Source organism: Dromaius novaehollandiae, chromosome 1, assembly GCF_036370855.1.
Source record: "Dromaius novaehollandiae isolate bDroNov1 chromosome 1, bDroNov1.hap1, whole genome shotgun sequence".
Classification (NCBI taxonomy): domain Eukaryota; kingdom Metazoa; phylum Chordata; class Aves; order Casuariiformes; family Dromaiidae; genus Dromaius; species Dromaius novaehollandiae.
In genome coordinates this window covers 30722250-30794338 of record NC_088098.1, presented here as the reverse complement: position 1 = coordinate 30794338, position 72089 = coordinate 30722250, and the positions used below count along the sequence as shown (strand labels likewise).

The 72089-nt window shown below is 38.0% G+C and overlaps 1 protein-coding gene and 1 long non-coding RNA gene across 7 annotated transcripts in view; one reads left to right on the top strand and one right to left on the bottom strand.

Moving 5' to 3' along the window:
* ARID2 (AT-rich interaction domain 2) overlaps positions 1-29589 on the bottom strand; it is a 111199-nt gene extending 81610 nt beyond the window's left edge. The window contains exons 1-3 of the mRNA XM_064508195.1: positions 28573-29589; positions 28319-28412; positions 27101-27198 (exon numbers count right to left, since the gene is read on the bottom strand). Coding sequence (XP_064364265.1) covers positions 27101-27198; positions 28319-28412; positions 28573-28664 — 284 coding nt within the window. The 5' untranslated portion in view covers positions 28665-29589. The remainder of the gene's footprint in view (positions 1-27100; positions 27199-28318; positions 28413-28572) is intronic.
* A 1672-nt stretch (positions 29590-31261) lies between these two features.
* On the top strand, positions 31262-62220 carry LOC112983071 (uncharacterized). 6 transcript variants are annotated; one of them, XR_003259152.2, is made up of 7 exons: positions 31670-32078; positions 33812-33858; positions 38179-38275; positions 39307-39511; positions 44351-44492; positions 53148-53215; positions 60120-62220. It is a non-coding gene; the product is annotated as an uncharacterized LOC112983071 (long non-coding RNA). The 6 variants fall into 6 exon arrangements; XR_003259151.2 differs by lacking the exons at positions 38179-38275; positions 39307-39511 and adding an exon at positions 31262-31572 and having other exon boundaries at positions 32015-32078; XR_003259155.2 differs by lacking the exon at positions 38179-38275.
* Positions 62221-72089: the final 9869 nt, after the last annotated feature.

Below are 72089 nucleotides of genomic sequence, written 5' to 3'. Positions count from 1 at the left end.
TAAATCCACAACAGTAGTTTCAGACAGCCAAAAAGTTCTTAGAAAACCTATTATTTTTCAAGCTATTTTATTCATTTCAGTACCAGAGATGATTCCCAGTTCTCCAATGGGACAAATTCAGGTATGTCTGAGAAACACATGAATGGACACATTTATATTTTTCATCTGTGTGTACTATTTGTATTAGCTCGTTTACAAAGTAATTTAAAGATTCCTTCCTTAACATATAACAGAAGTGTGTGTGAAATACATGAATACTATTTCAATGGATTTGGCTTCAGGACGGTCAGTAAAAACTGCCCCTCTGGTGTTCTTGTCTCTTGTTCTAAAACAGATTTGATGAGAATGAATTTAGGAAAGAAATCCAAATTCAAAATGTAAAGCTCAAATGTTATAAAGCTGCAACAAAATGCTGGTTCTCTAAGACTTCTTCTCTAACCAATATCACAATTTAGTATGCAAAAGTTAAAACAGAAAAAACAAAGAAATACCTTTGCAATTTAACTCATCATCAACCCCATCACCTGTTTTACTAAAGAGGAGCAAACTCTGTGATTCTTCTATTCTAGCATCTAAAAGTTACCACGTAAAAAAGCTGCATCTTCATAAACAAATGAAAACTATGGCAAAATTATTTCATTTTCAGGAATCGGAATTATGGTTGTAGGGAATCCACAAGAAATGTCACCACACAAACATCACTAGTCATAAAGGTACTGTCTGCTGAAGCCATTACTTACTCCTTACATGTCATTCAAGCTATTTTATTCAAAAGTTTTAAAGTAATACTCAGGTGCCAAACTATGCCTTCTCACAGTGGTTATTTCCATGTTGAAGATACAGCTGTATTATCAGTTTTAACTGATTGAAGAGAACGCTGACCCTAAACAAGCCATCCTACCTTCTTCCACCTCAAAGTAAGCTAACGAGACTGAAAACCACTTCTTTTTAATCTCAAAATCTAACTTTCAGTTCAATCAGCAACCCAATCTGACTAACCAAGGACCAGTGATAATGCAAGGGAAGTTATGAGGATATATTACCAGAGGAAGGCAACTATCCTTTTCAAGTCAGAAAGGAACTGTATCTTGAGTGAGCAGCCAAACTTTTGTTATCTACATGGTAGTAGCTGGCACATTCTGAGAATGAAACATTTATCAGCGATTACCTCCATCATCTCCTCCTGATCAATTTGCACTATTGTCAAAAGAAGAAATGGACACATAATAGCAAGAAGCGATGAGACCTGTTGTTGGCACATACAAGACTGCTGACTGATCAGAGAGACAACATAAACCTTGTAAATATTTTAACATAAAATTACATATAATCTTAGAATCACAGAATAATTTGGTTTTTGGAGGTGACCTAGTTCATTGCCTGCTCAAGCAGAGTTAACTCCAAAGTCAGGCAGGGTTGTTCAGGTCTCTGTACAGTCAAGTTTTGACAGTCTCCAAAGACAGAGATTCCACAGCCTTTCTCGGCAACCTGTTACAGTGCTCACTGCCTCTTGTACTTTCGGTGTGCACCTTCGAGAAGAATCTTGCTCCATCTTAACTTACTCCATTCACTCCAAGCGCTAACACTGCAATAAAATAAGTAATTGAATGCACTTCTACCCTTACTTTAAAAAAAAAAATCCCCTAGAAAAACAATTAAGTCACCTTTCAGGCAGTTAAATGACTTCTCAAACACACTAAACAATAACTTTAACAGACTTTTTCAAAAACATATATAAAACAAACAAGGCCAATGAAGAACGTCCCTCGCTTTTAATTATCAACTTATTTATAATAAACTTCATACAACCTACAAATCAGCACATTAGTTTCAAGCAGGACATGAAAAATGGTGAATAGATATATAAGACTAAAGGGAAAAAAACTCAGCCTCTACATAAGCCGTTCATATTTTCTGAAGAAACGCAAACTCCATTTTTCATCAAGAATATGTTAAACACTATTGCATTATTGTTTTCTCAGTCAACTTGCAATAAATAAAAATACAAGATCTTTGACAGAAGCTATCATTTTTCTTAGTTCAAAATACTCTCTCGCTCTTTCACTTTCTTTCTATTCTAGACTAGTCCCCAACAAAGCATAATTCCTTCTTCCTGCACAGGGATATAATTATGTCTTCATTAGTTCTGAAATGTAGTACAGTAGGAATCTGTTGATTTTTTGGCAGCATAGGCATACTAAATACGAATAACCAGATGCTGCTTACACCACTTTCAGAAATAGACAAATTAAAATCAAAACAAAAACCAATGCACAGGTGTTCATGAAAGCAGTAAGTTCCGAGTTCCCCCACTATCTGGCTCTCTGTTATAAGGCTATTCTACTCGGCGTCCCAAAAGGAACATAGTGTATTCACAGCTCACAGCTATTTCATGAACTCAAATCTACATACCAAATACAAATTATGCAGATAAAATTCTGTAACTATCTGGTCATCTAAAATATTTCATATAAATTGTAAGTGACCTATTTATTGATACATACTATGTTTCCCAGTCTGAATTTTCTTTTCCCTTTTTCTTGTATTTTGATTGAAAGTTAAGGATGGCAGTTTGCATAACTCTACTATATGCTGCTCTTTTGTTTGCACACCAACAGGTGCATGAACAGCCATTAAGTAGGCTGGTGCTAAGAAGTGCACAATAGCATAACTGCTCAGTTATGATCTAGAAATCAGTGAAATTACCAAGGAGGAAATAAAACAAACTGAATTTCATAAGAAAAATCAGATGAGTTGCCACTTACAGAAGTGCCTAGTTAAAACCAAAAATTGTACTTTCATTCTCAGTCATTCTTCTGGTTTATGACTTACTAAAACAATCACTTCCTGCTTTGGGATTGAAATTGTTCCTGGTCCTCCTCATTCCAGCTGGCAGGTTTGTTTGGGGTTCTTTCGGCGGGAAAGAAGAGCAGGATCAAGGAAATCCATTACTATAATATTTTTAAATGGTATTCACAATCTTTCTTGCTCTCAGGGCTCTTCAAGTACAAATGTTTAGTTCTCAATTATTGTCTTTCTGAAGCAAAAGACTGCTTTCCTGAGTATATTTCTAGGGAAAATCCTGGCTGAGAAAGTATGAACTTAAGACTTCAGTAAAAGTACTTCATGACATACAATTTGCACACTATTTTCCTGACAGAAGTACAGAGTGCAACTAATGAGATAAGTAAATGAAAGTATGTAAGAAATGTAGATTAAAATCTAGATCAGAATATTTTTAATGTTTTAATATTAAGAATTATTGACACTTTAAGAATTATTGAGAACATTACTGTGCAGTCATTTGTCTCATGGTTATGTTTACCACTAATTTAGATATCTTGAAAAGCAGACACTTTAATACATTAAATCAATAGCGTACACTAGAAAGCTCATCTCAAATATCCAAACATTTGGAATGGAGACCTGAAAAACAAGGGTTATAGAGAAAGCCCTGAAATGAGCTACAGGATGAATCCATGTATAACACTCGGTTTGGTTCAAGTCTCACCTTTTATCTGCCTTTGCTTATTTTAATTAAAAGTGTTTTGGAACAAGCTTATCGCGTGTCTTTACAATACTCTGCACAATAGGAACCAGAGCTCATTTGGAGCAACTCTACAAATAAGTGATAAAGATGATTATTACTGGAGGGTGCATCTCAACCATTACATACCACCTGTCTTCAGAAGAAAAGTACTGTATTTTCAGAGCTGTAACCCGCAGATTCCACACAGAAAGACTGTTATTTAGCAGCAATGCATGTATATATGTACAAATAACATGAAGGGAAGTCTCAGACACCTCTGCAGCTACATCAGGATGAAAAGAAAACCCTGATTTCCATTACCTGCCTGCCTCCTAGAGCTGACAGAAGCCATCCAAGCCTTCTCCAATCACTTGCAGCTGCTGCCTGCTTAAGTAAGAGTAAGGAGCAGGAAGTCTGCAAGGGTGAAGGATGTGATGTGCAAATACAGAGAAGGAGGTCTTGTACCATCACCTTTAAAACCAACATGAAGTTTGCTTATATTATAAACTTCTATTTCAAAAACATAGCATGTACCATCAAATAAACCACAGGATACCCAAGTATCTGCTCAGAAAGACAAATCATTTTGCAGGAGTCTTAGTTATATGAGTAAAAATATAAAAATACCCTAATTAAATTACACACACAGAGCCAAAGGCAGAATTTTGCCAGCATATCAGATTTAAAAAAAAAATTCATAAAGCCTGACCCAACTCCTATGAAATTCAGTAAAATTTATTTTAACTTTCCTTGAAACCAGTGCACAAAAAGAAAAAAAAACCCAAGAAGACCAAGACCTTCAACTTTATGTCCAATAAGCAAAAAAGATACTAACAGCAAATTGTCATATAATGTTCTTCAATACTTGCTCAAAATGATTGAGCACTATGATGTTTGAGCACATTTTCCAGGCAAAAGCAAGCACATAAAAATTATAAATAACTGCTTTAATGAAAATACCAAAAGGCACCAAAAATATAAGAAAATGTTACTTACTCTTTAGTTTATTTTCTACAATGAATGAGTTAGAAAAACACACAAACACATATGCAATTTCTACCTATTACTTGGAGTAAAATCTGTTTTTCTCTTCTCATTCTCTTGAAATAAATGTCTCCTCAAACAATGGAAGCTCTGATCCTGATTTGCTCCCAGATACTTTCTTCAGTGTTGCCAATTATTGACAGGTAGCTGACACTGCCTCCTTAGTTTACATTTTCTAGAAATAAATATAGCCTAACCCTTCCCCTCTATATTATCGTACACTTCTAGTGAAGACAGTCACTTCGTAACTGTCTTCCCCTAAAAACAAACTAACAAACATTGAAAGTCATGACAAAAAACAGGTAGCAGAGCCCTAGAGCACTCTGCTACCACAGATCTGGTAACACCTTGTCTCTTGAGCCCAAAGAACATGGGAGTTGCAGTGGGGATTAGTGAGAGAAATAAACAATGGTTATTTTAAATGTTTGAAGATTAAGGTAGTGAGAACTCTTTCATCATGTGTAGTCTATCGCTGAACCACCATAATTAATAATCAATTAATTTGTAATGCTTTTCAATCATGCTTTTAAATGTTTCAAGAAAAGAAAGGTAAATCAAAGCAATTGTGACTTACTCCCAAACCAATGCCTTGTCAGTAGGCAGGCTGTTCCCTGTTCAGTCCAACACTGAGGTATTTGAGATTATACATTTGGATATACAGTGCATACACCACAAACTGTCATGTAAAAAGTATACCTGATTAAAAACAGAAAAATTACTAAGGTAGTCAAGCACCGCAAAAGCTTGAATGGTTATAAAGACTAGACACTGCCATAGTGCAAGATGCTATCATCCATTTCTTCACACAATTTATCAAACAATTTTTTATTCTATGGAATTTGGTATGTTGGATGGTATCCTTCCAAAAATGTTTACCCAACATAGGTATGCAAGCCAAAATATCCAAAAAAGATCTGTAAAGACTAATTCACAAATACATGACACAAATGCAAAAGTTTTTGTTACTGGATGCTACTCCAATGCCAGGACACCTAGTTTTCCCAGCTCAAAAATTACATAAACTTCAGTAACCTTCATGCAAAGGACTGAACTGTTGGAGGATACCAAAACATATATGGGAAAAGGCACTATTTATACCAGTACTGTGGAAGTGCTAAAGAGGAAACTTGTAGCACTGCTGGAATTTGCCAACATCTGCCATTATAAATATACATGTGTGCATATATATATACAGGTATACACACACATACATACACACTTGTCAGTATATATGTCATGTTATACGTGTCAAGGCAGATGAGAATAACAACTGCAACTTGTTGAAAACTATACTAGTCTGAGTTACATATGCACACAGTAATAAACCTTAGATAGCAATTGTTATTTTGACTGATACTGAAAGTACAAATGAATAAGATACTTATGAAACTATTATTTTAGCTGCAGAAGATGTGAAATTAAATGAGGTAAACTAACCTTAAATGAGGATACAAACTGAACACTACTGCTTGAAACATAAATGAAAACTTCAGGAAATAATAATGCCACTTAGCTAACAAACATTTCTTACAGAGTGTAAATGGTACAACAGTTTACCCATCCAAAACCTAACTGTCAGTTAGATTCAGCAAGAGCTAAGGCATCTAAAGGACAAACCCCAAAGCATCATTTTTCAGAGTGTAAATGCTTTACTGGCCATATGTTCAAGAGTTTCTTTCTGCACTTGACTTCCACTTTGGAGAAGGAAAAGGTATCCATTAATGTTTATACAGCATCATGGAGATAAGATGTATTTTTGGTTTTAACTTTCAAGAAAAATTAGTTAATTTTTCAGATGTACTGTATTTTTTTTTGAATGTTTAGAGTCAACATTGGTAGAATGTTATGGCAGTGATTAAACATTCACTTATTTTCTTATTAATACAACACTTTTTGCAATTGGCACTTCAATAATTTTTTTGCTGTTTATGTTAAATATTTTAAATTAAGATAGGCATTTAATGAATCAGAATAAACAAGTAGTTAGAAAATAAGTTTCTCTTTTTAATACAAGTTATGGCTAGTTATAGCTGTAACTAAGACTTACATAGAGCATAATAAAAAGTTCACTGAAAGAGACCGAGTTACAGATGCTGTGACAATGTTGTAACTTGCTAGATTAAAATTCAGTCTTACACAGCCTAGCTTTTCCAATTTAATAATGTCTGTATTTAAATAAGATCTGCAATATTCAGCTTTAACTTCATCTTTCAACCATATCTCATACACAGAACATGACTATAAAGCATCTTTTAAAAAATAAAAAAAAAACAACTGCAGAACTTCCTTATTTTCCCCTCACCTGCAGTATTCAAAACCACATCACAGACTAATGAAAAATGGAAGTCATTGAAAAAAACACACTTCTTTCAGTGTTGGAAACTGAATATAATTGAACAACTAGTTTTACAGGTGTTTCAAGTTTGAAGGACGCTCTGTCTTACAGGTGTGGCCTCACTACCTGAGAAGCATAAAAATTACATATGAGCAGCATTTGTCATCCTATCTATAATCTGATACTAATACCAATGCAATCAGACAGATGTTTTATTCTGCTCCATTATAACCAAATATTAATGATGTGATGAAACCAAGTCATCCCAAAATACACAGGAAGAGATTTGTGGATCTTCAACCAAAACTAGTGAACTGCACTTGTGTCCACTTTCATGTTCCCAGTATTGCCTCGGCTTTTTCCATTACCATGGAAAAAATTATTAGTTTAAGTCAAGATCAACCTACCTAATTTGCTTCATTCAGAAAGATAACTATTTACATACAAGTTCTATCATGAAGCCTTAAATCAAGTAATGCACATTATCTTAGCTAAGTACAGAAAGAAAAAAAATATTTACTAACATATTATTATAATTCCTCAGACTAACTTATTCAATCAGCATAGCTGGTTCCAACTTGCCATTGCTTTCAAACCACAAGTTATCAACACACAATACTAATGTTTTGTGAAAAATATATGACATACTCCATTTCCCCGTTCTCATATGAAATCATAATCCCAAATCACCATATCATAATACTCTGCCCAGGAACCATTTGTGATATCATCATCAGGGATTGCAGCATTAGATAAGAAAAAAGCAACAGACTAATCCTAACAAGGATTTTATTTTCCTGCAAATATTCCTTATTATAAAATATACTTCAGAAATGCAGAAAATATATGATGGTCCTCCTCCCTTTTTTTTTTCTGCAAACTTGTCCAGAAGGCATCAGATATTCTTCCATTTCTCAGTATTTATAATGATGCTCCTGTGAGGAGCCCAAGTGTCAGCATATAACCATACTGGTTTTTTTCCCTTTTTTAAGAGATGACAGTAAAGAAAAAAGAATACTCATCTTTTGTACCGTGTTTATATAAAATCACAAAATTTGCTCTTATATCTCTGCACATAAATACATTTCTCAGAATATGTATCACTGAACACTATATAAATAAACAGGTAGATAAATATCTTCCATTTTTTATCTTCTTCACGATCTTCTTATCTTCTATCTTTCTCATTTAGAATTTTTACATTTTTATATCATATTAAAAAATCCTAATAAAAATGCTAATGTTAAAACTACTTAAATTGTATTGCAAAACAAACTGCTCTTGATAGTTTGCAAAAGTTTGTAAGAAATTAGATAAACAGTCTGCTATTTCTACCCCTTTTTATATCCACCATCAACACAGAGCACATCTAGGTACTGTGTGGGGAAAGCATTACCCTGTCATTTTTAGAAAGCATCTAAATATTGAATTGGGTAAATAATTTTGACATTTCCTGAATTCTGTAGGGTTCCCTCCCCCTCTTTTTTAATAAGATTTACTAGGAGTAAATTCACATTTCCTATATGGCAAACAGAAAATATAAAGCAGTGCATCAGTGATTTCTCCAACAGTCCAACAGTACTAGAGCTTAGGAGGTAGAAAGTAATCATCTCAGACAAGGATGATGACCTATTAGTACCACAAGATGAATCAAGGAAGATGGGGGCCCAGCTCAGCTTTCCCCTCCCCCTTGTCAAAAGATGGGAAACTTCTGCTGCATGTGCTCAGCTTCCTATATTTGAAGGGGAAAAAGAGAAACTGGCACCACTGCAAAAGTTTCAGACTAGGAAGGCCTTCAGGAAAACCAGGCTCAGTTCTTTCCCCACCACAAGCTACTCCTGAGGCCCCATCAGAACTTAGGCACCATCCTGGCTGCAGTGTATGTTACTCCTGCTCTTTTGATAGTTGCATAGGTGCCATTCATATTTAGTTGTCATTCTGACATGCTGTCAAATTAACCTGAAGAATGTAAATAAAGAAGGCAGAGGGAAAGTCAATTTTAACCATCTAAAATGCAGACAAAGCAGAATGTAACACAACAGGAGAAACAGAAGGCACTTCTCTAACTACAAGGCTTTGACCCTGCCAAATTGCAGTAATCTGCTACAACCAAAAGTAGTTCTGGAGTTAAAGAAAAAAAAAGTATCTGAAATTATCATAATGGAAAAAGTAAGGAAGGAACTGCTAGCAGTTTTTATACAAGGTTAAACGTGAGACAACATACCCCTATACACAAACATAAATAATTAAAGCAAAAAAAATAGAATAAAATCCCTCATCCTTTTAATTTTGCATAATAATACAAATTCTCCTTAAAATAAGCATTTATAAGACTTTCGAATAAAGGGAAATTATTTGTGATAAAACAGAACATCTTAAATGTATAAATAAATTTTTCCAAGTTATTTCAGACTTTAAAGGTTTTTTTTTTTTTAAGAGTCAATGAGAAAATGAGAATACTTTGCCTCCCACCTACTTACAAAAAAACTTTACAGCAAGAACCACATTTACCAAAACTGTAATATGGCAAAATTCTATTATGCTAAGTTTAGCCATAATCTGCAAACAATAATACATTTAATACACAACTCACTTCAGGGAGGGGCATATTTATTATTCCAACACAATGCCTGGCTTCAAAATATTTTTACTCCTATAAATATTATCTGATACAAAAAGTTGGAAAATCTTATTACTTATCTAACATTTCGTAGTAAATGCATATTCAGAACTATTTTTCTTCTATACACTGCATGTTTTCTACTATATCATAGATACATAGAAGCTTAATTACTATCGATTTTTCATTTAAAAAAATAAGGAAAAGTAGGGCGGAATTTTAATGAGTGATATGCAGCTGTAATTACTGTCATCAGCTGTATACTGGCTGTAAATTCAAGACTTCTACTGTCCTTATTATGGTGTCTGATAAAACACTGAAAATACTAAGTACTGTATTGGGTAGTTTCTTCATCATTTTGGCAGGAAGGCCACTGATCCCTTGTGTTCATGAGCAACTTGTAGTATTACAATCAGGCCAAACAGTAAGCTACTCTTTGATTACAGGTGAAGTTTTTTATTTATTTTTAACACAATTACATAAGGTAAAGCCTAGAACCGGTTTTCTTTATGTAGTAGTAAATCACTCCTTTGTAGAATGTTAAAAGAAAAATAATTTGCTTATCTTTTTTTAATTTTTCAGTATGAGAACTCTGCCTACTCCAATGCTGAAATAAATGACTAAGTACATGAAGACTGATACCAATGAAGAAAGTTTACAAAATAAGTAAAAAGCAACGTAATCAGGCCTTGAATATACATAAAAAGCAGGAGACTGAGAAAGACAAACTTTAGAAAGGTTAGAGGAAAACTGCCTGCTAAAATTTGGTGGTAACGGTATCCCAGATTAATAAGGACACTCACTGGCACTTAGGTTTTAGTTTATCCACACAAAAATACAACTACTACCATGTACAAAAGAGGTTCCTAATTATAATACAAACTTCCAAAATACTTCAATGTGTAAGACAGGAAATACTAAAACTTGCTAGTTCCAAGCTGAAAAAAAATGTTCCTATGTGAGAAAAGTTGGTTGGATCCATCCTTTCAAGATATAGGCTCACAGACAAAAACACCTGGAATGCTGAGATAGCTAGCCCACAATGAAATTCTTATATGGCTTAAGTAGCCTTTCATTGCCCTCATCTGCTGTGCTGCAAAGAACACTTTGCAAAAAGTATTTCTTGTAATTAAACTAAATATTTTTACATATAAAACATTACTGTACAACTGCAAAATATAACCCTCCAACGTGCCACTTCTGAATACTTCAACAAATATGTGTAAGAAATAACATTTTGTTAAACTGAACACAGGACTGAGATCTTCAGGGTAAGAACTGTAGTACAGAAAAATAACCACCATTTCAAACAGATCTTTTGTATGGTGTTCTTACAACAAAATCCAACCAACCAAAGGGGAAGGTTGATTTCACATACTGCATTGCATTACTAAATAAGAGTTAGAGATATTTTCTCAGATTAAGATTTTACCATAAAAGTGAGAAACGCTTCTCGTAGCAGTTCTCAAACTCTTTGTCAGATAACTGCATCAGTTTAGACGCAGAACCTCCAATTTGTTGCAGACAACCACCTTGTTTTCCTCAGGTCCTCTGAGGGTCAAATTATATGCAACTGAAAATGGAATACAGCGAGACTGCACGGACACTGCATTTCCACCCCCATTATTAAGACAAGGAGGGTGCTGCAGAGGCTATCCCAAGAGGCAGCTGAGAGCCAGTTTTAAAATTCTGAAGCACTAATATAATACATAAAGAAGTGGAGGAAGACCAACCACCTGCTCAAAAACATGTATGACACATGCTTTTTACTAGTAACACTCATTATCCGTTTTTGGTGATAAAGGTTAGGAGGGAAAAATGAGTCTTATAGATGATTTCATTCTACATTTACTCTTCTGTTTGTTTATTTTTATAAAGATATGTATATTTCTATATTGGAGCGTATATAGTCTTTGGATCCTCACAATTATCATCCACTGCAATACACAGGGCTGATAGCAATGAACATGATTCTGGATAATAACAGCAGAGAGGAAGGCCATATGAAGACTGAGATACAAACAGAAAAACGATAAAGCAACAATGTCAAGCACATCCAGCAGGTAAGCACTGTTGCTCATTGATGTGATCTTGCAAAAGCGTACTTCCATGGGATTTCCTTTCTCTAAGGGCAAGTGTGCCTTGTGTATCAGGGCCTGGATTATTGCCAGGCACCACAGTTGTGATCTCTGAACTGATTAGCACTAAAAATTTAAGTGAGGTCCGTAACAGCAATATGTTATACTTAGCTAACAACAATGAATGGAAACTACATAGTGGGGCATTCTTTGTCAGACATTTAAAGTCGTTCAAACTGTACAAAAACAACTTTGGTTATAAGAAAGTAAATATAAAACATTACACAAATAATGCCTCAAATGGCCTACTAGATGATTCCTGGAATTCATCCTCTTCTTCTCAAGCATTTTGGTTCCCACTGTAGGAGATACCAAATTATCAAGGATTTGAGAGTTGGCGGAATCTAATTTAATAGTATTTGTTTTCAAATACCTCTCTATTCACTCTCTGACAAAAGGTCCAAATCTGTATTAAGGATTCTCTTGTTCCTCTATTGACAGTATGCCACAAACAATTCCTAAAAAAATGCAGCATTTTATACTCACTCTCTTACACTCTATATTTCATTTTCAATGTTAATTGTCAATTTTACATTGCTTGTAATCAACCATGTCTCTTGCATCGTTATTAACTCCATGCTATTTGTACTCTTTTTCACCAAATATCCTCATGGTACTGTCATAATTTTGCTTGATTAAGCGTCTTGATTACACAACAATTTCTCATGGTCAAGGGAAATGTTTTCGAGCATTGTTCAGTCTTTTCTGCACTCACTCTGCTCCACAAATCTACCTGTCTCAACACTTGTAAACTTTGGTATCATCCTTTGATGAACTGGTTTTCACTTCCCATATTGCATTTATCTATCATTGCCTCCCACATAATCAATACATTGTTATTCTCTCAAGAACACTTTTTGCATATAAAATTTATGTACATGCAAACACTCTACATGTCTTCCTATACAGGCAACCTGTTACTATGAAAGTTCTCCTTTTCTCTGACCACTCCTGGCAAAATATCCCTACTCAGCTTTCTTGAAAGAACCACAAAAATAATAAACTCTTTCATCATCATGTACCTTCATTTTAAGACTTCCTAAAATCCTCTGATCTTTCTCTCTCTTCCTCATTCAGTATCCACATACACACTACTGCAAGAACTTCTGAAGTTTTTACCAATTTGATCATTTTTATTAAATTGCTGCTCCATTTTAAGCACTTGCCAAGAAAACTATTTATCTCCATTTGTAAATAACTTCCAGGAACACAAGACAACTCTTTGGCCCCGAAAATCATCTAAGTGACAAGATTTGATCTACCGTAGTAAAACCTAGTTAGAAGGAGGGCAGGGAGGAATGAAAAAAGAAAAAAAAAATCCCAAGAATGATTACTCACCGAAATGCGCGGAGCCTTTTTCTACAGATTGCCTATGTTGTTCTTCTTGCTTAGACTATCACATGACTTCCCCGAGTATCCGTGACATCCTCCACAAATTTAGAAGAGAAAAACACCCAAAAACTCTTTTTGGAAAAATCAACTGTAAGCCTGTATGAATAACTTACCCAAGATGATTTTAAAAACAAAAACAAACAGGACTAGGCAATTCAGGACTAGAATCTGCTAGCATGTCTCTCTGCACCTAATGTAGTCGGTGGAACCCTGATGCAGGTCTCCATGAAAGCAGATCTTTACAATTAAAAACAAGCAAACAAAAAACCTACCAAAACCCTAAAAGCAGAGTTTATATCACTATCGGGGGGCAATGCCAGCAGACACTCAAGGGAGAGCAGTACTGTCTGCTTGAAAAGGACACAGCAAGCTGCTACATAAGATAACAGCAATAATTTCTGATGTACGTAGGCAAGAAAGAGAATGATGACCTATGCTCTTTTCCACCCTCCTCTATGCCCTGAGGTAGGGCAAGAGGTAGAGAAAGGAGAGATGTACCCCTTTTAAATAACACACTGCTTTTCTTCTCTGGAGACATCAGTGTGGCTGACAGCTCAGAAAAGTGACAATAAGCACAACTGCCAAACTAACACAAATTTACATGATCTTTGGCCAAAAAAGCCCATCGGTTTAACAGCAGAAATAATTCTAATTATGGCAGAAAAAAAATATGTAGCTGCATGATATCTGTAAAATATTGTATAAATTGCAGATTTGCATGAAAAATACAGTTTGTCGACATCTTCGACTACCTCACCTACCCTCTGCCCACTAACCATCTTGATCAGAACAACTTACATCCCATACTTCAGAGCACTTTTAAACAGCAACCGTTTCTTGCACTCTGCTTATAGCAGGCTGAGTTTTAAAGTTTTCTTCTCAAATTATACAAGCTTTAGGCCCAGGACAAGCAATAGTTTCATATCATATATGATCATAAACTGTGAAAAAGAAAGAGTACTTTGTACTTACTTCTACATGTAAGATACAGACTTGGTCTCTAAATCTCCATGTTTATAGATACAAAAACGTCTCTCTGAAGTTTTGAAAGTTCGCTCAGTTAAATTTTTTGCTCTCTTGTCGTATAATTGACTCTTAATAAACACATGGTATTAGAGGTGGGATAAAAATAGTCCAAATGCAACCTACCCCAAACTTTAGCTGACAAAACTTATGTCACATCATCCAGTCTTTCATGTGCTAAATATATAATAAAATCCATTTATTTTGTATATATAGTAGACAAAATATTTATAAATATTACTTTTCTACTAGTTTTCTCAAAGCGACAACAGCATTTAAGACAACCCTTACTGTTCCACAAACATAGCCCTTCTTAGCTTTCTTAAGTACAGCAACACCCTAAAGAGAAATTTTTTCAAGATGAGACTTTTCTCCCCATAAGCTCTTTAAGGAAGAGATAAAATCTTATACTTGATCATATGCAATTTTATGCCTCTATGATATGTTAATATGATAAAAATAATAGTAATTATAACAGTGACACATTTTGAAAATCAGAATAAAAATGGTAATTCAATGTTAATGAAAAATACAAACTAACAGAACTGAAATTAGTAATCTGCTCATGCAGCAAAGATTCAGAAGAACCACTAGAAGTTTTACACCAATAAGTCAGAACCTCGCTGTAGAAAAACTAAGCTCTAGAAGGCAGATAGTCCAAGAGTCAAGTCCAGAGACCTCTCAGCACTTTCCAGATCACGACGACCTTCATTTGGTAGTAACCCATCACCTGGGCCACAAGTCAAATAACATCCTGTGGCCAATTCAAATGATGGAGTTGGCCATTAAAGATGGTAACTTATCAGCATTTGATTACAGAATTCCTCTTTTACGTTCTGCAATACATACCCCATCCACCCTTCCTAACAAAGTGTTTCCTCCATCAATATTGCCACATTCCTTCCTCCTCACCCAGTGCAATAATACACCCAGACCTCTCTACATTCACATCCACTCCCTTTGAAATTCAACTCACCTATGCTCCGATAGTCTCCTCTCCCTTCTCATTAAAATATCTCCAAATACCTTGTCTTCCCTCTTCCTTAGCCCATGGGTGGCGGAGAAGCAGGCTGTGTTTGGCCCAACGGGAAGGATGGTTAGCATGCAACTCCAGCTGGGAGCTGCCTAATCACAGCGTGAGTGTCTTCCGACTGGCCAGCAACTCACCAGTACACATGCACCTTGGTGCCTCCAAGCTGTACATTCGGATTGACTAGCTGCCTAGCAAAGGAAAGGAGGGCTGCATTCTCACAACAGGCAGTTGCCAAATTAAGAGATAGATGAAGTCTCTGAGCCCCTAAACCATACCAAACACATGTTATAACTAAACTCAGAGCCAAAAAAGCCCCAAGAACTGCTTCTACCTCACAGCCTTCTAGAGCAGAGCTCTGCATAACTTACTCTTCAAAAGTTTCATGCAATAAGGCAACCAGATTAACAACCCTGCATGTTTCTATTGCTGCTGTATGTTATACGGTATGTGAACAATCATATTTACGCTGTGCCTACCTCACTAAAACGTTCCATCATTATTTCCAGAATATAAAAAAGCTTTTAATCATATTTATTTTGACAGTGCAAGTGCTGTAAGACAGCAATACTACAGATCACACTATACCGATGATATTATTAAAAAAACAAGTAAGTTCTTTGATACATTTTGGAAAATGATCCTAAGAAATAATGGTAAAGAACACCTTTGCACCAATAATTATATGAAATATATGGACTTTTTAAGCTAAGTTTGGATTGTCAACTGCCTTGTATCAATCAATGTAAAATATATATATTTCCATACTGAATATGTAACATAGGGTTTAAGTGGATTTTGGAAGCTAAAAGTACATTTTTTATTTCTTCCAATCAACTGGTTCTTTACCAAATTCCAACAGTTTTTTGTTTTCCTGACTTAGCTAGATCACCAAGCAGGCTAAAAAAAAAAGGCTTGAATTCATGTAATCATCTATAATCAAATCCTGTTGTTTCATAAAGCATTTAAAAAAAAAACCCACCTTGTGTCTGCAACTTTTACTTACAGGCAAAGACCAGCCGAGGACAACTAAAGAAATTAACACTCAGTTTACACCAATTTTGGTATCTTAAGTTTTGAATATATCTTTATTGATCTCACTTTTTAATTTTTTTTTCCTGCTAAAGCAGACATGTTCTGTATTAATCTACATGGTCCAGATCCTATACATCTAACTTTACAAACAGACTACAGGACAGACACAGAATGCCACCAATTTCAGTCCAACTCTGAACAGGGATAAGACTCTGCCTAGGCAGAACCAAAGAGAATTCCACATGGGCAAACTCAGGACCTAAACAAGCATCAAGTCTCTGCAGAACTAACTGTACATTTTTGCTTTCTATTGAACACGTACGTTTGTGGACAATTAACATCTCAAACCGCATCGCACACAAATAGCCATACATAGATCTATCAGTACATTTAGGGAGGCCAGGAGTTTGTTTATGGTTGTATGCAGAATGGTAAGACTAATTTTTAAGTCAGCTTTGTCTTTGACCTTACTTAAGGCATACTTTCTTCAACAGCTGGACTTTCTTTAAAATACAATTAAATTGTTTATTATGAGAACGAAAGCTGCTATAGAAGAGTAAGATTTGCACACTGATGTTAAAATAATAGATCTAAACAGAAAAAAGATTCTTGTATTCATCTAAGAAACCACATTTCTAGAAATGTAGCTATATTTCCGTAGTAACACATTGACTAGAAGACATTAATGAAACATCGCTGAATGCGAAGAAACTGTTGTCACTTAGTATTGTATTTTGATTTTCTGATCTTGCACACTTTTATTATGATTCTATATGCACTGATTAATGCAATGTCTTTCTAATATATTACTTCATGGTATACAGAGAAGCATATGGCTTTAAACAGGCTAACAAGCTTAACTAAGTTTGAAAAAAATAAAGTATTTTGAAGCACTTGAAGAAATATGCTTAGTAAAAATATTCCAAGCTGTATGACAGTTAAGGCCCTGTATATTCTTCAAACCCAATTAACACAATAATTTGCTACAGGATTCAGCCTTTGCATAGAATTGTGCTCAGAAACAAAATTCACTAGAAAAAAAACCCTATAGTTTTATATGTATGTGTATATATATAGTTATAAACATTAGAGCTGCAAAAATGACCTTGGAAGAACAAACAAAATGCACACCAGTGCTGCAATGCCTGATTGGGTCCGTGGAGTACCCAAAAGCACATTTTTCAGATGTGTGAAATACCCATCAGATATTGGTCCTGTGAATTCTACAGTTCCACAGCTGCAGAATTTTTTTCAGATACCATGGAATCCATTACCATTTTGCTGTAAAATTCAGTGTTTTACTATTGCTAGGCACCTGACATTTAATACTGTGTCCTCTTGCCCTTTTACCTGCATATACTTTTTCTTTTCTTCAATTTTTTTTTTTAATTAGAAATTCATTTGATTACAGTGAATATTTCATGTGCCGTCTATGCATACAGACATGAAGGGGTCAAGGAACAGTAGGTGAATTCCAGCTTGTAGTCAAATACTGAGAAGGTGGTGATTAGCAAAGAACAAGACACAAAAAGACACGTGAGCTAGGCAACCTGGGTAAACAGTATATCAACAAGGATTCCCCCTTAGCCCACACGCAAAGGAAAGGATTTTCTGATTGGTAACAGCATAGGAGCCAAGGTAGTGGGGAAAGGATGCCCAGAAAGCACATCCAAAAATTCCTCAGAAATAACCAATATTAAGAGTAATCAACTACTACTAAAACTATTAGCTAGAACCACGTGTATTTATATGAGAATGAAGAGCATCTCACAGTGATACAACAGATTAATATTGCCATGAAACTTATTCCCATTTACCACAGAGAGTACAAGGCTCTATTATAAAGTATATACTCTAGAGACAAAGATAAGGTTGCACATTCAGACTTAAATTAGGTCATTCCTGACTTTTTCAGGTATTTACTGTGCAACTGTAGCATCATATGAACACAGACTGTTTATTTTAAATGTAAATTTTCCTAGGTTTTCATAGATGGTACTGGGGAGAGAAAAATATTAAAGAAACAGCTCTGCAGTCTCCAGTGTTCCAAAACTCTACTGTCTTCCTCAAAATTGCAAAGAACAGATGTGAATTTTGTAACACAGAACTGTTTACCTGGCCACTGCCTGGATTCTACAACACTCAATCGAGGTCACTGGAACCCAGATACTCTTGAGCAAAATGAACTGTGTAAGGGAAGTATTGTTCTTATCTCCCAGGGCTTTGTTTGTTTGTTTTAACATTAATATAGTTTTTAAAAAAAAAAAGCACAGTGCACAAACACATATATCCTATATCATAATCATTGCTAACATACTCAGAACACTAAATTTACCCTGCCCCTCCCCCAAATTAAATTATTAGCATTTAGCTTAAGTCCCTGAGAGGTATCCCAGAAGAACAGTTACCCCAACACATCATGTCCCAATAGCACACATTATTATAACACTATTACAAAACACTTCTCAAAAGAACTTTAAGAGAGCTACTCACTTAGAGTTAGTCATATGACCTAGTGACTTAGAGTTGAGAATCTCTATACATGGATTATCATGGAAGAACAGCAACCTTTGGACTGGAAGGCAGAGGCCAACTAGCAGACGTCACAGTATGTAACAATGGAGAAATACATACAGCCGTAAGTACGACCTATCTAAACTTCAAGCAAACGAACATACAAAAACTCTAGCAAACACTGTGATTGAAAAGGTCTCTGTGAATCAGAATGACCGTGTTACTAAATAGAATTTGTATGTATTTAAGGAAGCTATGGATTGACAACTAAGGCTGTAAATTACTCTAAAAAACTAACTGAATATTTGCTCCTCCCACAGCAATAAAAAGGGGGAATACGAACACAGTTCACTGTTGCAGAGAAACATGCTCCAGTGCATCATTCAACAGAACTCCATTCTGTTATAATGGTACACAATCCCTCTTGCAGCATAGTTGGCTTGTTCCAATTTATCTTGAGCTAAAATAAATTCATGCACATTCAGTTCAAAGATACGAAAACAAAAAGTAGAAAACTCAAGTTTCACTACTGTGTTGCTGAAAATCTCATTCGTGTCTGCTGAGACTTGAACTCATTGCTCCAAGGAGACTGTATTTTAGATCTGATACCTAGCTCACTAATCTAGTACCTCAGGCAAAGCCTAAGCTCACTATTCTGGGTACCATCTTGCTGTTTTATTATCCTTCCTTAAGATAAGCTTCTCTCTTCCAACTGTTCCAATATTTCTCTGCTTAGGTATCCCAAGTTTATCTATTCCCTAAGGAATAAACATTGTTCTTCCTCTCATCTATGTTATATTCTCTGCTTCTCAACACTGCAGAGGGCAAACAGATTATGAATAGTTTTATTTTCCTCTCATATTCCTAATTTATATTCATTTTCAAATATTTAAGATATGACATAGAAGCATGAAGAGACGCAACCCTTGCATTAAAAAGCTTACAGTCTCACACTTCTCTGTGAGATAGGTAAACAAACATCAGTATACCCACTTTATAAATATGAATAAAAATATGGCAAATGATTTAACTAAGGCCACAAAATAAATATGTATCAGACTGATAACCAGAAACAAGATTTTCATGGGACCTCTGGCCTACACCCAATTCCCTCTGTGAACTATATATCTTCTAACAATGTGGACTGGTACTACAGTTAGTCCAAGTAGTCTCATTTAAGCTGAAAGACATCACTTTGACACTCTAAACAAGCATTTCAAAAACAAAACAAAGCAAAACAAGACATAAACAATCCATTCTCATAATCTGTCACATACTTTGTTTTCACAGTTTTACAATTCACAGATCACAACACTATCCCGTATTTTTTTTCCTCTTTCTCTCCAAACAGTGTTTCCTCAGCTATTGATTAAAGAGGAATTTAAAAAAAATGGCAAACAGCAATACCCCCTTCTATGGACGGTTTAACTAAGACTCAGGAAGAGGAAGAAATCTGCCCAACAGAATTGGATTCTAGGATTATAAAAAAAGGCTTTACTGTATCTGGATTTCACTCTCATTTGACATAAACTCTCACAGTAATGGGCTGAACCTCTACGCATCTCTAGGACCTCACCTGTTAAAAAGAACAAATTATACTTCTCTATTTCACTATTGGAGAAACTGGGGAAGGGGATAGGAAGGGAAAGAGTATGAAAGTCTTATCTGTTGAGGTTAACTACAAATAAAAGTGGTAATTAAAACCTATTAGCTGTAAAAGAAAGAAGGCTGAAGAAGGCTGAAACTCCTTTTCTTAGCCCAGGCTTATTCCACTTTACTAGCGAAGAAGCAATACCCTTGCACTCCATGCATATTCTTGATCTTACTGGAATGTGTTGACCATTTTTTCAGACTTAAGAGGTTACCACAGCTATTAATATTTAACAAGTATAAATTAATTTTGATATTGTTTCAGTTTGAGATTAGAAAATGGTCTTCATATAAACTTTCCACCAATTATTAAAAGATTCAGTAGGTCTTAAAGTCATCAACAGTTACTATAGTGCTTCCAGAAACCTATTCTTTTAAGGTTATTAGTTCTGACATCTGTCTAGATGCCACTTACAACGTAAGTTTTCAAGTTAAACAATTACAATTCTGTACAACATTCCCTGCGTTCTTCTCCTCCTCTCCTGCCACCCAAATAAACCCATATATTTCAGCTTAGCAGCAGTGATCTAGGTTATGACTTCTAACAAAAGGCTTGCAGGAAAGTAACCGGGAAGAGAAAGTGTTAACATACACCTCACTCATTTTTCATTGTATTTTTCATCATTAAGAGAGGCGTTTACCCTCAGAAGGAAAAGCTTAGAAACTTGATAGAGGCCAAACTCATCTGCATGGTATCGACACATAACTCTAAGAAACAGCAATTTTATGGTAGCTTTGTTCCCTTTCACCTGCTGCTCTCTTTAGAAAAGGCCTAATGCAAATTTCATAGTATAAAAGTTGCATTAACTTTTAGTAGATTCCCAGCCACTCTGGCAAGAAGACAACATCCATCCAAATAAATAACTCATATGGAGGGACATTCTGAGAATTTTAACAACGAACATATTTAATCCCCCAAAATAAATATTTATGGCATGAACATTAACTAGCCTTGATTGCAAATATGTCAACTATATTATTACTGTATAACTAAAACGAAATTCCCCCTACAACTACGTAAATATCACTTAAGCCTTAAAAATGAGGTCTCAGATGTCTGACTGAAACGCGCGTTATAACTCTCATCTTGAGGGGGAAAAAATAATTTAAAAAAGATCTAATAAGAATGTCATCCATATATTTGTTTTCTGTCCTGCCAATGACTGCAGAATTTGTGACAAAATTAAGTGCAACGGTTTTCTAAGGTGAAGTCTGTAGTAGCACAATAGACATCTGCAGCAATGCAAGAGGAAAGCCTTCATTACAGTGTCATTCCAGGATGAACAGATCCTGTAAGGTCATGTGGTCCATTTCTCTGCCAGTCCTGGCTCGTTACCTGTCGCACATGTATTGGTGTCCTGATCAGGCTTGGTGTGGGTTTCCCCCACTCTGCTTGGCATACTGTTCAGTAGTTGAATAAGTACATCTCAACCTCAGGTTTTTTTGTGCTGCTGTCTGCTCTGAATTTTCTCCGTAAGTTTCATCTCAAGCTTACCCCTTAACTCAGTCCCTTACTTTATTTAAATTCACCTCCCTTTTAAGTACTCACACCCTTCAAAATGGTTATCATGTCTGTTTTTTTCACTCAAAATATTCATTTAGCCAAGCAAAAAGTACTTAATTTCTCTCCCTCCATTTTTTGTTAACAAATCAATCCCTTCAGCCTTTTAAAGATTTTGTTGCTATTCTCTAAACTTACCTCAAGCTGCCCCACTTATTGCAAAGGTGCTGAAAGTAAAACAGTACTCTAAATACAGCCACACAATCTTATACAAAAATTAATCTCCACTTTTTTCAACACCTCTGTAGATGCAACCTAAACTCATTCTGGCTTTTACAAAGTCTATACAGCATACTGCAAACTGGGGCCTGTTCTTCCTCTCAGAAGCATGCACAAATACTTTTCATATGAAAGAGAGTTTGGTGCACACAACTGACAGGATTATCAGGCCCATGGCATCACTCCTATCCCTTTTCAGCAATACTGCTTTCCAGGTTATTCCCTCACAATGAATACCTGTTTTGGATTACTGTCCCTCAAATGTTTTAGCTTGCATTTTCCATACTAAATCTCATTTGTATTCTCCAACAATGTGTCTAATTTCTTTAGACAACTGTTCTTTATTTTTCTGCCCTCACGTCTCTTTGTAACGCTTCCCAGTTCATTATCATCCACTAATGTCATTAGGGTGCTTTTCACTTTCTCATAAAGTTCATCAATACAGACATTAGGTATGCCTAAAATGGGTAAACTTGTATCACTACATGCATATGTAACCACTGATGTTATTCTTTTAGACCCTCGAACCCTAATACTAAATGTATTCTACATACTTTCCTCTATTTTTGATTATGGTTCTTCATCCCATTTTTCATTCAGATGATTACCCATACACATAAATAATATGAAAATGAACAATTTAGAGATGTATTTGAATTTTAGTAAAATATGTAAAATACTAATACAGCTACAGCTTTCCCTTCATCCACTAGGGCCTTGACCCTGCAATCAGATCTGGCAGGCAAGTCAGTCCTGTACTCATCCATACTCGCTGATCTACGTGCAGATGCTGTTGCAGTATCAGATCCTAATTTTAAACACTAAACAAGAACAAAGACAATATTATTAAAAGTAGTTTTGTTTGGAAAATTCCAATCTGCTTATTCTTATTTCTTCAATATATGGTCCATTTTAATAGAAACAGTAGCTAGAACCCCCCAAAATTTATCTAATTCTTCAGCTCATGCTTCTTTTTTGGAAATCAGTACTATTATTCTATTTCTTAGTGACATCTTAAAGATCAAGTGACTTACAAATATCTTCACATTTTTCCAAGTACCCTCTCCATTTCTTGTCAGTAAGTATTTCATATGGTCTTGATTTTTAACTGCTCACACTTTTTCATCCTATTATATATGTAATTTCAGGAAGTTCAGCATAATGGCCTTCTTTATAATTTTATTCCCCTTCTCATTTATAAACTGACCTGTTTTCTCTCTACTTCTACTTTCCATTGGCTCCCCAATATTTACAAAAGCAAATTCTTTCTCACTTCTAACTAGTATTAACCCATTTCTGCTACCCTACCAGCCTACAACACACACCTGCTTCCTATCTTTCAGAAATTCTTTGCCGAATTCAGAATTAAACTTATGCTACCTGACACTTAGTCTATTATATCTTTCACATAATGTATCTTAATGCATATAAATATCATCCAAAAGCAAACTGATTTTTTATTCTCTTAGGCATACTTCACTTGCACATTTAGTTTATTATAAAGTCCCTCATTCCCAAAGAATAGATGAAGACCCGTAAAAGAAATAAATGCATCACTTACGCTTACATGAGAACCAACAGAACCTTATACTAACATATGAGGTCACATAAAACCAATTTTTTGTAGGACTGTAACCCAATCAGCCATTAACATGAAAAATAGAATATATTTCATGTTAACTTCCCTTTCACCTACTGTATGTTTACCAACTAACAGAAATGTAAAAGCATGCCTACATTACTAATATCCACATTTATTACCCCATATTAAAATATTTTCATTAACATTATAAAATAATCTTTAGAGAAACATTTGGAAAATGCTTGGCTAATTCACCTCAGTTGAGATGAAACATCTAATTTGCGCTACATTCAAGGGAATTACCTACGGAACTACATTAACAAGTACAGTCTATCAATGGTTATCGGCACTGTGGCTTTTGACTGCTCACTAAGAACCACAGTGCATAAATTACATCACCTGTCAGACAGCTCAAAGCAATGCAAGCACAAAGTTTGAATGGTTGAGACTTTCCCTATTACAGATAACTTTTTCCAGTGAGAGAAAAGAGGGCAGTGCAACAGAGAAGAGGTACATGAGATTTGCCTATCATACACTCTATTATCATCTATGTATAAACTATCAGAATTATATCGGAAACTTTTAAAATTCACATCTTTAATGAAGACTAATATACCAAAGAGATCCAGCAAAACTCCGCAACAATTAAAATGAAAAAGTTATTTAAACAAAAAAGACAACACACCTCACAACTGCCTAGAAAAAAGACAACTGTTTTGCAGAACGTTCAGTCTGATTTAGCCAACAAGACTACTAACGTCGTACAAATAATTCAACTTTCTGAACTATTTAACCAGGAATTTTAAGTCAAAATGACTGTGTTATTAGAGATAACACAGCAAAACAAGAAAGTAGTCCATGTAGTTAGAGATCTTATCTCAGCCAACATGGTATGCCGGATGTTTCATGGAAAGAAGCAACTTTCTATCATCACAAACCATCACAGATCCAAATCTGCAAATGTATTCATGTAGGTGCGCACAACTGAATCAGTCTGAATTCAACATGATTTCATCTGCCATGCAGGACAAGGATACAAGGTATGATTGGATAAAAATTTATATTAAGAGTTAACAGGCCTCAATTTGTTTGGCTTTGTTTGAAAAGTCATTACAATAGTAAGGCCAAGATTATAGTCATACTCAAGACTCGACTCCTAACAGGAGCACTTTTTTTCCCAAGGGTAATTGCTCAGCAGTTCACAAAAATCTAGTGCTGTAAGAAACCTCAAGTTGTGTTCTCCAACACAGATACACAAAATCCTTTTTAAAAATTCATCATTAGAGCATTTTTTTTCCTTTTCCTATAACCAACCCCCCAACATACCTTCTATGCTAAAGCTAAATGAATGTTAAGTATGCATGTGTATGCAGAGAGAGAGAGACAGACAGACAGACAGAGACAGTGTCTCATTATTGCATATGGACGGAGGTGAACTCAGCTAGGAAACACTTCACATCCAACTTATACTATATTAGAAGCAACACTGAATAAAGCAGTAATTCAAAAAAAAGCCCAAGAACAACAAAAATAATCCAAACAACCCTGACAGATTATTTCAGAATAGTCCGTGTAAATCATGGAGATTATAAAAAGCAGGCATTTTTAAAAGATTCCTCTCAACTGTTTATTCACATTTTCTTTCTAAATTCCACATAAACTTTTACAACTTTAGATTATTTGTATATGACCATTTATATGTGTTTTTAGCAACTGTATTTTTAATAATCTGTCAATACCAGCATGTTAACGATAAAAATAAAATTTTTGTAGGTTCAATTCAAAATTAAAAAGTAGTATCTTATTTAAAACAGATGGTCATGAGATGGCTAAATTACCATTATTTTAATTGTGTTAAGCTTCACAACATATAAACACATTCAAAATGCATATGAAACACAAATGACACATGACCCTCTACTGCAGAAAGTAGTAGAATTTTTTTAAATATGGAAATAAAGAAGAAAGGGTAAAAACCAAAAAACTACCATTTTGCAAATTACATACTAAAATCTAGTCAAGTTATAGACTACATGGCCTAAGGAAAAAAAATCAAAAAAAGCAAAAACCACTTTCTGCAATCCAACGGATCTTTCGCAATACTCTCCCAATACTACATATTACAGAAAGAAAATAAACAGAGAATCCTAAGACATCCTAAAGTGAGCTTCCCACTTCATTCCTGGGCCTACTAGCAATTACAAACTTTGCTGAAGCTACTAACTACGGTAATTTCTTTTCTTAGTCTGGATATGAAAGAAATTGTATGTCATTACCAAAAAAGAAAAATTCAGTAACTACAGGTATCTGACTAAGGTTTTCCAGACTTCATTGTAACTCAATAACTGCTCTACAGTGCTGTGAACTCTACAGCTTCAAGCTGGAAGTCAATCTAGGACAACCAATAGAAAGTGCACCTGTACAATTACTGCATTTCCTAATTCAGAAGGCCAAACCTGAGACAGATAAAGCTCGTGTGTACTCAGATCACCAAAATACAAGTCCGAAAGCCCATACATCTTTTGTACATACTGTACATCTATTTTATCATTAACTGCAATGAAAAATACCACATATACAATTCAGAAACCTAAAACTGGATTCCTTAACCAATGTACATAGAGCTTCATTCTAAATTAATTTGCATATAGCATCTAAAAAACCTGTATATACAATATTTAATTTTAAAATCTTTCAAAGAATAATCACCAAAAGTTAACCAAAATTAATTTCTAAAAAAAAAAAAAAAAAAAAAAATCTAGTAACTTAACAGTAACACATATAGTTATTTTAAATATTCCATATAAACTCCATGCTACATTAAAAAAATAATCTGTATCACTTTAAGGAATGTAATCTTACTTTTAAAAATTGCAGAAATCTGGTATTTTTCCACTAACAGAAAAAAATATTATTTAGCTCCTTGTACTCAAAAAACAAGAGTAATGTATGCTACTAATAATTGATAACAATATGATTTATCCAAAGCAGTCTATCTTCCTGTAGATGCATTTTCATTCAACGTCTAACCTCACAGAGTAGTAAACAAGTTTACATATATGAACACATTTCGAAGCTCCAAAATTAAACTAAGTTTCAGTAACTACATTAATATGATCTCCTGGTAACTGTCCTTTAGTACTGCCGTTCTAAACTAATCAACAAAAATGGCTCTGACATATATTGTTTATATACTTGGGATCCCTTGAAAGTTTAAGGCTTACAAATGTAAAATACAAATATAACAATTGCAAAACAGAATTACTTTTAACTGATCACTGCACCAGACCAATAAGAAATTAAAAGTTCTTTCTGTTTTATTTTACTGCATTTTTCAAGAGTAGGGGTATTTTTATTGTTGCACACATTAAAAACTAAATATAATCCCATACTCAATAATACTACTGCAAGAGCTTGATAGCACTTACCGCAAGTAATACTGTTTTAAAGCGAAGGCAGCGTTAGAACAACTTCTGGGAAAGTTAAACTCGTCTACAATTTCTCCCCACTGATTCTTCTCAGATACCTGTCAAAAACAACACACAGACCGAGATACACAACGTAGACGTAAAAACGTTGTTGACAGTGAACATCACGAAGAAACACATGCTTCCATGAAGGAAATAGATAAATATATAGAAAAAAATAAACACGTATGTATATGGGATATAGGATTATATTTCTTATTGACAGTCGCTAGTATTTTTCCTTCAGGCATAATCCTGCTTCCCACCGGTATTAAAAAAAAAAAAAAAAAAGGAAAAAAACGGGGGGAACGGCCGGGAGGGCCGTATTGTTTGGGGGTTTGTTTGTTTTTGTTTTTACTGTCTGGACAATAACCAATCGGGAGTCCCTCTGTCGCCCCCTTTTAAATCCTAACGCGGTCCGTTAAAAACCCAAAGAAGTTTAAAATAATCCACCGAAGTCTTGGAGGGGGCGCCCCCTGGCCTCCGGGGTGCGGGGGAGCCGCGCCGACGAGTCCCCCCAAGACACATCCACAGACACAGAGAGGCCTTTCTTTTGAGGCCTACATTTCTGTCCCTAGCCTTGAAGCCTAAAGATGGCTATTTGATTACACACCGTCTTGGGTGCCCCTTTTGTTATTTTTCTCGGGGAAGGGCTCGCAGGGCAGCGCCGGGCCCCCCCCGGCTGCGAGGATCATTTCCTAGCCCATGCTCCGTGCCGATTATCGATGTTAAACATGCCCGCTAATTTTGAGTTGCACTAAAACTGCACTCAGACTCTCTCCTCTCTGTCTCTGCCTGTGTGTGAGGGAGACGCACACAGAGCTGCAATCACAAGCGAAAGAAACTGCCTCTGACGGACCCAAACACTCCGCTCTGCCCTCGCCTTCCCGCGGGGAAGGCGGGGGGGGGGGAGGGGAAAGGGGCTCCGGCGGAGGAGAGGGAGCACCGGCGGTGCGTCCACCGTACCCCCGCGGATCCCCCTTCCTCGCTCCGCCAACAAGGCCAAGCCACCAACCTGCCTGTCTGCTTGCTTCCTTCTTCCACCCCCCACCTTCTCTTACCGGCTTTAAATAGCACCGTTCCCGGCCACCCCAGCTCCCCCCGCCGCCCCCGGGGGTCAGAGGAGACTTTTGGGAAGAGGTTAGTGGGAGGGAAACCCAAATTAAAACTTCCACTCACCTTCCCAAATCCGCCTAAAGTGGTGACTCTGGTGTAGAGAGCGTGAAGATCCAGCTCCTTCCCACCCACCACAGGGATCTTCTTAAAAGGAGACCTGCCAAAGGAGATACACACAAAACACCACAACTTGTCAGCTCTGCCCCCTCTTCTCCCCTCGCTGGGGCTGCCGTGTCCTTCAGGGAAGGGGCTGGAAGTTGGATCTAGTCGGTTTAAAAGCCTCCCCCCCTCCCGTTCCATCTCCCCATTTTCCTCACCCTCTGCTGTGGTGAAACTGCCGCAGCTCGTCCAGGAAAGCGAGTCCCTTTCTCCGCTGGTCTGCTTGGTTTTTACCCGTCGAATTTGCCATTTTTGTATTAAAAAAGGTTTTCTTAAAAAAAAAATCCAATTAAAAAAAAAAAAAGACCGACAACAACAACAACAATCCCCGGCTCCTCCTTGTCTTTAAGAGACCCAGGTGCCCGTGCTCGGCCGGGGATCAGCCATGGAGAGGGGCTTGTTTAAAAAAAAGTTTAAAAGGAATAAGGGAGCCCCGAGAGTGTGGTAATTGCGAGTCCTGTCTCCACACAACACACAGGCAGAGAGGCAGGGAGGGAGAGGGGCACCTCTCAGTAATTCCTCCTCCTGCTGCCGCTGCCTCTCAGCACCACAAACCCAACCGATCCAGCCTGCACATGAGACTCAACATGGTGCTGCTGGATCACACAATGAATTGGGTTACTGTTGTGGTGGGGTGGGGGGGGAGCCGGAGTGAGGTATTGACAGTGTGTGTGTGTTACAGACGCGGCTCCATGCAGCCTCCCTCTCCCTCGCTCGCTCCCTCGCTCGCTCTCTCACACACACACACTGTACAGCTACGGCAGCAGCGGCGGCGGCGGTGGCGGCGGCAGCGGGATTCACTTCTCTTCTCTCTCAGACAAAAAGATCTGAGGCCGCCGTGCTTCTGCCTGGACGAGAGCGCAACACAGCGGACCCCAGAGGCTGGTCCCGGTACTGCAAAAGGCAGCTCTAAAGGCAAAAGCCAGCACAGCCCCAGCAAGCAGTTCCTGGCGGGGAACAATAGGCTCCTCTCGCCGCTAAGGGCTCATCTGCAATGTGCCGCAAACTTCACACAAAGCCGGGCGGAAAGAGAAAAGGGAGAAGGAGCGGAGGGAAGGGAAAAAACGGCTACTACCGGTTGTTCCAGGGTTAGGGGCAGGGGAAATGTTCCTTTCTTCCCAGGCTTTCAGAGCACGGCTTCACTCTCCTCACTCACTTCGGGGCGGGGGGGCAGAAAAGGTGGATTTGGAGAGCCGAACCAAGTATTTTAATTGGACTAAATCAAACGCAGTGAGTTCAAGGGGAGGGAAAACAACAACTCAAGGGGGCACTGGTGGATTTTGACTTTTGAAAAACTTTGAGTCCCCCAGCCCGAGGTTTTTTCAAAGGGCAGGAAATCTCCCCAGATCAGGCAGGGCGTTAACTGCTGTGTTGGAAGGAGAGCAGCAACCCCTAATTTAAAGATGTGAGACATTTAAAACTTCCTGAAGAGGAACACGGAGTACTTTCCCAAGCGAGGGATGCTCTGGATAGGTATGCCAGCAGGAAATTGAACTCTGGCTGGCTCCATAAAATATATATATATTTTTCTTTTTCTTGGAGATATTGTGGCCTGTAATTAAAGAACTTTAGGACTGCCCTACTCAATCTAGGCCTTATATATGTTTCCGTATACCAACAAATGGATATAAGGCATAAAATTAAAGGAGGAAGGACTTGTCCCTCACCCTGAACAGGCATTGCCAAAAGTGGCACTGCAGGCCGGCTTCCCCTCCGCACAACATTGTAGATACTTGTAAATCACGTGTATTCAACACAGGGGAGCCGGGAGAATATCTGCATTCGGACGGTGCCGGAATCCCACTCCATGCGGAGCCAGCGGGAGCCAGGAAGGGCCTCTGCAGCGCGCAGTGCCTCCCGTCTAAAATTTGCTCCTCATGTAAAGCAAGCAGTTGTCCAGGTGGGCATTTGTCCTTTCCTTACAAATAAACAGAGCTGCAGGTGAGCACTTGTTCCAGGTTAAGGGACTCCAGAGAAACATTTGTCCCTCACAACCAATACACTGAAATCCAAGGCTGTATCAGGCCTTCAGTTTTAAGCAGAACTCCTCATTAAAGTCAGTAAGGAGCTGTGTTTTAAAATCAATGGCACATTATGGCCCCAAGAGAACACTTAAAGGAAAACTATAATTCCTTTCTACTCCATGTACTAACTTAGTTCAGGAAATAAAACATTTTTTCAAAGATTTTTTTTCCTTTTGACTTGAATGCTGTTTCAGCTTGAATATAACCATAGAGACAGGGAGATATAGTAAGATGCTTGGTAAAATTTGCCCTCAGGTCACACTCATTTTCAGAGGGGGGGGGGAGGGAAAGAAATCCCTCAGTTTCAAATTAATACTCAGGCAGTATGGAAAGTCGCCCTCTGTGTGGATGCAGTGGTGGTGTGTAAGAAATGCAGAGCGCCTGTTTGTTATTGCATTAAGAGCCCCTTTCTTAAATTAGACCAGCAACAGATTCTGATCTGCAGCTCCTGCCTATGGCACTTTGAGTTTCTGCTATTTCAGCAGTAGTGTGTATAAGACTCCCAAAGCCCGGATAATATGAATGAGAGAGATTTGAAACAAATAAGCAACTGAGGGTGTAAATCTCTCACTTAAACATACACAGCGAAACCTGCCTTCACAAGAGGGCGGTGGTTTTAATCGTGCCGTAAAATTGCTTAAAAGCAGGGGGTCTTCCCCAGGTGGGGGGCAGTTGGCGGAGGTGAGTCACTCTTTGCCTGTTTGCCGTGCGGCAGGGGAGCGGGAGGCAGAAGGGAGGATAGGCAAATTGCGTAGCAGGGCTAGGTGGGTTTCCATGCTAAGCACAGCAATTGCGCACGGTCCCTTACGTAACTGTCAGCTGGGGATTCCCTAGAGGGGGTCACTTTATTCAACCATTACACAGACCCCGGCCGCCGCTCCAGCGCCCCTGGGCTGCCGTGGCCGCCGCTACTGAGGCTGCGGCTACAGCTAGCGCGGCGGCTCCTCACAAAATGGCGGCGCCCATGGAAGCGGCAGCCCCATTTTGTGCCCGGCTGAGCCTGTCAACAAAACGCCGACTTGGCCAAGGCTGAGGAACAGAAGGCGGCGGCTCGTTCGCATTACAGAGAGCGGAGGGAGGAGAGCGAAGGATTTCACCGCCCTCCCGCCGCCGAGAGGAGACTTTCTATAAAGTGTGCGCGTTGGGGGAGGGAGAGGAGGGAGGTGAAGGAGGGACGCGAGCAGCGAGCGAGTCAGAGGCTGCGTTATCCCAGTGCGGAGCTGCCGGTGCTCCGGCGCGGGGGGGAGGGGAGGGGAAGGGCAGGCAGGCAGGCGGCCCTGGCGCTGCCCGCGCCGGCTTCGCTTCTCGCCGGGCCGTGCTCGCTCGGCTCTGAGGGCGGCGGATGCTGCGGAAGCCGCCGGGGCTGGCGGCCGGGCCGCGGCGCGGCGGGCGCGGGAGCCCGGCGCTGCGTGGGGAAGAGGTGCTGTTGGCCCCGCTCGCCCTGCTGCGCAGCCTGGGCGGACGGACCGTTTCTGCAGGATTCTGGCGAACCTGTACTGAGTGACAAGGCGGTCTCGCTCCTTGTGTAGCTAACTAGGTCACTGTCAGCACTTAATTACTGTTTGTTTCATTTTAGTGCATGCCTTATGAATAAGCCGGCTATTAGGCTGATGCTTCAAGTTACACTATCCAGCACCAAGGTACAAAATGTCTGTATTGGGCTCTAATCTCGTGATGCCAGCTTGATAATAATTACTGTTTTACATTAACGATGTCTTGATTCTTAGAGCTTGGTTCTTCAACTTATAGCTGAAATAGTTGCAGATGCCCTGTGATAAGATTATGAAGCTAATGTTTGTATTATACTACTGATTTTATTATTTTTATGTTGACAGGGGTTCCCCCTCTATTGGGGGTAGAGAAAGGACTAGTGAATTAAGACTTTTTTTTCTCCTAATTTATCAGACTTAATCAGCATGCATTTTAATGATTCTAAATAAAGGTGATCACCTATTTATGGTAGAAGTGCTAATAATGATTTAATATACCAAAATTACAGTGATAAAGTTATGAAATATCTCTTATTGCATATTAAAGAATCATAGGTTAAATGTAGGTAAAAAGAATGAAAAAATCTTGCTATAAAATTTTTTTTATTGACCTCTGTGTAGTACCTGTAACTGCAAATTGAATTCATTTAAAATGTAAAACAAAACCTGTATGACTGTAACCTGTTTATAAAGTTCAGATATACGATGAATTTTGTTGTGTAGATGTTATGTGTGGAGTCAGCATTCTTGCAGACAGTGTAGATGCAGTAATTGAATTGTCACTATTTGGTGCCTTAAAAAAAAAAAAAAGGGCATAACTGCATGAAATCAGTTTTCTTTCCTAATAGCTATATCTCTGTGTTGTAGTTTCAACTTTTTCCCCTGAACCTTTAATTTTATACTTACTACCTATTTGTCCAACTGCTGCTATCCAGAGAGTAGGCCACAATTGCTCTTGTCAGTGTGCCACTGCCTCTGCTTTGGCTTTCTCATGGGTGAAATATTCTTGCTCATTTCCATTTTCATTTCTGTTTGTTTCTCTTGAGGTGTGGCAACATTACATTTTGATTAGAGTAACTAGTATCACTAGCTGAATGTGACTTACATTAAATAGTAAACTGTAAATCCTTGGAAACTGAAATCAGTGTTATTTGTGTGTGTATGTGTGTTTTAGAAAATGCATTCTTTTAAATATACACTACTATCTGCATTTGTAAGAAAAAGTGTAGTTTAAGTGTAATCTGAAAATAAACACAAGACTTACAGGATGAGCATTTGATAGAGGAGAAGCAGCCAGAAACGTAGTGGTGAATTTTAGTGACGTTCATCTGAACCTTTTTTAATAACAAATGTTAAAAGCATTGGAATTAACTGCATATGTTGGGCCAAGGACTTCACTGTTTGCACAGCTTGCTGTGACAAATGTACTCTTTAACAAGGGGCATTTACAAGATATTAGTCCTACCTCTTCTTACTGAATAATAGTTAAAAATTTTTTATTACTCTTTGTGTTAGTTCTTTTTAAAGAGGCTATTACTTGATATAGATCATGACTGGCTAGTCATCAATTCTACAGTATTTAATCATAAATTAAAGGTCTGGTATTTAAAAATAAATGATAAACAGTACAGCAAAGGTGGCAAAGCAAATGTACACTTGCACATTTATACAAAATTTCCCCTGCCTTCCCTGTAAGTGGAACTTACTACCATTGCAGGCTTGTTCTAGATAATCTCTTTAAAAAAATTAAAGAATGCTTTTACATTGAAAATAACCAACTTTTTAAGATGTTGATTTAAATGACTTGTGACATCTCCTTCCTAAATCGCCTTGTGTTGTCTGCCTGCCTTATTTCAACTTATTTTTCTGTTATTACTACTTAGGAAATAACAGATGGAAAAATGGATTACATAAACACTGTTGTAAATATGTAAGTAACTTGATTAAATGATTTCTTAAGTGTTACATGTAACTATTGTAATTTTACTGTAGTTTTCTAATACTGCTGTTTTTTCACAAAGATCCAGCTGTTAGAATCAAGGAATTTTATGATCAGCTAGGCTGTGAATTAAAGACACTTCAAAACTGAGGGTTTTTCAGTTGTGCAATGAAGTATGAAACATGAAGCAGGAAAACCCTAAATGCAACTGAAGGAGAAGTAAAAATAAATACATAAATGCACTTCCACTTGATTTCAAAATTGCAGTGCTTTTGAAATCATAATTCTTTTGTAGGTTGTGACATATGAGTTCTAAACACTTGGGGTGGACAGTACTTCAACAGTAAGTTTAGAAAGACTATCAAATTCATATCCTTTTCTTACATTTCAGGCCAAAAATACTTGCTTCATTTCCTAGGGTATTGCACCTGTAACACGGATTGGGGCCTGAATGGTGGAAAATATTTTGAGATTCTAACAAGCATTGGTCTGCAGCACAGTAAAAGTAATGGATATCCTGATGGCAAACTGGTGCAAGTTTTTTAAAAGGAAAACATGTTTGCAGTCAATAAATGACCTGACTGAAGCATTAGTTTGTGATTACCTGTGTGTTTGTGTGATCTTGTAGATGTTACACCTCCCCTGCCACTATAGCTGTACTTGTTCCCTGAAATAGCACTAGAGTGATTCATGTTTCTAGTTGGATGTGTGAAAGTTTGATTGAAATGCAAAACTGAGAGAGTCCTTTTGAATGTTAAAAAGGAACTGAGTTCAGAAATAGGGAAACTATCAGGTTAAATTTGTCTCAAACTGTAAAAGCTTTTATAGAGTAAGAATGGTGGTATCACACTGGTTGGGGGGAGGTCTAGTTACTTAAAGCAAAAACTGTAAACCTAATAACTTTTTTATAATATTTTTTAGAAGTTTAAGTGATAAAACGCTCCTAGAATGAGAATTCTCAGTATTGCAGATCATCTACCAGAAATATTTGCTCATAATGTAGCCCTGTGTTCTCTTTGTATTTTTTACCAATTTAAGTGGCAGTCAAAAGTAGCTAAACACATACAAATTTCTCTGAGTAAGCGGTTGCCTTAGTTAACTTTCTATATTGGCATAAAAGAAAAGGGAAGTAGTTCATGCAACCGTAAGTGTGCAGACAGATGATACATATGACAACTTACTCATTTCAATGTAATATATTTTGCAAAAACTTTTCAAAAATTTTAGTTAATGAAAGTAATACTGATTAAACAACACTTTAACTAGTCAGTTGAAATCATCCAAGCTAATCAAGTACTTAAACAGTGAAAAATGTATGACTACCCACAGATACACTTTCAAAGGAGAAAAATCTTTTCTTTTTTTTTTTGTTTAATTATGGTTCTCAGTCTATCTGTCAATCTCCTTATGGATTCTGTCTTACCGACTTGTGATAAACAAGCAGTGTTGCACTGAATGCTGTTCTATTGCCTGGATAAAAGGAAGTATCCATATTTTCAGATTAACTGAAAGAGGGGAAAAAAAGCTCAAATTTACCACATTGATTAAATGCTGATGGGACACCTAACTTAAATTGCACTTAAAACATTGAACTTGTGTTTAACTGTAGTAGCATCTAACATAACTGAATAAAGCTAGTGAGAAACAATTTTTGAAATTGTTTGCATATAAAGAGCCATCAAATGTAGTCAAGTATCGGTTCCTGTTGCTTGCAGTAACGTGGTAGTGTTTGAAGCTCTTAGAGGAACCTATGAGTGTGTTCATGTCCAGGTATTATAAAAGTGTTTTTTGGGCTGAGCTGCTGCTATCTCTGAATTTTGAATCTTAACATACGGTGTGTCTTACCCAGATCTTGTTGCAAACAGAGGATAAACAAGGATGCTTAGGGGGGAAAAAAAGTAAAAGAAATAGAGCGTATATGATGATGTATATATCTTCCATCAGTCATTGGTCTTGGGCCTTCCAGAGCTAGTACCGGGATTGCTACGTTTGAGAGCCACTAATGCACTGACCTGGGAGAATGTCTGTGTCTGAGCTGAGATGTACTAAGTATTGCTTACAGGAGAGTGAACATGAAGTTCCTGAAACTTTCTAACCCCTTACGAAGAGACAAAAGTGCAGTCTCAGAATATTAGAGCTAGAAGTGTTAAAATGTATTACATGAAATAGTCTACTTAGCTTTGTTCTTCTCTAACTTGTGCACAGAGCTGGGAAGCTATGCAAGCCAGGAAAAGGTTTCTTCCCTCTGTGAGATTCCCTTGCATGTATGCAAGGACAGTACGGAAGTTGGAAGAATGTCTTCAGTCCTGGTGAAGGAGACAGGAGGATGAAAGAAAATGTGGGCCCAGGCAAGGGAATGAGGAGAAAGTTTCTGATAAAGTTTTAAGTGGGCAGACCTCTCTAAGGGGCTCTCAACAGTGTACTGGGCAACTTCCCCTTCAGATATAACTCCTTAGGTGCAGTTAACGCACAATTTATATTTCCATCTTTTGCTGATTCAGTAATATAGTACTGCAGTTATTCGCACTTGATTTGTATTTTTAAGGCTTTCTGTATAGTTTTAGATATTTTATTTTAGATACTTAAATACAAATTTCCAGTGACCTAAGTTATGTGCTGCACAAGGAACTGCTTGTAGTATATGACCCAATGCAAATAGTAGTGATGGGTGTGTTTTTTGGTACCCCGAGCTTGCAGTATGGTCTCTCTGAGTGAAACTTCTTCCCATGTCATTTCATCTTTGATCAAGTTACTGTAATGCTAGTTTACAAAGTCAAGGTGGATATTTTTTAATGCCGCGAGTTTAGCTAGGTTTATAAGACAATAAAAGTGAAGTAAGCCTGTCTGTGAATGAGCATCTTAGAATATTGTGTTTGATCTGCTACCTGCATTTTAATAAGTCTGGGCTCATTCTTTGCTTTGCTTTAAGAAAGTGAAATAATGTGGGTCATAATTGTTTCTCCGAGGTGTTGCCAAGCTATTACAGAGCCCCCATTGCGTTCCTTTGGAATTAGTTGTGCTTAACATGTATGAAAATGGGGCTGTATGTCCTTAATCCAGGTGTTGTCACATTTTCAATACTATACAAAAATTATAGTACATATTTGATAATGCAGGTTTTCCACATTGTTTAACACTGTACTAAGGAATCCTGTCCTTTGGCCAAAATATGCTAGCTAAGCTTTCAGAGAGGGTTTCTTACTACCATTTTTAAATTTTGGGTAACTGGCTGGAGCCAAATTCATATCGGGATCAATTTCTTTATTTCTAGAATAAATTATTTAGATTTTGGAATTTTTTCACTTATTGATGATCTCTTGAGTTTAAATAAAAGTCCAATAGTCTCTCTCTGCAACTGAACATTAAAATTATATATATTACATATGAGCAATGTCAAAAATATTAGGATTGAAAAATTCAGTGCTCTTTACATAAGAACTTTCCATTTGCTTGGCATCATGCATGTGTATTACAATAGTCCAGTTACATGGTCACACACTCCTCCCCCCCCTACCCACTGGATCCTTCATTCAGTTTGATATGGCTACTGCTTGCTGAATTAAAAAAAGAAGAGGACATGCCTCTTTTTCTGCATGATGTTAAATCTTGATCAGAATACAGAGTGTGTGCATTTCCTTACAGGCTTTTCTAGAATAATCATTAGTAGAGTATCTGAATGCTTCACATATATTAATGAGTTCTCAACACTGAAATAGTAGCATTATCATCACTTTAAAATTGAGAAAGCGGAGGCACAGAGGCAATCGATACAAAAACAGCTGCTAACTTGGGGTGCTCTTCATTTAGTTGGATATAATGGATATAATTTACAGGTTATTCAAGAGTAGGTTCAGAAATGGAGGTGCTAGCTGTAACTTTAGAGCCGTGTTAAATTAAGCTGTAAGCTTCCTGTTTAACTTGTGCATTTCTGTTGTGCTGTTTGCAATATTAGGGCTTTCCTATTGCAAGACTATTGTGGTGTTCTGTTCTAAGAAATGCTTGAAGTGCTCAGAAGCTGCAGTGGTGGAAGCAGTATAAATATTCTAGATAGTGCTGGGTATTTCTGATTTTTAGATTCCAGAGGCTCAAATTTGGAATTTGGAGAATGAGAAGCACTTCCTTAGAGGGCACCAATTAGATGCAAGAGACTTGCTGCTCTGAGTAGATCCCTGGAAAAAAACAAGGATAGAATCTGGGTATACATTAGCATTAGGTATACATATAGCATTAATTTCCTGTACCATCCATCCCACCATCACCCTTTCTTCTCCTCCCCAGCGAGCTCTACATTTTACCCTCTTGGTGTTGTAGGTAGGCATCCATCCTTTCCACTGCCTGGGTGCCAGAAGAGGGAGCACTGAGAACAGTGGAGCCCCAGCCTTAATTCCAGTCCCCACTGCTGCCTCAGGTAGGAGTAATACTGCTAAGGTGTTACAGGACCTACCTGCAGCATTGCTTAATACCACCTAATTTTTAGAAAACTTAGCTTCTGGCTTCTTTAAAAGTTTTTCTTTTTTTCCTTTTTTCTTTTTGCTCTGCATGTACAGAATGAGATTCAAAAGCCTATTGCTTTATCTTCTTGTTCAGTGGGAAAACTGCCCAAAAGGCATATCCCTGATTCAAAGTCTGCTCTCCCACTAAATTTCAAATTCTAGCTTCAAAGTAAAGAAATCGTAGCCCCTTTCAAGTACATTAAGAAGGTTTTTCTTGTACTTGAGTAAAAATGAGTTTTTCCTCCAGTTTCATTCTTACATTGACCTGATCTCTTCTTGTTGAAAGTTTCTTTTGAAAACATCAGCTTGAGGCACACATCTAGCCTGGAAAACACCATCCCAAATAGTCGAAAGTTCAGGAAAATATCTTCAGTTGTTTCTTGTAATAAGGTGTCTTGGAACCTGAAATCCTCTGAAAGTTCAATCCTGAAAATATATTTTAGTAGCCATTTTGCTCCGTTTGCATTTATAGTCACTGTATGCAATCTCTAATGTGATTGCAACATACCTGTAAGCTGCGCTGAAGTATAGGAATTTAGCTATCCTGTGCATCTCCCTGTTCTTTTGTCTTCTGCTATTTCTAGTATCCTCCTCCTAATGCTACAGAGAAGCAGACATAAAGTGCAATTTTGGAGTGATTTTTAGCTGATATGCACAGATCATCCCAACATACTAATTGCTCAGAACATAGCTGTATGTATAGTCAGTACATAAAAGGAGTATAGCAAGTGCTGTACCTGTAATCCAAGTAGTAAAAATATTCTTTACACCAGTGATTTTTGTGGTGACTTCTTTGAACAGGCTTAGGGCTACGAACAGCTGAAGCAACTGTGTAGTGTTAGGTTAAATGGACTGGCTGAACTCGTGTGTCTGAGATGTATTCCTTTGCTACGCAGAGCTGTGATCAGCACATTCAGTGTTGCCTGTGGTATCTGTTGCCTTCTAGAGGAGAGTTACATAGCAGAGGATGAAGCATTCAGGGTTGGAATAGTCCTCAGTTCAACTGCGGTTACAGCATCTCAGTCCAGACCGCCTGGAACAGTTTGATCAACTAACTGGATGTCCTGGAAAAACTCTCAAATGATTATTTAGTTCGATATTCTCTGCTCAAGGGGTTCTGGTGGTTTCACAGCTAACAAAGGCTTGGTGTAGTAAGTACTACCTGCTATCTCCTTTTTTTGTTTGTTTAATTGTTTAATTTAAAGGAAGGATTGTCTGGTGAATGAGCGTAATGATAAAAGGATTTTGTCTTCATTGTGGTGCTACTGACTTCAGTTAGGTGTGAAAGCCATAGAAGAGCTTTACACAGCAGTTTGCTTTATTTGTACTTATCCTGTCCCCATCCCATTCTCACAAAATATTCAGTATATGTCTTGCAGCAATGTAATTAGACCACACAAAGGGTTACCCCATGGTCGCATGGCTCTTGTTACGTAAAAATGAAAACATGGCTGAGGGGGGAGGGAAAGGTTTCCAGTTCCTTTTATATGGTCTTCATAAACACAGTTACTATGAAATTAAAAGTTTTATGGTTTAAAGTTAATAACACTGTTCTATAAAAATTCTCTATTAAGTATTCCATTAGGTATTTGATGTTATATTGAAAAGTTGTTATTGTGAAGGCTCACCAAAAGCCTACTTCTTGGTGCTGTTTGGTCCTGGGGAAGATGCAGAAAGGCAGACTTTCCTGTTTGTTTTGGTTTCAATGACAAGTTGCATGAAGCACCCAGTGGCAATGGCCAGGCTGTTCTGCATCGCTGCAGTGGTTCAGTGCCAGTTGGAGGGAAACAGAGGCAGTTTTCAAACAAGTACTTGAAGCAGCTTCGGAATTCTTCAAGATCTTTTCACAGAAAGTGAGGGGATGTGATATTTGCAAATTTTTGAAGGAAAAAATGGCAGTTTTCTGGCTAGCCTTTTAGGTAGTTCAAGAAATCTTTCCCTAACAAAACACCGTCAAACATGCAGTTAATGCAGTCACTCACCTTCTAAAAATCTGTCATGCATACCTCATTGTCACAGCTCTCCGTGCCACCATTTCTGTTCAGGTGTCCTGAAAATGGGTTGTCCTAGCTGATGAAAGAGGTTCTTTACTGTTACACTGGCCAAAGAGGAAACCTCAGGTACTGCTCACTGGCTGTTAGGAACACATACAAAAATTAGCAAAAGCAAAGCTACCAGCAACAAAACTTACTTTGGTTTAATTTATTATTGCTTTGATAAAGCCTGCTGATCTTAAGTAGAGGTACACATACTATAAACTTTAAAAACACAGCTTTGTAACATGCAAGTAAAGTTATTGGAAGTTTTATCTCTAACGTTGAGAAAAGAGGCAGTAAATAGGCAGGTGCATGTGCCTGGATGTGACAAGAGAACAGGGCACTGCAGGCCAGCTATCTAGGGTGGCACATTTTGAGTGCAAACTATCAAATGCAACACTGCGCAGACCTTGCTGAGTGCGCCATTCTCTGTGCTGGTGCCCTCCATGTATCAGTAAGGGAACAGGAGCTCTTTAAGTCACAGTTCCTGTAGCTTTTTCCTGGACCTGAACTCAAGTTCCTAAAAGGGGTTTGTGTCTACATGTAAGGCTGTTGGAACTGGAGTCCAGCACTCGAGTGGTAGTGCTCAGAAAATGTTGGATCATCTCTCAAAACCAGGGTCCTGGTATTTGGTGTAATACCTTGTGGATGATAAAAGTAGTCAGGACTTGAGCACTGAGAAATGGGTCTCGTGCTTTGTTCTTGTGAAAGTTAATTGGACAAAGCTGCTGCCAGTTCACTACTCAAAGGTAGTAGGTAAAGATATTTGCAAAGAAACCAGTTGAATTTGTATCCTACAACAGTGTTGCCATTTTTTTTCTAAGGTTTAGATATTTTTTAAATACTTCATATTTTGAGCTCTTTAAAAAGGACTTTTCAGCATTTTCTGTGGGATGGAAGAAAGAAGTGGACTGTTAATACTAAATAGTCTTTTGTCTGACTAGACTTAAATAGAAGATATACAGTTTGGACATATATACATTTGTAGTGTTTAATCCTAGAATGTAAATATCCTAAACAGTCTCATTATATTCCTTGATGCATCATTTGCACAAGAAATAAGGGTGTGTGGAGAAATGGGAGAACTGTAAGAAGCTGATACTTGCATTCCTCCTTCACATTTTAGTCACTTCTTAAAAGTGCACTGCAATTTCAGTACAACTTACCAGTGATTTGCACAGTGTTATACTGTTTAAAAACACGTTATCATTTGCAGTGGTTATTTAACTTACAGACATGAACAATAAGTAAAGTTTTGTTGTTTGAACTTCTGCCTGCCTAATTGTAATGAAAGGAGAAGCAGGAGCTATGCAAACATTTTATTAAAGTATAAAAACAGAGCCAGCAATTTATACAATCTACTGAAATGACATCTCATTAAACACAAACTAGCTACCATAGGAAGTAGCTCTTGAATTGTCTGTGCCAAATTATGTGTTAGCTTAAGATTCTGCTTACCCCAAACCATAAAATTAATTGGGAACAAAATATTCCATGCAGTTTAGGAGCCCCTTAAACCTTTTGAATGCGGGGGGAAAAAGTAACAGACAGGTCCAAGTTCTATTATTGGGCAAGTTGTGAGGCAAAAGCTTCTCAAAAATTTCCTCAAAATCTGGAAAAAATAGAACTTAGGAAGCAATTGTTCCATGAGATCACCTCTTGAGTCATGAACATATGCACATTCGGTATCTGTATCTCCCCTTGACCAATGTGGGTCTAGGGTGCTATCTAGTTCTAGGAACAGCTAAGATATCAGACAAATCCCTGATGTTGAAAACCTGCAGGTAAATAATTTACATAATAACATCACTGATCTAGTATAATAGTTGACTTGCCAAACTAGTTATCCGTGATTTGGAAATAGTCTGAGTAGCTAGTTTCTGAGTAGCAATAATAGCTTGATTCTGCAGCAGAATGGATTTTTACAGTTGTGCACTAGCTGACTGGAACTCATTTCTTCAGATGCAAAGTTTTGAAGCCAGTGCTAGTGATTAGTTATTAGCAGATAGCTCCACAATTAGTTTAATAAAGCTTAAATTGGTGCTGCTTCCAAAAAGGAGGGTATCATCCACCTTCATCCTCTTCCTTCATGCTGGCATTAGCATTCATGCAGCTGTACCGCAACCTTTTTCAAGACCAATCCAGCTGAAAATTTACAGGGCAAAAAAGTTACGTTTTAAATGGAATTGTTACCTAACAAGACTCACTGTGTGAAGGGCAGTGTCAGTGCAAGAGAATGTGGAAAAAAACGGCTTGGGGAAGGAAGGGCTCCCTCTTTTAGTACCAGATTAAACTGAACACAGAACTATGGTCAGTTTGTCAGCCTGTATCTGCATCGTGATGTAGCACTAGCTCTCATACTCCATAGCACTCTCAGCCTGACATGAACTGCAGATGTCTAGATCTGCAATATCTGAATCTGTGTTACTGCCTGTCTCTATGGTCACAGGTCTGTGTACCTCCTAGAAGCTCATCCATCACCTCTTTGTAAAATGAAACAGCTGATTTACCAATTTTTGAATAAATAAATTTTGCTCTAAAAAGTTTTGTTCTTAAAAATCTTAGCTACTTTACTAACCTAGAAGTAACCTGGACTTGCCCATTCCGGAAGTCAGAACTAATCAAGGCACACGTTGTTCTCCATATATAATCTGAATCCATTTAGCTGTTTGGCAGTGTGAACTACAGTTTCTGAGACTGAAGGTGAATAATAAGCTCCAAAGTCTTCAGTGGAATTACCCATGGTTATATCATCTGAGAATACATATAAGAAACTTTTAACACCAAGCTGTTAAGAAATGAAGGCCTGAATTTACTTAATTAGAGCTGCAATTGTAAAAATTATGACCTTAAGTTTGCAATAGCAATGGCATTGATTCGGTATGAAGTAACTAAAGACATTTCTCTTTCTAGATTTCTTAGTATCTTCATAGCATGCGGGTTCTATTTTCTATTGGTGTGTAGTTATCTGTGGTGATTTTTTGCTCTCTGTTTACTAATCTGTCTGCAGGAATGAGGAAGTCAGTTTTCCAAATGAAAAAGAAGAGGGCTTGTGAATTCAAACTTTATCACCATGTAAGAATGGTGAAAAGAAAAGTATGTTTTGCAGTCTGGTGGATAGGATAAGTCTTCATGCTGTTGGACTTTGAAGGAGTTGGAGCATAGCTGTGTAGATGATATACACTGCAAATAACCAAATGGTGTAGCCAAAGCTGAATTTGTGTTAATCCTGTATATGCAGTTAAATGTTAATCTCAAGTACATATGTCCTTTCAGATGCATTTCAGTGTTTCCCCTGCTTCTGTTAGCTTTTTATTCAGCTCAGGTTTTTTTCCATTATATTCCCCTCTGCTTAATGTTCTTCCACTTCATGTTCTTGTTTAGAGGAAGGGAGACTGCAGCTCTTGTTGTTCCATTTCCCTTTACTTTTCCCTTTCCATGGAAGCGGCAACTGCTGCCATGCTCAGCTGTGAAAATCTCCAAGGCCAATATTTTATTCCTTTTCCACCTTCTAAGGCTCTGCCGTTCGGGTAACAACAGAAGGACAAAGCATCATCCCTTTTGTGCACACTGATTAGGAAGTCCAAGAAACCTGAAATCAAGGCAATTAGGTGCTTCTAGTCTTTCCGTCCTTGTGGCTACTTAAAAGGAAAAGAGGAAGGAGAGGTGTTGTGTCTTCTGCTAAATTTTTCCTCTAGTTCAGTGTGCCCAGTTGGCACAGGCAAGGGGAGGGCACCTGGCTGAATAGTTAACTGTGCTTTTTATTTCTTTTTCAGGGCAGTTGGGGTACAACTGTCATCCTGTGGTATTTACAAGAAAACAGAAATAGAAAACTAATTTTCATTTGAAATGTAGCATGTCCTTGTGGGATGGGCATAGACTATACAGAAATTAGGTAGAAAAAGCATTTTGGCTATGAAGACCTGCCCTATTACGTTTTCCTTCTCTTGATAGCTTTCAGCCTATATACCACAGAATGTTGCACTGCTACTGAAGACCTAAATATTGAAGTCTATGGTCCTCAGGGCTGGAGGGAAGCTGAGCCTAAAGAGAAGCTGCCATGTTTGCTGGATAAATTAAAGATTGGGATTTGGAAGTAAGTTTTTTCTCCTCAGTCATTAAGAATCACAAGAAAGGAACGTGGGACATCTATATGTAAATGTCTATACATACACATTTCTGTTTTTTCTATAAATTTTCTATGCATAAGTTTTAAGATACATGCATATATGAAATGAATTTCACATCTAAAGCAGTGCAAATGCAGGATGTTGCTGGAGTGGCTGTCCTTTCCCTACTGCTTCATACAAATGAGAGAAAAGACCCATACTAGAGACCTGAGTTTGGTAAAATTACTATTTTCAATGAACATATACTGATTAAAATCGAATTTTAGCACTGGGTTGTCTCCGCTTAACTCTCAGTACTGCTGCCTTCCTGTAGACCCATGGGTTTTAATTTCTGGTAAGCCTCAGCCTTTGTTTCTGACACATTTTAGCCTTTACAGCTCCCACTTCCTCTACTACTTCTCTGCAACCCTTTGGAGCTGGAGCTACAGCATGTCAGTCTGGAGCTTAAAGATTCCCCCAGAAGTACAGAGGGAACAGTGAAATTGAAATTAACCCTAAGTTATGATTTTATAGTCTAAATGGTAAACTTAAGCAATTGAAAATTAAGTACAGACTTTACCTGCTCATTTTCAATTAGAAAGCTTCCCCCACCATGTCAATCCTATCAAGCCTATGCCACACGTTAGGGAAACAAGAAGAGAGAGAGCTCTTAACAGCTCGCAGTGGAAGTGTCACTGATGGAAAGGAATTGGGCTGGGAGCCCAAGTTAATCCAGCAACATCAGCCTATCACCTCCACTGTCTTCCTTTTGCAGCTAGAGATTTGGTTTCTGCAGAACAGCCCTACTGTGTATCAGCACAACCCAACTCCTCGCCATGTGTTACAGTCCTAGCACAGGAGTGATGTTTGCATTGCTTGAAAGCTTTGGGAGGCTCCAGAATGGCAAGTCAAATGCCTCTGCATATGAAGTAAGAAGATATGGCATGCAGGTTACACCTTGGGACAGGCTCAGAGTAGTCAAGATGAACTAAATTCATGTTCTTCAGTGTCGAACCTTATTTACCACAATAGGAAATTATAAAAGTAAAAATCTTTATTTATTACATGAACTAGAGGAGTGGATATGAGAAGTCAGGAATGGAAATGAAAAAACAAAATAACTTGTTTACCCCTCTTTTAAAAAGTAAAATTTCCAGATTTTAGCTACACAGTTCATAGTCTTCCAGCCCAGCTGCTGTACTTTTCTGGGAATTGAGAAACACTATATAAATAACTTGGTGTTATAATTTAATTTCTCTTTCATTCAACTTCAGTTTCTGTTTAAAACAGCTCCCAGTTCAGCATTTCATGTAAAATCAATGAAGCCAGGTGCTTCAGAATTGCTGTGGCTGAACTGGAAGGAGAGTATCGTGTTTTTCTCTTAAATGTAATCAGTGATGCCTCAGAAGCAGTTGACATCCTTTTAAGTTTTTTATTTCACTTAAAATGGTAACAATACCTTTAATTTTCTTATCTCTAATAGTTTCTTAAACTTTTGTCTGTTTACAATTCTTAAAAAAAAAAAAGCAGAAACAGCTAATTAGTGTTTATAGAGACAAATAATTCTTTAACTGATACCATGTTCTTTTTTTCATAAGTGTTTTTTTCCTGTTCAGGTTGAATCTGCCTATAATCTAAAAATGTCTTAACTTTATATCTCTGAAATCCCCTTAACATTACGGGATTATTCATGTATAAAGTTATGTATGCAGATAACAGAAGTAGCATGGCTTAAGAATGCAAACACCTGAGACTGTATTTGTTATATATGGAACATATGATGCTTAATACAATATGACGTTCTGATTGGGGGATCTAAGTGCTCCTGCAATATTTTTTTTTTTTTTTAATTTAGAACTAAGGTTAGTGATTAAATGAAGTTTGAAGGAAATTATAGCACCTGGGCTTGAAGTGGTTAAAGAGGTTAAGGAGAAAAAACACAATTTTAAAATGGCCTTTCTCATGAACTTGGCTGTGTTTTTCAGTGGCAGAGGGCTGCACAGAGACTGTATTCCCACTTCTTTCTACAAAGCCCAAATTTGGTATCCTTTAACATTCACAGTGTAATATTTGTCAATGAAGAGAGCAAAGGGAACATTCAGCACCTGAAAAGCAACCCAGTTTCCGAAGGCATAGGAATTCTAGTCTGAAGGAAAAGGAAAATCTGAACCCAGATGAAAAAGTGAACCTGAGGTCTATACAGTATCCAGCTTGTAGGTGAAGAACTTTAAATATACTATCCTGCTTCAAATATTCTTGAAGCTTGGCTGTAATGCTTGAAAAAGCTTTCTAAAGTATTCAGTCAGCAGGCGAATCTGCAGTTTTAGGTTAGGTTTCTAACCTACCTTGTACCCAGGGGCAGGATAATTGTCATGGAACAGGAACTGTGAAAGTCAAGAGCGAGTGGGATGGCTTAATCTAGCTACAAAGGACTCTTGCAAAAGAGGGTCTTGGAGCTGTATAAAGCTATCAGCTGGTACCTATTTTACTTGGGAATTACAGCCTAGAATGCTGTCCTGATTGGTGTCTATGTCCTTTCACTTTAAATATGACAAGGAGTCATGGATTTTGTAAGAAAGATAACAGGAGGAAGAGTTGTCATCTTCCTCTTTCTAATAAATCACCGGGGAAGTTACAGCCTTCACCAAAGAAAACCCAGATTCTGTCTTAAGTGAAAGACTATATCTGTATTCACCTTGTAGGATGTATGCAGGGCCTGTTACTCAAGATCAGAGAATTTTTCCACTTTTGCATAGACTATAAGGCAGGGAGTGCCTCCAACCAGTTTCTCTCAGTGACGCTGCTGAGACGGAGTGGACTGTTACAGTGAATTTCAGATAGACAGTAAGTGGTTTTCTGTTTATTAAACACTGAAGATGTGTATGTGCCTCTACAGGGCATCTCCAAAGACTACTTTTCACTCAGCAGAGCTTATAAAGGCTGGCTCCTATCCTCTTCTGTGCAAATGGCCTTAACTGCCTTAGAAGATATATTTCTAATAAATGCTCAATCTGTCATTATTTTAGAGCAAGGAAAGATCAGGAGCAGAATTACAAACTCAGAAGGTTATGAAGACGTTATTAGATTCAGAAGCCTGTGGCCACAGTGCACTATGGGCAGGAGCTGTGCACTGGCAAAAGCCTTCATCACTGAGTCAGAGGCCATTCTAAAAAGTCTTCCTTAGGGAAAGCAGCTCGCACTCTCACTATATCAAGACTTCTTGGACACATGAGATTACGAGGGAGGCTCACTGGGAAGTGAAGTATGGCACCAGCTGGTCATCTCATGCACTGGTTCACCTGATAAAAGCCTATTTGAAATGGTTGCAAGCATATATTATCTTTTTCATCTTTGGCACTGATCAGTCCTAGAGTAGTTTGTGTTCCTTTGACACTGGTGAATCATTATTCAACATGGGTAGGACTGGTCTGGTCATCTGCATAGTTAGCCCCAACGACCTGAGAATGTCTCCTACTCTCCCTCTCCACTCCTAGCTGTGTTAGAGTTGATGAAGGGAGCAGCTGTGGCAACAGGCCGTGGCAGCACAGTATGTTTCTAGCCTTCTCCTACTCGTATCACATTTCTCCTCAGGATATGTTGTGGACCCTTAGCTCTGGAGCCACAGAATTTCTCAGTGCTACAGCTGTGTTAAAGCAAGCCTTTTCCCTGGGATTCTCTGTAGTAGGTGATAAAGATACTCAGATCTTGAAGGCCAAATGAGGTTTCTGCTGTCAAGACAGTAGCAATCCAACTCCTTATCCTAGGGGACACTGTGTTCCTGACACATGGCAGCACTTGAAGCGTTGATTAAGTGCGAAAAAATCAGGAGATTTCTGGAATGTGTTGATGACAATTTCTTGACACAGGTGGTTGATGAGTCAGCTAGGGGAGGTGCTCTGCTGGACTTGTTACTCATGAACCAGGACAGACTGGTTGGGGAGTGAAGGTTGAGGGCAGCTTTGGCTGCAATGACCATTAGATTGTGTAGTTTAAAATCCTGAGAGAAGTGAGCACAACAAATAGAAGAATTGCAACTCTGAACTTCTGGAGAGCAGATTTTGGCTTGTTTGGGAATCTGCTTGGCAGGATCCCATGGGAGCCTGCCCTGGAGGGCAAGGAGTTCTAGGAGAGGTTATTGACCTTCAGGACGGCCTCCTCAAAGCACAGAAACGATCCATTCCAAATCACAGAAAGTTGAGCAAAGTGACAGAAGGCCGGTATGGATGAACAGGAAAGTCTTGACTGAGGTCAGACAGAAAAGCAAAGTACACAGAAGGTAGAAGCAGGGACAGGCTAGCTGGGTGGGATATAGAGACATTGCCCAAGCCAACAGGGAGGGAATTGGGAAAGCTGATGTTGAAACTAGCAAGGGCAGTTGAAACTAGTGAAGGGCATAAAATGTGGGTCAAGTGCTCAATGTGGCAGTGGACCTAGTGACAAAAGATATGGAAAAGGTTGATGTACTCGATGCCTTTTTCTGTCTTTGTTTTTTTGTTTTTTAAAACTGGTAAAGTTTGCCCTCAGGCCTGAGGCTAGTAGCAGAGTCTGTGAGAATGAAGCAGTGCCCACAGCAGAAAAAGACTGAACACTTAAGCTTTTTGAACATACACAAGTCCATGGGACCAGAGGGGATGCATCTGAGGGTGCTGAGGAAGCTGGCCTATGTCATCGTGAGGTTCCTGTCCATCAGCTTTGACAGGCCATGGTGATTGGGGAAGTAAGTCCCTGAAGTCTGGAGAAAGACAAATGTCATAACTGTCTTCAAGGAGGGCAAGAAAGAAGATCCAGGGAACTGCAAGCTTATCAGCGAAGATGATTAGAAACAGGCAGCTTAGATTTACCAAGAGCAAACTGTCCCTGACCAAGCTGACTGACTTCTAGGATAAGATGATGGACTCTATGGGCAAGGGTATGGTAGTGGATGTTGTTTACCTTGATTTTAGCAACACCTTTGGCAAGGTCTTTGACAGTGTCTTTATAGATGAGATATGGACAGTGTAAGTGGAAATAAAGTGGATGGAAAATTGGCTGGACTGCCAGGCTCAAAGGGTTGTGATCTGCAGTACAAAGTCCAACTGACAGCTGGTTGCGAGTAGAGATCCCCTTCAGGGACTGATTCTGGGGCCAGTACTGTTTAATGCCTTCAGTGTTAATGATCTGGACTATGGGGAGAGTGCATTCTCAGCAAGTTTGTGGATTATACCAAATTGTGGGGGAGCTGTTGATATGCTGGAGCTGCTGTTCAGAGGGACCTGGACAGGCTGGAGGAATGGGCTGACAGGAGCCTCATCAAGCTCAGCAATGGCAGACAAAGTCCTGCATCTGGGATTGAATGACACCATGCACCAGCACAGGCTGGGTGTCAGCTGACTAGAGAGCAGCTTTGCAGAAAGGGACCTGGAGTCCTGATAGACAAGCTGAGTGTGAATCACCAGTTGGGGCAAGGAAGGCCAACTGCATCCTGGACTATACTAGCAAGGGTGTAGTCAGTAGGTCCAGAGAAGTAATTATTCTCCTCTATTTGGCTCATGTGAGACTGCATCTGGATTACTATTCTGGGTTGCCCAGTACAAGAAAGGCATTCACACACTGGTATGGCTGCTGCAAAGTGTCACCAAGATCACATGGGCTGGAGTACAAGGCATATGAGGAGAGGCTGAGAAAACTGAGCTTGTTCAGCTTGTAGAAGAGAAGGCTTCAGGGGATCTTACTGCTGTCTGCAACTACTTAATGGAGGGGGATACAGAGAAGAGTTCCCGACTGTTCATGGAGGTATATAGTGATAGGACAAAAGTTAATTGACACGAGTTGCAACACTGGAAATTCTGATTATATGTACAGAAAAATCTTTTCACTATGAGGGTGGTTGAGCACTAGAACAGGTTGTCCATAGATGTTGTGGAATTTCCATCCTTAAGAGATGTGCAAAACCCAACTGGATGTGGCCATGAGCAACCTGCTGTATTTGGACCAGCTTTGAATGAGAAGTTGGACTAGATAATCTCCAGAGGTGACTTCCAGCCTGTCCCTCAGAAGGCAAGGCAGAGAGCAACAGATGGCAACAGTTTCTGCTCTCCAATTTAAATTTGCCACTGCATGTTAAAGAGCTCAAGTGTCAGAGGTGAGGCATCTCCACATTTCGATGTCAAAAGAGTTTATATTTTGAGGACTGCAGTTTTTAATGTAGAACCCTAAAATCTGCCTGAATCTCTTGTTGAATCTGGCTCTTTGTATTGAACTTTGAAAAGCCCGGCTCTATATTCAGAGTATTCATGCTTCTCCACTGAAAACCTGAAAGACCTAAGAGGATGATTAATCAGGATTAGTCTGAGCAACATTTTCCTTCCAATGGCCCTAAAAAGAGATTGGAGATGGAAGAAAAGTGGTTTGGAGTGGCCCTGTTCTTTCAGGATAAGACCATATGTGACTGTGTGCACAAATTGCTGTTTTCCTCTGCGGGTTTCTTATCTATTTAATAGTTAATGCATATTTGTCTGTAGATGTACTAGCTAGTGTACATGACTGCGAGTGGCACCTATTTGGAGTTAGATCATAATTGTCTCCTAACTGGTGTTAATTTCCATGTTCCAACCATTCTGCTTAACTTTTGCATTAGCAAAGCTATATGAGAATGCAATGTTGTTGGCATCAGAATGTTGTGCAATATTATATTCAGAGCTACACATTCCAAGAAGAACTATGTAAAATGAAAAGCTGACATATTAGTATCGTTTTGTTAAAAAGTATGCACATTCTAAACACAGTGCTTGGAAAAATGCTAGCTATCTCCTTATGACTGTGATCAAATTCTGTATGTTTTATAAGAAGACAGTATGAACCTATTTTATGTCCCACTAAAAATTTAATATCCACGATATATATTTTAATGGAATATGTGACTTTTCTTTCTCCCAGTATAATCATTCACAGTTTTGCAAAATAGATATGGATCTCTGATTTGGCAGCAGCAGCTTCCATGGGTATAGGTAACAAGACAAATGTAAGGGAGTGGATAATCACAACCTTTATCTTAAAGAAAAATGTCCAGCATATTTTTAATTTTTGGTATTTAGAAAGCATTACTAGGATTTTGTCTTAAATCTAGCACTTCATCATTAGTTTGATTAAAAAAATAGCCTCTATTTATATAATAAAATAGTTAGAATATAAATGCTTTTCTGCTTTCCTCAGTAGTATGTTAACAAATCCACACACTGGCTTATTTTATTAGAAACATGAAGGGGTAAATGGGATTTTTCAAATGAGGAAAAAAAATATTTATCAGTTTTCAACACTTAGATTCAATTATGTCATACTCTGTAAGAAAAAATTATGTGGCTGTTCAGTTTTATTTTAGAAGAGGTTTCATGATCCAAAAAACAACTCTTTCAGCATGTCTAGTATAAGTGTCACTTAAACACTGGTCACAAGAATACACTTCTACAAAAAATACACTTCTACAAAAGAAGCTGTAACTAATTAGAAATTATTTTCTTAACTAAGGGAAAAAAGACTATTTAAATATCTTTGAAAATTCAAGATATCTTTTCTGCATCTTTTTTTAAGTTTATTTGTTTGATAGTTTTCAGATTGTATCATACACTCTAATCTTCCTGACATACTAGGACTTTGATTACCTAAAAATAGTGTGTAAAATTTGTGTGTTCATGGTTAATATTCATAAATGGTGCTGACTAGTATATATATGCATAGTATAAAATATCATTGTAAAAGAAATAACACTATACTTATTGGAGAGTAAAAGAAACCCTTGTCATTCTTTTCTTTTTTTCTGTTTTTACTTACTGCCTGTTTTGGGCATGTTGTCTCAGTGTAGTTTCTGCTATGGTGATGTCTGTGTAGGATCTTCAATAGTTCCTCTTATAAAGAGAACTGGAAGGTAGTCTATATTAGCTACTAGTTTACTTGATCATGTCCTGGAATATCCCTAGCCTTCAGTCAAACTCATTGACTTTCTCTCTTGTTTTAGAGTGGGTAGAGACAGCTGATAGGCCTGGAGTCACAGTCAATGAGGATCTAGTCAAAACAGTCAATATTGTCCAGAAAGTGAGTCAACTCATTCTAAAGCAGACATGTATGTTTAGTCAGATGAACTGCTCTCTAGACTCCATTGGCGAAGATATGTCAGGTTAGATGAGATGGATCCCACTCTTACATTCCCTAGATGTTCCTGCTCATCTGTTTGAGTGTGAATTGAAGGACTTAAAGAAGTTTGCATTGCCATTGCAGTTGTGACCTCCACAGACTCAGCCTTACTAGGATAGCTGTAATTATCAGCCTAGCACTGCCAGCTGCCTATGTGAACTCTCCAGTACATGAACTCTTCATATTCTATACGTGAGTCCCTGACACTATCACCATTTAAATGCAGAAGTTCCCATTCTTTGGTCATCTTTACTAAAAACTGGCTCTACTAAGAGCCATGTTTACACTTTAGAAAGTTTGCTTTTTAAATATCTCCAGAATTTTTTAATCAAATTGGCTGACAGATTCTAAAAAAACAATTAGATTCAACGTATTTCCAATTAGACATACCTAGGAAACATTTGGGTCTGAACCTTCCACTTCTAATATGAATACCTCTGACCAACTCATCCAACTATGCCATTTTGGTTCCACAGGGTATTGGCAGTTTTTGGAAACATTCCAGAATGTCATGCTTCCAAACATTGTATGAGACCTGCACCAAGTAAGTATTAGAAACAAATTCTGACTGAACTGTGTTATATAATGCATGTCACATTCTGTCTAGCAGTTGGATTTGTTTACTGGCATATGAAAAGAGAAATACAGCCTCATCTTGTAGTTCTGGATCTCCTACTCCTATGCCCCTTCTCAGGAACAGAGAGAAACATCTACAGATGGTGGGTCAGAAGTGCAGATATACTTTAGATAAAGGAGAGAGAGCAAAGATCAAGTCTGATGGATCAACATGCATATAGGTTCTCTGAACAATGTTCCCTTTTTTTTAATCCCAGTACTTCATCTCAACTGGCCTTTTTGTCTAATGCCTGCTTCCACATCTTCCCTCACAGGTTGCTGGCAGAAAAGGGAAAAAGATGGAAGAAGGGAGGGCCCAGGGCTGTGGCTGACACTTTGTAGGCACTTATAGCAACCATCAGCACAATGTGGGAGGAGAAGTGGGAGTGGATTTCACAGAAACCTCTGATCAGGAAGCTGCCTAAGCAAGCCAGTAGGGAATGGCTGCATTCCCGGGGAGTTTCCTAATTACTGTGCCACCAGGGCAAGCTCGGGAGCATATCACAGCCGGTGCCAAACAATCTTGTCTTCAGCTGCCTTTGCTGAAGCACTGACTTTGTGGTTGCGCTTGAAGAATGTTTAATGATTTGGCCCCTGTAGGTGAAACAGGGAGGGAACTTCCTGTTTTGGGAATCTCATTCAGTCTTCAGGTGTGAACTATAATGTTCAAGCTACGTGAAAATAATAAGACTAGGTATGTTTGCGTTATGGCAAAATCTTAGGTTCATAGGAACATAAGTATTTCAGTACCAATAGGGATTTGATGACAGCTGACCTGAGATGGTGAATCTCTGCAGTGCCTTTGAACCTTCCAAGGACTGGTGCCAAATAACAAAAATGTGTGGTATCTCAGCATTGCACCCAAAAATAACAGGTTAAAGCAGGTTTTATGCTTGCAGGGATATTTTTTCACTGGGTGAAATCATATCTGCAAGAGATTCTATGGAGTTTGTTAAATGTGAGACCAGACTAGATGATTTAATGGTGGCTTTTAGCTCTAAAAACTTTGACTGCATGTCCACCTAAGAGCTATTAAAATGAGAAGATTCTCATAGCAAATAAGTTTTGCCTTGCTGTGCAGTGTGTGGGTACACCACACTTATTGATACCTGGATCTGTTGGAATAACTACTAGCAGTAGGCTATTATCCTTACGTGGCCAGCTTTTGTTTTGGTGAGGCACACAGGTTTCCTGACAACAGATAATCTTGGGGCTGAGATGCCATTTTCACCCTTTTCCACCAACTGTGTATTCATCTGTCCCATCCTTTCCATCTTTTGTCTGTCTCCTCTAATCCCTGTCCCTGGCTCTGTGCCCTATTCCTATCTTCCTCAAATAGCCAATCCTAATTTAATTTATCAGGTTGTTCATCTTGGCCCTAATCTCCTTGCTTAGTAAATCCTTGTCCTAGGAGCTCCTGGCTTCAGTCTTCTTGTCAATCACTTCCATTTCCTCCTGTAACATCCAAGTCCTTATTTCTGTTCTTACCTAGCCAAACCAAACTGATTTCCTCTTTGCGCCTTATCCTACCTATCTCTTTCCAACCAATCCAGCCCCCAGCCTGTCTTCACAGCCTTGTTTCAGGTCTTGCCCTACCTTATTTGTCAGGTCACTCACCGTTTGCTCCACATACTCTAGCTCTTCATGAGATTTTATACCCTCCCTTTGTGTCTCCTTTCCTCTACCCTTCACTGATCATTTTATGTACTGTACTTTAAGTATCTAACTTGGTTATGAGAGAAAGAAGGGAGGCCATATTAAGTACCTGAAGTTGGGTAGCTGCTGGTAGGAATATCCTCCAAAGTTCCAGTAGAAAAAAAGTAGACTTCTTCGAAGAGGTGGTTCCTAATAACAAAGATAGTTGCTTAAAGCAGACAGTGTAAATACCCCCTGGTACAGAGTTATCATTAATCAGAATAGCTATAAATAAATGTGACACTTCCTCAATAGATTAAAAGGTGGTGCATTGCTGAAGCTTTACTCTGTTGTTCCTGAAATCTTAAGTATTCAATCTAACCTGAAATACCAAATGCATCTACAAATAGAGATTGTAAAAAATGTTGTCTGCTAAAGACGTTCTTCAAATTTATGTAAAAATGAATACCACTACCCTTTAACTTATTTAAGGCTGAAATCCTAGAATCGCAATCAGAACTCTTTGCTGCGGAATTGGTATCATCGTTGGTGACATAAGTAGAAGACCTCTAAGAATGTTTAAATAGACTGACCTTGTGTCTCACGTAATGAATATGCTAAGTAATTCTTGAGTGACTCCACCTAAGAATTATGGAATTTAATTCTAAAATCACTGTAGGAATTAAATAAATGACAGTATGTCAAATGTCAGGATCCAACTCCCGAAAGTATGGATCTTTTTCTCTTGGGAAAACAGTAAAACAGTCATATGAGTCAGGCCAGAAAAGAAACAGAGTAGACATGTTATCACCTGCATGTCTCATTTAAAGCTTTAATATGTTTTAATTAAGCAAGAGATCTAAAATCAATATAACAGGATGGTATATAATAAAACATTATACCTCACAAGAGTAGTGAGGAAACCATTTAGCCTGGTCTCTTAAAGAAAAAAGGCTCATGAAAGCATGCTGTTCACCCATCTGTATCACCCCACCCTTTGAAAGCAGCATTTGAGCATTTAGCTGGTTTCAACCATGCACAAGTACAGGTCTCTCAGATACTAAGTTTCCACAGGTTTTGTGAGAGTAGCTGGTGAGGTAGGTTTATGCTGGAGGCTGTTTTGTCTGGTACAACATAGCTAGCTGTAAAATCACAGCCTATTCCTGAATCAGCAGTTAAATCTGTACTAACTGCGCTTGGCTCTGACGTTGTCTCCTCCTGCTTCTTCTTACCTCATCTGCTCCAGCTCTCATCCGGAGACTGTTACCAGAGAGGCTTACCTGCTCTTGTTTTTATGAGTTTGGAAATATAGTCAGATAAACCCCACTAAGGGGAAGACTTAGTGTGGGTTTATCTCTAACGGGACACCAGAAAATCCATATAAATACTATAACTGCAGAAAACTTGATTCAGAGTTTGTGCCTTCTCAGACATTAAGTCAATCAGGCTTAAAGCCCAAATCCAAAGGAAAGCAAGTTTTGTTAGATTGATATTCACTGAACTACATTTTAATTAATCTTACGCTTAACTTTGGTTGCCAGCAGGACAGTTACTATGCACCAGCATGATAGCTTTGGTATCCTTCTCCTGTGAGATGATCGGCTTCAAAATGATTTAAATAATCAGATGAAATTTGGGACTAGCAAATCTTAGTTTTATACTGAATTAAAATACCATGTCCACTTTTATATGCCACACTTTAAGAAAGCAGTGAGTCAGCTGGAGACAGTCCAGAGGAGAGTGACAAGAAAGATCAGAAGTGTAGAAATTATAACCTACAAGAAAAACTGAGTATATTATGTTAGTTTAGTCTGGCAAAGAAAAGATAAAGAGAAGACATTATAACAGAAGAGGTTGCTTCAAGGAGGAAGTGAATAATCTATTTTCCTTCCCTATGTTTGATAGGACAAGAAGTAATAGGCTTAAACTACAGCAAGAAAGATTTATTTTAGAAATTACAGAAAACTTTAATGGTGAGGCTAGGGAATAGATTGCCTGGCGAGCTTTTGGAGTTTCCATCTCCATTGGAGATCTGTAAGAACAGAGTGCTTGAATAACTGCTTCCTGCAGGCAGGAAGATGGATTAGGTGTCTTCTAGAGGTCTCTTCTAGGTCTACTATATATTTTATTCTAGTAGTAAACCACAGTTTAAAAGTTAGGCTTCATATACTCTTCTTATGCTATCTCATTCTTGTCTTTAAGCAGTGAGAAAATCCTTCTGTAAAAAAGAGAGTAAACAATGCTATTACTCCTGTGATCTTCTTGTAATGAAAAATGGAAATATATCGTGGAATAAGTACTTTTTGATATACCTTCATTTAGATAATTGCACTGAAGTACTTGGAAAGTTGGCTATAATGGGGGAAAAATATATAATGTGATAAAATTCATTTGTTTAAAATCACTTTTTCAGCACCTGTTACTGTTGTAGTGAATGGTATCACTGTAGATCACTCATATGGGAACTTCAGCAATCAATTGAATAAAATTGCCCTAATTGCATTCAGAATATTAAATATAGTTTTCGATTTTTATATTATCATCTTTTCTGTTTTAAAGATTTCATTTAACTGGGAATATTAGAAGTAGCACTTTAGTTTTCAAAAATTGTATGTATCATGTGAAATCCATTAAAAAAGAAAAAGATGAAGTGTAGACATTTCGAGAGAACTTTTAAAATCCCTTCTACTTTCTTTGTGACTGAATCCTCCAGAACCAAATGGTTGGGTCTAGAAGGCTGACTCCAGGTATATGAATCACATTTCTCAGACACGTACTCCCAATAGAGTTTTGAATCTATTTATTTGTTTAATTCTAGACATTCTTTATTTTTCACAGTTGGCATTATAACTTCAATACAGTTTGTTTATATTTCTTGTAACATGACTAGGGCATAGCACTTCTACTGTAGAATGTCGCAAAAATTTTATTTGACTCTTCGATTTCTTGAATATTAGTTTTTAAATATTTTTTCTGTTCAGCTGTGGAAGGTCTTCTTTGGGGAAAAACATGAACAAAGAAATTGAGTTAAATTCAGCACAACAATGCCCAACTTGGTGCATGTTGCCAGCTATCTGGATCCTCTTTCCCTTCTAGCTGCTTAGACCTCAGGAGAGCTTGGTGCCAAAGTAAGGCATGGTCAGCAGTCAGAGCTGAGCAGTGAGCTGCCTCTGGTGCCCCCGAGGCTTGCTGAGTTAGGCCTTTAGGGCCAGGCTCATGGGAAACACTGGCTTTCCTCAAGTTTCTCAGGTGCAGACCCTGGGAGACCGCCTTACTTACCCATTCCAAACTTTTGGCACATGGGCTGAGCCTTACTGCCAGGGCACTTATCCTAGCCTGAGACTTGCTTCAAACCTCCTTCTTGTCTTTTGCTTTCTTATCACAGGTATCTTTCCTTAGGGCCCCAGGTACCCCATGCTTTCATATTGGAGCATGAAGTCTTGCTCTGAGCAACCCTAGGGAAATAAAGTAACCACGCAGTACAGTATGAATTATTCTGGCAGCAACAGCCCACTCCCAGGTGTTTTTTTCCCCCAAGACCAGCTCAGGGAGGGAAGGATGCTCAGATGGTGTGGTTTAGCATGTTCATAATGAGCTCAAAACTGTCATGAATTGCCAAACCCAGCACCTAGATTGTCTTATGCAATAAGACCTATATGCAATAGGACCAGATATGTAGCATGGATATATGTATATGATGTGCACTGCTCTTCTGCCATTAAAACAGCTGTGGGGCCTGTTCAGTGGGCAAGGCTTAGCAATGTTGCCTAAAGGATAGGTAAGGGCAGATGAGCACCTTTGGTACAAACTCTGCTCCAAATCAAGAAAAGATGCAATTAGGAAACAGATATCTTACTCTAAGTGTCCTATCTGCTGGGAAGGATGGTTCAGCTGGGACTGAAGGCAAAGGAAATAGGGAACACATTGTTTAAGAATACCAGTGAGATTTGTCATGAGTTTGTGTTCAGTGACATTAGAATTTAGGTGACTTTACGAAGCTGTAGCAGTAGAAATTTATGCACTGAAGAGATGTAGCCACTGATTTAATGAACTGGAAACTGAGCAAAGATTTTGAAGGTTTCACTTGTGTGTAAATGTTGGGCTTGGATACCTAAGCTCCTGCAGACATACTCGTCCTGTAGATTTCAGCACAGTATAGGGTTATCTAAAGTTAATTTTAAATAAGATTGGCCAGGTACTGGAAGCAGCCAGTCGTAGGGAGCTCTATCCATAAAAATTTATCAGCAAGAAGTTCTGGCTTCTCAAGTTCACATAGCTTCTATTGTCTGAAGTTGAATGCTTGAAGCTAGCTCAGTAGGCCCTTTCACTGGTAGTTTTCTGACTGTGACGCACAGCAAATTCCCTGAAATATGCTAAAACATGGAGTGTTTTAGCAGCAAGACAAAAGTTCACAGTGATGTGTAAAAAAGGATCAACAGTGGCCCAGCACACTGGGAACCTCTGTACAGCAACCTGTTGATGAACTCAAATCTCCTCATGTATCTAACTCTTAAGAACATTTGTTCTTATAAAAAACACATGAAAAAGAAAAAAAGTTTAATAAACAGTCAATTTCTGATTGAGAAGCTCAAAAGGAAATAGATAGTTGTAGGAAGCAAGAATGCTGTCAGATTTTTCTTGTATTTTTAAAACCATCACCACTATACTGGGCATTCGCATTCTCTAATGGAGATCAGGCACATATTCAAAGTAGTTTTACAGGTACATCTCCCTACATTCAAAAGACACAATGGGTTTTAAACAGTTTCATAGCACAGATGGTTCATGATGGCCATTAACCTAGATAAGTGAGTATCAGTTTGGTGCATCTGTAATGGCCTGCGGGTAAAAAATTGTTCTTCTTTATTCATCTGTTTGTAATCTTTTTTCTAGATTTTGTTTTACAAAGCAGGTTCATTTTTGCATTTGGAAAAAAATAACCTTATGGTAAGAGCATTTGCCACAAAGCGTTTGCCAATGTATGTTTCTCTGGAATTTAGTAGCCATGGTACATCTTAGCAGCTAATCAAAACCTTCTAAACTTGGATATGTACCTTGACATCAACTAAAACACTCCTAAATAGTAAAGATTTTTAAATGACTATTACTATACCTGTTGAAACTGAATCAATTGGAATTCCAAGAGAGAGTTTTATATTCTCTTTTTAATATGCATTTCTTTTACGCTGCTGGGACAGATCATGTAACTTTGCAAGAAAAGAGAGAAGGTTCCCTGCACGTGAAATCCTGACGATGCCATGTTAAAGTGGAAAGTACGGAGATACCTGAATGACGTTCATGGTGCAAAATCCTGGGAAGGGCAGAACCCAAGCGCTCCAGGAAATGCAGAGCTGAGATTTAAAGATGAGCATTGGGGCTGCTCTGTAGCCCAGAGCCTCATGTCGTGCTGGTGCCCGAATGGTTGTGTCAGCAGAGACTCCTAGTGGACATGCTGTGCTTGCTGTGAGAAGAAAAGCAATAAATCTTGGAGGAAGTCACACCACCTCTCATCATGACATAGGTTTGGCAAAAGTGCCTCACCCACCCTACTCGCATAGAAAAAAAGAGAAGCACCCTCCCGGCAGAGCCAATGTGTCAGCACGGTATGTACACTAGGGCTTGTGATTTCTCCTGCCTCCCACATGTGCCTTAAATGACATAGATATGTAAGAAGACTTTTGCAGTGTAAATTTGGGATTAATTTTGTCCCTTGGGATCTCTTCAGGTTTACTAAATAATAACATAAAAGTGTATTCTAAAAATACAATTTCAATATACTGTGATATGCTACATGATATCTTGGTCTAATTATATGTGATGCATATTTACATGAACCTTAATGAGACTTACAAAAGTAACAGGCACATTTTAAAGAAAATTGGATTAAATGGCTTAATTCTTCACAGTTAAAGACTTTAAATTTTAATGAAGTCTTGAGTTTGAGGATAATAACTATAAGACTGGATGCTTAAAAAAACTAAAATTTAAAACCAAGTTTGTATGTCTGTAATGTGCATTATCATCGATGTGTTTGTGTAGCAGTAATTCCTAGAAGTATGTGCATTAAAATGACAAATTTCAAAAGCCAGCATAGGCCTTTTCCAAACACCTCAGGGTTTTGTAGTGTGTTTTTATCTCGCTGTACCTAGGCTGATGTCCTGCACTGGTGCAAACGCAAATGCATGTGTGGAAACTTCTGCACAATGCCACTAATGAAATGTATTGGTGTGGTTCTCTTTCAGTCATGGGGGAATGCAATTTTAGCTTTGCTTAATGTGTAGTACAGGCAAAAGGCTCTTTGATTCTCTATTTTCTACCTCAAATACAATCTTTACAGAAAAAAACATCAGAGGTAACTTGTATTCCAGCCTATCATTCCTCTTGTCTGTTGTTACAATGCCTCCTGACCTCAGGAATTTTCTGGACTTTCTAAATATTCTGATCTGTGGATTTTAAAGTTTCCTTCGATTTGAATTTTTTTCCCTGTGCCTCCTGAAGTTCTAAAGAACTTTGCATTAAACTTTCAGTTATGAGCAGTGGAACTGATGAAGCCCAGATAATTCCCGCAGTTATTTTAAGCTCTTTCTCACATTGGGCCCTTCTCACAGGTAGGATTATCTGCTTGTCTGGGAAAGAAATCATTTTGGACCTCTATGTATGTTGTTCGACGAGATGGGTTTCAGGTGCTGATTGTCCAGCTGTCTGCTGCTCCCGAAATGAGTGAAAGGCTGAGTTGTAGGTAATTCTCTTTCCCTGGGAGTGTACATGTGTGTGTGCACTGTGTGTGGTGTGGGCAGGGGTTCATCCTCTCGTCTACTTACTGGCCACTATTCATACCTGTTGACAACACAAACGGTTTTAATAGCAGCCATATACATAAAAAAGAGTTGGCCCATAAGAAGCCTACCTGTACTAGAAATTTTTTTGGTTGTCATGAGGTGATAAGAATTTGTCTTGGCCTAGGGAAAGGTATTTGTTAATTGGAGAAATGGCCATAAAACCTTGTGATGAATTAATTTGTTGGATCTGTATGTATTTAGAGGATAATAAGAATGCTTTGATGGTAATAAAAGAAACTCCTAATAAGCCATTTATGTGGTTATTCAGTTTTGCCTGCAACAATTTTGTTAAGTCATCATAATTCTAAAGGGATTTAATAACAGGTTTGCAATTTTTGTGACCTTTATGACATTACTAATATAGTGTTATGTAAAAATGAATGAATTTATGTTTAACTAATGGAATAAGGTATTCTTGAAGTGCTGTGAAATACACAAATATATAACCTAAACAGTTTGAGTTTTGGTGTGTTTAAGAAGTAATTCTTCAGACCTTTTCCCAAGCTGTTACCTTTGCTTTCTGTTGGTCAGCTTGTCCTGTGAGGGTGAAGATGCTGTCTCTAATGGGGAAAAGAAACTTATAAAAATATATTGCTTTCAGTCTGCTTTCAGAGTTATTTTTAGTATGACTAGTCAAAGTGGAGACTAGCAAAAGTAATAATTGTTCATTAAACTTTATCGATCTCAAGCCAAATCTGGTGGTCAAAAAACTTTCATACCTCTGAGACATCCTCTGTTCTGCCCAGTTTGGTTGAAGTTGTCCAATAGGTTGAAAAATTACTGAGGAGAAGGGGGTGGGGGACAACGACGACCGTTGAGTGAATAGATAATGAGGCTGAAAAACCTTATTTCCTTTGGACATTTTACAACAAAGTTAGCAGTCTGCTGCACGTGGGCATCTTCAGTGTTCAACAGTATAGAGGTTTTGTTGCAGTTAATTGTACTGCTAGTTTGTGGGTAAAACTTTCTGTTTGCATAACAGAAATATACTAATCCATCTTCTTCAAGCTTTGCTTTTTGTTTAGAAAACATGTACAAGTTAAACAAAATATAGTCCACGCTCCTTAAGGTAGGTGTAGTTAGCATTCCTGATGAGAACATCCAGTGCTTTCTTCTCTCTTTCCTTTTAAAATTATGTTTTTATTTCAACAGTACTTTCTACCAGCAGGCAAAGGTGCTGTTACACTCTTCCCAGCTGTGAAATCAATATGATTTTCATTACAAAGATAACAGAAGCTCTCTTAGAAAGACTGTGAATTGCCAAAGGTCAAATAACAGTCAGTGGCAGAGCTTAGAATTTAGATGTCCTAATTAAAAAATCTTGTGGTATAAATATATTAATGAAATGCACCCTGAGATAAGTCTGCATTTAAGATGGCTCCAGTTTTAAACTATTAGATTGTTTCTTTAATTACTGTAGTTCATGTAAGTTATGTCAAAATGTGAAAAACTCTCAGTTATATGATCATTTCTTATAGGTATTTAGTTCTTGTTTCTTTTTTTAATTCACAATTATTTGAGCATGATTAGATTAGAAAGTGTAACAGTCACAGAATAGAGAACATGTCTAGTAAGATTTCTGTCATATTGGACTCTAAAAATTACACATAAACCGAATGAATGAGTACATCAGTTATTTCTGTGATATATGACTTCATTAAAAACAAGAGGAAGTGCACAGTCAAACTGAAAGCAGCACTTGAATCTTTTAACCAGAGCAGCCAGTTCTATTTAAATTAAAATTAGCATTTTAAAATGTTATTACTCTTCCTAAGATTTTTATCCTTGATCTTATTAAACCTTTATTTTTCCAGCAGTAAGTTATATTTGCCATATTATCAATGATAATAACAGGAAATCAATTATTTTGTAACTTTCATTTGTTTGATAGCCTTCTCTACTATCTCTCCATTTTTATTTAAATTCTGTCTTTTCCATTCCATATGTTAAAACTGTAAAGTCAGCTTGCCAAATACTGTGGATTTTAATAGGAAAAATCCTTCACCTTATAGCTAAAGGGATTTTTCGTTATTGTGCTCCCTCTGCTGGATAGTATCTATTAATTTTTTATTCCCTGAGCTGTACTAGTATCAATGTTCTACAAACAAAGCAATCATGCTGTCTTAATGAAAGAGGTATGAAAAGTGGGAATGCCTCATTTTGGTCTCAGATGACGTGGAATTGGTAGGCTAGGAAAAATCCTGTTACCTGGCAGCTAAGAGCAATCAAAACTCCATAGGGGACATTTGAAGAACAACTATTTACTACCTGTTGAACAGAAAACAGATAGACACTAAATAACCTTCTTTCATTTGTATATCTTGGAGAGGATGCTGTTGATTCTCATACTCTGGTCAGTGCTACAGTATCCTCAGATGTCCACATAACGTTATTAGAGTCTCAGTCTTAGTAGGGTGGTTCTCATAACTCGTTTTATGCTCTGTTGAATCGTACAAAGTCACTGCTGGGCCGGCGTTTGCTCAGTAGGGAAAACGAACCATATTCTCTTTCTCAGTGCAAACGTCAGGGCAAAGCAGGCAGACTTCAGTCCTTCCCCCTCACCACTGCAGCGACACGAAGCAGAGGAACGGCAGTACTCTGATTTTCTTTCTAGAGGTGATTTGGGTCTTTTACTTTGTGGCCTTCCATTTTACGAGGTGCTTTAGGCTTGCTCTGCTGCTCGCCCTTCTCCCGCTGCTTTCACTCAGTGAACTTGGCTCCCTTTTGCTTTCTCTCATTCCCTTCCCCTGGGGACGCAGCTGTGGTGGGTGCAACTGTCGTAACTGCCCAGCTCCAACAGCTCTCTCCAGGTGGCCTCAGTGGCTGCGGTGCCACCCAGCTCTCCTTTATGCCCTGGGCCCGGCAGTATCCTTGCCCTTCTCTCTGCATTGACTGACCTGATCCGTCATGTGAAAAGGGGATGAAAACTAAATGTCCACTTCAGTTGCTCTGCAGGTGACCTGCCCGTCTGAACTGCTACTTCCCTGATTTCACGCCATGGTTTTGTCAGGGAAGCTGGACACTGTGCTGTGTTACCTTTGTATTTCCCTGAAATTAAATATTATGAGTTTCATTGCGTATCAATGAAATTGAGCTGGGATTTATTCTCAGTTTGAGTTTGGTTGCACTGATAAATTAACACTCCAGTATTTCAATATAGATCACGCTGCAGCATATTGCTGAAAAGAAATAGAAAATTACCAGTTATGGGGGCAATAACTTATTTATAAAATTGGCAACCATTTGATTACTGCTTTCAATAGGAGACTTATTTTTGGAAAAGGCGTTACAGATAAATTCTAGTTAAGAAAGTTTTTCTGTACTCAGTTTTAAATCTCAATTTCTAGATACATAAAATAATATCCAAAGTCATTGATTCTTCCAAACAGTCCTAGATAATCTGCATGATTATCTTTTCTAAGAGTAGCTCTAATAAATAAATGCTACTTCCATGTTAATGTGCATCTGCCTTTCCAAAGAAGTTGCTTTTTTAAACCCTTTCTAAAAGGACAAAACGGTTAAAAGAATAAACATCCCATTCCTAAAACTTTCATTTTTTCCTGTTCAGATGGAAAGATAGATGTTCAATACATTTGGCTTTTGTTAAAATAATAAAAGCATGTGCCATTGCAGAAATATTCTATCTACATTTACTTGGGCCCAAGCAAAACCAGCACAGCCGTTTGCAGACCTACTTGGCCTAGGATTAATCCTTTCGGTAGTCCGAAGTCAGGGCGGTGACTGTCCTGCTGCTCCCGTTATTCCATTCAGTGGGACTAATCCAAAGGCCCCAGAAGTCAATGAAGAGATTCATCTTGTCTTTAGTGTGCTTTGAGTTAAAACTTAGATGAAGTTTGCATAATTTAAGGCACACTGATGGGATTATTTTCTAAAGCTATGAATGTTAGTTTATTTGCTGGTTTCTTTATTCCAAGCTATCAGGTTTCCTCGATTTCATGAAGAGCAGTGATATGAAATGGAGAAAGGAATATGTTTTTATAAAAGGGATGAAATATGTACATTTTGTGAAGTGTACATTACTACAATTTTTCTAATTTTTTCTGAAGAATGGCTGGAATTACTTTACATCAGTATTGCCATATTATACTAGTTCAAATGCAAATTTACATGTTGATCAAGTCTTTTTTCCAAATATGTAATAATTCATGGGAAAAATTTGGAAATAGTAAAGGAAGCTATTGTAGTTCTCAGTCAGTTCCAGTCATTCTTTACTGCTTTCTGGTCACACAACAGATTTAATAGGAAAAAGTCATCATTTGCAAAATAATGTATTACATTTAAGAGAAGAAGAATTGGGCTTTGTCAAAAAAAAAACCCTCAGATCCCAGTATTTTTCCAGAGAATATTTTTTTATATGATGGCAAAATTTCTTTTCACTCCCATTCATTTTAACATCAGACTTTTTCTTTCAGGAAAAAAATAGAACAGGATACGTGGGGAGTGAGGAAAAATAAATCTACAAACTAAACAGACAAAAGATACTATTTCAAATGAATATATTTCTGGTAGCGGGAGGGAAACAGAGCAAAAAAAAAAAAGACTAGAAAAGATCTACTTTGGATTACAGTGATGTGATAACAGCTGTTATTACAGTATATAGCTTTTTGAATTAATGTTGATAGAAATAAATGAATAAATGACTGAGTAAACTGAACTGTGTGTTCTGCCTTCCTAAGATTTTTTTTCAGCATCTAGAGTACGAGAATCAACACCCTTTTATACAATTAATAGTATTAAATAATTGCATCAGCTGACAGGGATGGCAACTAAAAATAAGCACAGAAGGAAAAATGCATCAAATGATACAGCAACAACATAAAAGATGAATGTATGTTGATAATAGAACAAAAAAAAAACACACAGAAATCTTACCTCTAAACGTATGCATTTCAATAGCTTTCACTGTTAGTTCTTTTGTTTTGTTGTTTTTTCACCCCAAAAGAAGAATCCAGTAATTTGGTTACAGCTTCCACTTGCCAATATTTCAAACTGTTTTGCTGAGGTAGAGTCCGGGTTTACAGCCTGTGAAGTGGGGGGACAGAACCCCACAGCTTTAGGAGGGCATACGTATCCTCCTCCTGCCCCCCTCCGATTCTTACACCACTTAGAAAAACTACAGCTTTTTGGGCACTTAAGATCTTGTGAACATCTGCCACATTCTCTTAAGGTTGCATTTTGGTACCTGCATGGAAACTGTTCAGGAGAAGTTTTTTATAGGAGCAGAAGTGCAGACTGTCTGGAAGGAATGTGACTTCTGGAAGAAATAAAACGTTAAATCATGTAGATACTACTTAAACATGAAAATGTGTTTATCTAAAGTTATACCGAGTTTGAGAAGATGTAGATGATAAAATCCCTGGTGGAGAGGAAACCCGAGTCTACAGCTGCACTGGAGAAGCTACAGCTGGGCCATGTGTGAACTGCTCCTTTCATCTCAGTAGGAGAACTAGTTTTGAAGACAATTTGATTGTTGAAATTCCTGGATTATCTGCTTTTCCTATCTATCTGATCTTCCTGTCCTCATCTCCCTCATAAAAAGCACACCCCCAAATCCCCAGACTTCTTCAGGGCAGGGAAGAGCTGAACTGTTTTCCCTTTGCTCTCTGGGCTCAAAAGTTTTGGTTGCCCCTGAAGATGCTACCAGCCCCCCTGCCCCAATACATCTACAGTCATAAGATGCCCCCATGGACACAAAGTAATCTCTCTGGGAGGGAAGATATTGCCATTTTCATGAAAAAACCTCTTCTGCTGGCCAGTGGTGCATCTCCACGGGATGACCTTGCCTGTATGGCTCTGCTCAGCGGGTAGACAGACCCCCCCCCAGTCAGGGGCCTGGCCTTCTCAGGAAACTCGGTTTCTGAGCAGGAGAACATTCATCACTGTAGACAACAACAATATTGAATTTCTATCCTGTTAAGTGATAAAAATGATCTTACTTATGTAGAACTATGAATTTATTGACACGTGCACCTTCATGCACCTACTCAAAAGATGGCATGGAAGCATGCTAAAGCAGGACCAAAATCAAGGCTTAGAAGCAATGTGGTTAGGCTGCCCTGATGCCAGTAGAGACTTTTAGCTTTACTCAGGACTTCTATCATTTCTAATTTTTTATGTGTTTGTGCTCACTGTTGATCCGAATATTGAATTCACTACTCCGTCTGTAAAAGGCATCTAACCTGTTCCTTATGTCCCTAGATCTTTCAGCTCTTTAGAAGTAGGTGGTGCACTTTCTTAAACTAATTTTATTTCCTATATGTAGTAATGAGCTTCATGCAATTACTAAGCCAACTCCATTGTTCCAAAGGAAACTTCATTTTCAGTCTTAAGAATATATGACTGAGAGGACCTCCTGGGGCAAGAAGCCCACTCCTCAGTTATGGTGGGCAGCTATATCATTGCTTCCATAAAAATCCCTTTAAAGTGTACCTATATTTTTACCCTTTCCACTGTTGTGCCATGCTTATATGACAGTGTATCACAGATGTAACCCATCATTATGTGATTCATGCTGCAAGTCAATGCATGTAATCACAGGCATGTGGCATAATGAATAGATATCAAGCACTGATACTATTATAGCTTACTCTGCAGTTTGGTTATATACAGGCTGTAATAAACAATACCCTGCCCCTCTGTGGAATATACATGCACTGTCTACAGGTAACCACATGCACAACTCTACAGAAATTTAAGAACTGATCATTAGGTAGTCCACAGCAAAACATCAGAAACTAGGTGATACAGTCAGTCAAAGGGATCTACTTTCTTAAACTGGCTGACAAGAAGAAGCACAAACATGCTATGTTTTGTGCTGACATAGTTGGCACAGCTAAGAAATTAGCTGTCTTCTGATTGAGTAAAGGTGTGTACAACACATATGTACTCCAGCAGACAAAATGGTTCTGAAATTATCTAAACCAGGATGTCACTGCAAAGAGAAATTGCGCATTATATTCTGCAGAAATTCAGGGAATGGCAGCTGATGTTGGCAATTACCTCTCAATTCATAACAAACTCATTCTTAATCTTGTCTTTGCTAACAGAGCACTGGAAACAGAGCAGCTCACACTCATACTGACTGTAGATCTTGCATTAGAGAGCATTTGGTTTCTGTGCCTTGAGTTCCCGGTAGCAGTGTCACGCAGGTACAGCCAGAAGCACAAAACGAAACGTATGGCACAAGTGGTGCCATCCTTACTTCATGTCAGTGAGTCTACTGTTCTTTTTAAAAGCTGAAGGAACGCATTGACCGCTTCCCCAATACTGCTATAGAGCTAGATAATTACAGTGATTACAATGATTAGATTGCAATGCAATTTTTCTTACTCTTCCTGTGAAACAGTGTGGCTCATCCCAGCTTTTAGTCATAGTAGATGGCAGATTTGCAGACTATATGAATGAGTGCAGCAGGAGTAATCCATTTTTTTCCACAATTAGGATATATTCTTCACCTTGTGGGAACTAACAGGACAGTAAGATAGACAGCACATTTGATATGATCAACTAACTCGTCTAAGTCAGTCTTAACGGATGTTATTTACTCTCCCATATTGAATAACTTTCTCTGATAACTGAGTTGAAAAAACCCAACAACCAGTGATAAGCAAACAGAGCATCAGTGACCTAGTAATTCTTGTTCCTGGGTCAATAGATATTCTTGAGTTGATGAAGAATTTTAAGACAAAGATTAAGAAAGAAGCAGAAATACAAGGAACTAAATATATGGTTTGAATGTCTGTGCTAAACACACTCTCGAAAAAGATACTGGGATTAAAAAGTTTAAGAAAAACAAATTTTCAAATATAACCTTTTTCTTGTAGAAAATGTTTGTCACTTTCCCTTAAAGAAAAAAGAGTTTAATTATAACACAGAATGAGTTAAGGTATTGTGTGTGGAACAAGGAAGACCTGCACCAAAGCCTGATTTTAATGGCTCTGAGCATGACTGCTGAAACACTGACTATTCAAGATGCCAAACTTCAGAGGGGTTTAAACTTAAAAAATATCTGGAGAGCACAAAAACCATTTTCATATGAAAATGCTTTGAACAATGTAAATTCTCAAAGAATTGCAGAAGTCTTGGTTGCAGAAGGGATAAATAAAAGGTCATTCTTCTCTCCTACGACATTTGTGACTTTTTGCTCTAATAAAACCCAGCCCCACTGAATTTGGACTTTTGACAAAATACGTGGTTTACCCACTCTGATGCAGAGATTCGCTCTCTAACAATAGTGACACCTGAATGCTCTCTTCCCTTGCTGCTGGCGTCTCTTCCCTACACTATTTTAGCAAGTGCAACTCAGCAGTGAGGTTGGTTGATCCAACACCGGCTGCTCATTAGACAACGAAGCTGCCAAAGGACAAGGTGCTGATTATTGATATTTCAGAAAATTCAGTTCTTGAAACTCTGTTTCTTATAGAATTGAGGAGACAGTGGCACTCACAACAAGGTAGAGGTGTGCAGATCTGAAGCTCAGGTAACCCATGCTGACCAAGTATGTAGACAAACTCATAGAAGAAAAACACTTTTCAGCTGAAGTAAGAAAGCCAAAGAGAAAACAAATACCTTTGCTTTATTACTATGTACTGTTTTTTCTTTTCCTTTATAGAGTCATTAGAATTCTACTGGGAACTCATGTATAATGTCTTTTTTTAACATATCACTTCAGGATTATGATTAACAGTTCTCTTTGGTTCACTGATGAATATGTCAATGAATGCATATTGAATAGAATTATATTAGTTGGCTGTGGATATGATCCCTGCAATAAAATATTTTACAGTGTTGTTGCAAGTGCTCAGAACACTTTTAAGGAAACTTAAGGAACAAAAGAAAATTGGACAGAGTACAACAAATGAGTCTATCTCTATATGCGAGATTTCTTAGAAACTGAAAGAAGTTCTGGAATCAGTGGGCCAAATGCTCTGTTGGCATTGCTGCTTTATTTCTGTTGGAAATGACTTTTCTCATTAAAAACAAATGTAAAATTCAACATGTAGCTGTTTCTCAGCTAATTTAGAGCTTGCTCTTTCATATGCTTACCTTAAGGGATGCAAACATTCTTGTCTTCTATTGAAATGAAAATGAAATTGTTTAGTACCTTGTGGGACTGGGCCTTCAGTAATCAAGGCTGATTGCACATTCCTGGGACATCAGGCATTGCAGTAGTGCAGTCTACTGAGTAACTTGCTATACTTAATAAATATAGCAATCTCATTGAAAATGTTTAATCTGAAAATAATCAGAAAGATTTTATTGTATTAGCAAATTAAAAATATTAATTCATTGCTAGTTCAAAATTTAGAGTGCATTTCTTGTCACCTGTCACCTGTACATATTTTGGTTTCTTTTTCAGCATGTTTCTGTTTCTTCAGTAAATGTTACCTGGAAGAGGAGGAGAAAGATGTAATTGCTGTACTAAAATCAATTATGGTGGCAAATTTAATATCCAAAAAGTTATTTGGAGATCTTGGAAAAAAACCCCTAAGCAATGTAAAAATGTAGTGTGATGGTTGATACTCATTTGCTATTTTAAAGTCAGAAATACACCGTAGCCTGATTTTCTTCATGATTATAAGTGTCTGTTAATCTTACTGGCAAGGCCAAACTATACCACAGTTTTTGAGATAACCTGCTTATCTTGCACATGCAGCCTAAAATCCACATATTAGAAAGGTTTATGATGTGCAGAAGGCATTGTCCAGAGCCCAATGTAGTGCGTGAATGTCATCCGCATAGCACAGAACTTATATAGAACTTAATGTTAATGGATGGTAAGGAAAATTTTCAAAAAAGTCTAGCAGAAGTGTATGAAATCTTCTTGTCTCAAGTCACAGGATTAATTTCTTAAGTGTGAGTTCCAGATCCCTGTTCCAAGAACAGGCCCTTCAGGGACAGACACACTGGGGTGTGTAGTGACCCGGGAATCTTCTGATTACAAGGAACTCCAGACAGGTAAAGCTACCAGAAACCTCCCTTCTTTTGAAGCCTGTGGTGGCATGAAAGATGAAGTCCTTCAAGACTTGTATCCAGAATCAATTACTGACAATGTGAGCTGAGGGGAAGGCAGGGGCAGAGCCTCCAAGGGTGCCAGCTTGCTGAGTAAGAGGCATGAACTGGTGGAGAGGAACTGGAAAGCTTTCAGCAAAGTAGTTGGTCGTCGAGGTCCCTCAAACAGGACGGGTCCCTCAGGCTACATCTGTGCTGCCAAACGAAATGAGACCAGAGAGGCCCCTGGGCCCTGCAGCCACAGGACACAGGCTGCCCATGTCCATCCTGCAAAGCCTTTGGCCCCGGGTCTCTCCC